The sequence below is a fragment of the Molothrus ater genome, chromosome 7 (genome assembly GCF_012460135.2).
Source record: "Molothrus ater isolate BHLD 08-10-18 breed brown headed cowbird chromosome 7, BPBGC_Mater_1.1, whole genome shotgun sequence".
NCBI classification, from domain to species: Eukaryota; Metazoa; Chordata; class Aves; order Passeriformes; family Icteridae; genus Molothrus; species Molothrus ater.
The window spans coordinates 16,827,290-16,884,964 of record NC_050484.2 but is presented as its reverse complement, the minus strand read 5'-3'; the positions used below and the strand labels follow the sequence as shown (position 1 = coordinate 16,884,964).

Sequence of the window (57,675 nt, the reverse complement as noted above, 5' to 3'; positions counted from 1 at the left end):
AAGCAGATCCATAAGCAACACAACCCCTGTCACAATGAAATGCAAACCCACAGAAAGATGAAACACTGCAGAGCTCTCTTCAGTTGGCTCCAGGTATGAAGCCAGACTATCTCCATCAGTGAGCTCATATCACATGCAGGCTCCTATGCCCCATTTACATTTATAAATATATTTAAATAGAACCATAAGGTTTTATTTTTATTATTTATTCTTGCTGTACAAATAAAGTCTGTAATTCAACTCTAAAAGCCAGTTTATGGCTGTTTCTTTTTCAGAAGTCTATTCTAGAGGCCAAATTTTAGTCTTGTTAATTTTTTTAGAGTTTATATTCTACTCTGAGGAGTCAAGGAGGCAAACTATACCATGGAGAAGCTTATACCATTCCTTGGTAGTTCCTTGGTAGTTCATAAGAAGAGCAGAAGGGATGGCTTCCCCTGAGCTCCCTGGAGAATGACAAGCCAGAGGGAAAAGTCTCCTAGCAGGAGAGACAGATGAGCAGTCAGGGAAGCAGAGGTGGCTTTCAGCTTTTCTCATACAGCAATGGCCAAATTGTCTTTTAGTATCAAATAACAGTAAGGTGTGGCTACCAACTAGGTATGAAATTTTGTCCAACCCTTGGCAAGGGAAACCTCCCCGACCTGCCTGAGGCCAGCTGCAGAGGCAGAAAGAGAGCTTCCAAGCAGCTGGGCAGCGTGGTGTCCCTGCCACTGCTGGCCCAGCTTGGGGAGCTGCACCTTCCCTTGAACTCTTTATCTTCTTCTCTCAAAGCCTTAGTGTGCTGTAAAGTGTAGAATACCAGGATAAAAAAAATTGAAAACTTGATGTCAATATAAAAAAGCATTTGCTCAAAATATCCAGTAGTTACCACTAGATGGCATTTTGTTTCTGAGAAACCAGCGAGACACAGGTTTGGGATTGTTAAGCACAGCAGGAAACAATACAAAATGAAATTACTTACTTCATTTGGTTAATAATCTATTATCCATTGTCTTGTATAAGTAAAACATTACTAACAGAAGACATTTCGTTTGCAGATTGATAAATCCTGTTTATTTAACTGTAGCTTCAGACTCTTCAACCCTCCACTCAGTAGGTAGGGGTTTGAGCTGTTGCCAGCACTTACCAAAAATCTCTTCCACACTTTAAATGAAAGACAAATGTAGCCCAAGTCACAGACTTTGAGCATGCCATGGAAATCTGCCAGAAATGCCTTGCTCCAGTAACTATATACAGTATTTCCTGTGTTATTTTTGGATAAACCCTTAAAACAGATTGCAGTATAAAAAGGAGTTTCCATTCAGGAAGAGAGCTGAAATAATAATTTAATAACATTCACATATTAATATTATATTTTTCAGTGTTTCATTTTAGTTTCAGCTTGTACAAGCTGTGATGATTTACATTTTTAATCTCCACAGGGTACAGTGTATCACACCAGGGGGTGCAATGAAGCTCTGCTGCGTACAACCTGGGGTGACGTGTAGGTGGCATTGTTTAATACGACATTGTTTGGCATTTGTAAACCTCTGTGTCAGATTAAACCAAGCAGTATTTCCCTCACTCTGCAGCAGGAGTAAGGAAGTAAGGAGACTGTACATGATGATGCACAGCAAATCTGTGCACTGCTCAAATTTTCTTTGACTAAATTATGTTTACTGACAGAAGCATTGATGGTCATTAGCAGTGGCTAAATCAGATCCTGCACTTGTACTTGCTTAAAAAAGACTCATTATGGAAGGAACCTTACTTCACTAAGATAAAATTAATCCTCACCTCTTTCTAAAACAGGCACAAGCTTCTTTGAAGTTGGTAATGTAGAAAAGCTGCTTTAAGTCAATTATTTTATGAATTTGTGTGTTGCAAAACTTTAAACAGCTTTATATAGCCTTAATGATTATATACTTTTTTTTAGTTTAAATTTAGCTTAGTACTATTCTCCATCAACATAAACTGGACTAGAATATATCAGTAGACATGTGAAACCAAAAGTTTTCAATCTGTCAAAGTTTGTAACAATCTAACTCTGACAAAGAGGTGACATTTTCTTCAACAGACAAGACCTGTGGGACTTATGCTCCCTCCAAAACATGTCTGAGTGCCTGGCACATTATAAGGTGCATTTCCATGAAGGAGGGCTGTGTGCCCTTATCCAATATGTGAAAGCAACAACAAAACCTAAACCAGACATGAAATTACAAGAGCGGGTAAAGATTGTGAATTTCTTTCTTGAATTGAAAGAACTGTGCCAGACCTTTGTAACAAGGAAATGTACAGAATTTATATAACAAACTGGTACTTACAATATAAGGGAAGCATCCCAGTCAGTATAATGTTTCCATCCCAAGAAGACAGTGCTGTGATAAACACAAGCCTGCAGTCAGCTCAGAAACAGCATTCTGGTTGTATGGTGACTGGGAACAGAGCTCAAGGCTCTGGGGCCAGCAACCTTCCTACACAGCATTCAAGAGAGTGCTGCATAATTTAGAAAAGAGCAAACTCCTATTAGAATCAGGACTCTAAAAAGTTTGGGTAAATAGTTAGATACAGGATAAAGAAATGTTTTGCATATTCACATATGTATTCAAGTCATAAATTGTAAACTTAATAGCTTAAGAGTCATTAAATAGTCAACAAAATGAGCAAGTGCTCAAAATGTCATCCAGTGAAATAGACAGCATCTCCTCGGTATTTACAAGGATTATGCATTTTTTTCAGCAAAAATCATTAGCCCTCTACAGCAATTCTGCTGAAAGAAAGGACAGAAAGCAAGAAGACTGAAATATTAGCCTTTTGCTTGTTTTCTAATCATAGCCAGGTTGACTATAAAGTCTCTTGGCATTTTACAGACAGCCAGAATAACTGTGCTATACATTATATCACCTTGAAGAGTATCTTTCTCAACACAGCATTATGAATAACAGGATGTTTATACTACTTACCTCAAGTGAGATCAAAACATTTCTACCATCACTGTAAACATTTGGAAGAAACAGATCTTCACAGAACACATCTTTGTGTCAGAGGAAAGGGCTCCTATAACTGAGCAGTGAAATGCAGCACCTTCTTGGTGCAGACGTCTCCCCCCTCAGTTTCATTTTCTCCATTTATTCAGGGCAGTTTATTTTGTTTGCTGCTAAGGCAGAGGGCTCGTGCTCTCCTTGCTCATCTCCTTTTCCTCTTGATTAGAATCCCAGATGTAGGACAGATATATTTTCCCATTTTCTTTTTAAACATAAGCAAATTAGGAGGTTTTTTTCAAATCATTCAGTTAATAAAATGCAGCAGCCCAGTTGTTTCTCAAAGGTAGTATTTTTGCCTCCTCTAATGGTGTAGAACAAGTGATTCAGCTAAAGGGAGGGAAATACTATTCACTGACAGTGCCAGTACTAGCTCATGACAAAACAAGAGCAGGAACATTTTAGGCAGGAGGAAAAAATAACCTTAACTTTCATCTTTCAGGTAGCTAAACACAGCCATCAGAGCAGCTTTCAGCACATTCCATCCACCGGGGCACAGATGGTGTGAAATGGAGGTGTAATAGCTCATGCTCGTACTTTGGTGTACTGAGATAGCCACAGGCAAGAGTGAGGAGAGGAAAACATGGCTACCTGCAATCCTGTTTCTCTGAAAGCTCTCCTGGCAGTGCCTCATTCCTGAAGCTCATCTCAGCCTGGCACTGACAGTCCTCCCTAAGCCAGAGTACTCTCCTTTTAGCTCCTTATTTGTAAACTGAGTATGACCAGGCCCTGCTGCCCAAGGTGCTTACAAATACTGCCCACTCTCTGCCCTGCTCTGTTTCTGCTGTTGGATTAAAACCAAAGAAGAGTTCCTAGAAGCATGATTCCTCTTCTTTGCTTCAAGCTGTTCTGTACCTTCTATGCTTGTTAACATTTCTAGTCAGTCTATGCAGCTTAAGCTACGGTCTCTTTACCTATGGACTAAAAATTATAATTGTCCTCGCATAATGATTTCACAATACTTTTCTGATTAACGATTCATCCCCCAATAAATTTACAGGTAGTTTATCTAAAAACCTAAGAACTTCCTCTTCCCCCAAAAAATGAATAGGATTATAAAAGTGGTTATAACAATACACATCATTATAGAAAATGGTAATAGAAGAGGGATAAAGATTTTGAGCAAGGGTTAAAATACAGTAATTACAGAAATTGGATCAGGTTTATGCATCTTCTTGTTCTACTGACAGACATGTGATTAGATGATAACTCACCCCACACCTAGGAAGTTAAAAACTCTTATTTGGAGAGGGTTGCACTTTGCAGAGTTATGAAACCCTCAGCATACAACAAGCCCTCATTAGTTGTGCACAGCATCTATAATGAAATCTTTTGTAACACTACAAAGTCCTTCCATACTTAAATATAAATCGTATAATGTATCTTAGCTAGGAAGATGTAAATATCAAGATAACATAAGCTTCTCATATCTATTTTAGCTGAAGATAAAGTACAAAGTGTGCAGAAATTAATTTTCTGACTTCAAGTGGAAGTTCGCTATAGAGGGTTAACACAACCAAGGAGGAAACAATATGAAAAAAGAAAGAATTCCACATTGAATACTATAAGCACTTTCTGGGGCTCACCACACGAGGAAAAATATTTTGAAGAGGAAGAAAGTAAAGAAAAAGAAAGGTCATGATCCTACATTCCATAAAGGAAGGAAAAAATAAAAGAAGGGGGAAAAATAAAAAAGAGTCACATTAAACCCTAAAATTAAAAGGAGACTTACCATTGAAGATTATGAAACTTTGAAAATTTCATGATAAAATCATCCAAATCAACCCTACACAGTGTTACACAACACAAGTTAAATAAATCATATCTGTGTTACTTTTGATACAATGGTTAAAAACAGATGTAAAGACTACTGCAAACCAATCTTACACTGCTCTGCAGTGTAAATGAGCACAGTTCCAATTATGTCTCTACTGAGGGAAGCAACAGGCAGCATATAAATGCAAACAGCCTTCATTAGACACATTGTCATGAGTATATTAATCATGTCAAGAAGCATTGCTCAAGTTTCCTTCAGTGCAATTTAACATACCTTACTTTATTAGGATGCACTTAATTTCACTATGCTTTCTCCTCATTATCATTTATGATGACCAATTAAAATGTTTGTGTCTGTCTCTAAGCAAATTACTCCGGTAATTCAGGTAGCTGAACTCACTGTTCATCCCACACTTCTGTCATCTCCTTCTCTCAGTGCAATATCTTCCTTTTAGAGGCCCAGCCACTCTTACCATTGCAAACAGAAAAAATCCCTTATTTAAACCGAATCAATAAGATACCAACCTGAGTCTTTTTACAGCACAGACATTAAGAAGTGGGCTGGTTCTCCTCCCCTCAGCAAGAGTACCCCTGTTACACAGCCTTTTGTTCCCCAGGAGTCACCAGCACAACCCATAGTCAGGAAAAGAACATAGTGAAGCAACGGAGGCCTTGCACATTTTTCTCATTGGGTTAGAAGTTGTGTGCAGCTTCACTTCATTTGGTCCATACATGGAATAAATGCAGACACACGGCAACTTTACTCTTGAGTTTCCTCCAAGGCCTCCGTACTGGGGCTCCGGCACGAGTTTTTCAAATGGTAAAAGAATGTGCCATTCCATGCATGTTTCCAACATCCATAAATAAGCCCAAACCATTTTTACTATTCTAAACATCAGGTGTGAGGGCATGATTTTTTCTGAACCCTTGACAACACAACTGTGCGCCATTTATTTGATTACAGTTGTTATTTCTGGCTTCATGTATATTGAAATAAGATTAAAATAACTGGAAGTTAGGTGGAAATTCTGATTACACACAGTGCTTTTGCTGTGGAACTCAGGGCAACAAGGAATGGCTGAGCAACATCTGGGATCACCAAGGTATGTTTATGAACTCATTTATCTGTGGATTACCTTGGGCTCCTGGAACTAATGATAAAATGCTTGTTCCTCAGCAGCTGCTGGAGCTCAGCTGCAGAGCAATGGTATTTACCTTACTTTCTCAAGAAACATACGTGTTCTCATTTACATAACATTACTTTGACATTACAGTAATGACTTCCAGAAAAACACTGATAATTGCAAGGATGAAGAAAGAAGTCTGAAGACAGTGCGGCCTTTTAGAACAATTATAATTTCATTAAAATAGGAACATAACTTAAAGATAGATTTTATTCTCTTTGATGATTTACTCATGCAAACTGCACATAAAAGAAAACAGTACAGTTTGTGAAACATGTCAAATGTAAAGACCCAAAATGCTAAGTACAGAAGTAGTGTGACAACGTCTCAAAACGGAATCCATGGTAGTACGGCTAATACCTTTTCTCTATTTGCTGAACACAGATTTTAATGGTTCTTTTTCCAGCCCCACTGTTAAATTCATTAACTGTTTACACATCTCCTATACACTTATGTAGACTTATTTTACAAGCGCAACAGTTTTGTTATAAAAAAACTCCACTTATATGATTTAAAAGCCTTTGTGTTTAGGAGGGCAAATTATAGTATGATCAATGAGGCCGCATCTAGTCCACCAAACCTACAATGAAAAGTGACGGTAGAGCTTTCTTGCAGAATTCACATTTTGTGCCTTTGCAATTCATTTCTTTCTCGTGAGAGGTCCATTGTATTTAACCATCCTGGAAACGTTCAATAACTGTTACAGCTTTTTATCTTGAAATTGGGAAAGTAAGACTTTTAAACACATGAGGTTATCAACACAACTTTCTTAGTTTTAAAATACAAAATATTTAAATTCCCTAATATTTTCATGCTTAAAGCCCTGCAATGATACATATATGACTTAGATACTTCTTTGTCCAGTTTTCAGTACAGTATGGTTGTATATATATTGCAGAAATTATATTTTCCTGTGAATCAATTACATGTTTAGATTTAAAACTGAACCAAATAGAAATCTGATGGCACTGACACTTAAAAAACGCATGGTATAGTGTGGAGAAGGAAGAGCAAATGAACTACACAACCCATTATAAATGCATTAAATCTTTGTTATATACATAATGGAATCCTGCTTTACTGCCAGTTGCTACTATGCATCTGTTTTTGCTATTATACAAAGTTTTCCGACCTGAAAGCACACATCTACTTTTTTTAAAACAACTTAATCTATTGTAAAATATTGTACTGTATTTTGAACATGAGTACAGAATCAAAATAGATAATGGCACATTTAAAAAACTCAGTATCCTACAGATGATTGGATAATGAGAAAAAGTGTACCTACAATCATCTCATCAGAAACAAACTACATCATGGAATGTTAGTTATCCAAGTTCGCACAGTAAATAACATTTTAAAACTGCAATCACCTATCAGCCAGCATCACATTGAAGGCATCTTTAAACATTCAAGCAAAAGACTGCTGGCATTAACTACTGAACCATTCTCACACACACACCACACACACCACATTATAATTACATTGTTTCCAAGATACGGTAGATACTGATTTTTTTTTTCCACAAGAAAGGTATCAAAATTTTTGCTACTAAAAGATGACAGTGCTTACACAAGAATTAAGTACAAGTTAGCTTGCAAATACAAGACAATGACAAAAAAAAGTCGAGTTGTCTGAAGAAGGATTTTAGGCTTTTCTGGCATCCAAAACCATGAGTAAACTCCTTAGTCTGCGACTCAAAAATCCACAAAATATCAACCTACTTTGGAATAACAAGTATTCCATACGTGATAACTCTGTATTTTACAATATGCTTACTGGTTTCAGCCTAGCAACAAGGGGTGGTTATAGATATCTATTCTGACCGGAGAATTAAAGCTCTCCTCCCACCAGAATCAAGAGTTGGAGTGGGAAAAAAACCCACCTGACATCAATTAAAAAAAAAAATCAAATCTATTTAGTAATGATCCTCATCTAGGATTGGTATGTGCATAAGTACTGTATCTCATATACTGTACTGGCCCTATTAAACAAATTAAAGACCCCAACAGTTAAAAGCCAACCAAAATGCTATACATAAAAAACCCAAATGTTTTTCTTCCAATGTTCTTCCTCTCATAATGTGCAAAACAACAAAAAGGCAAAAAGACTAAAAGCAAATTTACTGTTACTGTCTTTCTCTTGCCTAGTGCTTTATGACCTTGCTAACTTTACAAAGTCAATAGGGACTATGCAGAACTTTGGTATAAAAATGTCACATAATATTCCTATCACAGTCTTGGGGATGACCTTCAGTAATTCACCCCAATGTTTGTTAAAATAATACCAAATTAAAAATGAAATAAACCACATTGTACTGTACACACACTTTACACATTAAGCACAAAAAATAACTAGTAAAACTAATACTTAAAAAAAAAAGTCTTTCGCAAAGAGACCAGAACTGGTGTTCCGTCTTATTTCCACCTGCCAATCGTTAAAGCCAAATTTAAGTTGGATTTTTAAAAACGAATAATTTTAAGCTACAATTTCTCCTAGATGGAGACTGGTCTGTTGTTGGTTTCCCTTTAAAGTCACAGATGTGTATCTAAGGAACTGATGCAACCAAGTTTGTAATCAACTTCCCGAGGGCTGGGCCTGGGAGGGAGGCGCCAGGACGATCTGGGACAGCACGGGCTCCGTGCTCTGGTCCGCCATCTGCGTGAGCACCGAGGTGGCCACCGCCTCCGCCTTGGACGTGGAGCTCACGCCGTTGGAAGTGCTGACGGAGCTGTGCTGGATCGCCTCCGTGTGCGGGCTGCTGGGCACCGAGATGTCCTCCGAGCTGTCATCCTTGTCTGCAGCTGAACGACAACAACTCATTTATTCTGTGCTGGAACGCACACCACCTCCTCCCAGCCACAGCAATCACCCCCTAAATAGCTAACACTCGTGCTGTAATGCAGCACAAATTGCAAAACAAGCTTATTTCCGTTTTTTAAAAAGAAAATACTATTTTGTAAGCAGAAAAACCAGACTGCAGTATGGACTATTCAGGAAACCAGAGTATTTTCACATCTTCAAGGCCATGATTAAAATTTCCTGCCTAGTAAATCAGCCAGTGGGTACTATGCCTAATTCTAATGATGCATGTTCACATCAGTAAACATTATTCACAGACTACAAAATGCTATTTATTGTGTCTGCTTAGTAATCAAACAAGAATAATTCTACATTCAGTAATAAATATTTGCCATCATGAGTAAGATATCTGAAAAAATATTACTTACACCACTATATTTACTGGACAATGCTTACATGAGTTTTCAGCCTCCATTCTTTTAACAGAATGAAGTTCCATAATTTTACAAATGCCTCTTAATAGGTTTTAAAATCGTTAAAACTGGCTTAAAAATATTTTTGGAATATTTCAGGTGTTCTCCACACAACCAAAGTGAATTAGCCACAGAATTACATCATTTTTTCCCATGACAGAGGGTAAGCAGATTAAAAAAAATTATCACTGTGCAAAAATAAAATTTCCAAAATTATCATGACTTAAAATGTCCCTCTTGCACAGACATTCTAGTCATGCTAAAATCATCCTTTTTTCCAGAGCTGTAGAAGTTAGCCAAGGTATTATGCAAACACTGCCAAACAAAAGTTTGAGTTCAAAACTAAAAAACCAAGAACAGAAAATTATCCTAATGTTTTTCACTCAAAAATAGAAATACTAATGCTGAATTTTATTGTAACTTTTTTATATCCCTTTGTGCTACTAATGTTTGCAAGTACTTTTCACAGCAGTTTTATAAACAGACCAAAACCAGTATCCAGGTGGCATATTAGAAGTCCCTTTTCAACTACTACTGACTACCATGATACAAACATAGCCAGAAGCAGGCATGAACTATTGCTTGGGACAAAGCAATGGGACAAAGCTTGATCTTCTCTAGTCTTGTCTTTGCAATCTCTTTCAGATTTGCTTGAGACTGGCCTACAAGTTCAGAAGTGTCTCAGAGAAACAATGGGAAAGGATGACACTAACATGGGGACACAAGCAGTGCTGTGGTATCATGTCCTCATTTCCACAAAAAGCCAGGCTAACAGCAGCAACTAAAAGGAACATTAAGCGTGAAAAACCAATAGTGAAATAGAGTTTCTGTTTTACTGAGGTTTATATGACATGCTAGCTATGGGTAAGAAAATTTACTAACTTAGCAAGTCAAGACCTCAGTATAAAGATCTTTGAGCAGCCCTATGCATACTAAGAACAAACTCCTCTTCAAAGCTTGAGAGCAACTGTTCTATTACTGAGTGCTTCCAGAAAAGAATGGTAAGGTCAAAAAGGATGGGTAGGCAAGGAAACTGCTGAATTTTTTTTTTTTTTCTCAGAAATACTGCGTACAGGAGCAAGGTGGCAATCTCTCCTACAACTCCACTAAAAGAGCAAAGAGTAAAACGTAATAGCTTGGAAGTTAGAATGCTCTTATCCACAAGGCCAACTGTTTTACAGATCCTGCACTTTTTAAAGAACAGACCGCTCAAACACTGAAGGAGAGGGATACTGGTGACACAGAACTAGATCTGCTGACCAGTGCTGCATATCCAAAGGTTTCATAATAACTGCAAACAGCAAGAAAATCAAGGTATTTCCAAAAGGCATTTGTGACCCTTAGGAGTTTGCCCATTCAAGAACAGAAAGAATACGAACAAGTATCAATTTAGTTAGAAGTATTCAACAGGATAGAATCTTTACCATACCTCCACAGCAAGACCTACAAGATCTCATGTAAAACAAGCAAGAAGGAACACATGCAAACTTTGTTAAAAATAGAAACCCTAGTGCGACTTGCTGAAAAATACTCCATTACTAATTATGAGAGTAGCATATTTTTTCCTCAGACAGAATGAAATGGCAGCAAGTGGGATGACATGTATCAAATACAGTCTCTGCTGTAACACCTGCTCCTCTTCTTCAGAACTGCTGCTATTCTCCTATGAATCTCAATCTTCCTATCAGCTTCTTTTGCTGATTCCCAATGTCTGGGTTGTCCAAAACCTCCTCATTCTCAATAAAAAATGGTTAGTTTTAAATGCTACGAGCCAGAGACAAAGAAGAAGTTGAAGTACATCCCTATCTTTCAGCCAGAGAAGAAAGGTCTTCCACTGTTCTGTCTTCCTTAACACATTTCTGAACTCAAAAGAAATGTCTGTAATAATATCACACAGTGGTAAAGAACATGAAAAAGGCCTGGTTTTCTGACTTTGATGGGTTCTGGAAGATCCTACAAGCAATGTGAGAAACAGTTATGAGTACAGAGATAACCACCAATGTACAAGAGCAGTGTTCATATCATAGAGCAGATAAACAAACATGCTGTGCTGAAGACACAAAAGTATATCATTCAGGTATTTTCAGATGCCAGGGGGCAGAGAGGGGGAGCCTACAGCAGACAGGTGATTATATAAAACATAGAGCTAACACTAATTTATGATAATAAACTGGACTGGAAGCATAAATCCTTGCAATAACTACAGACCAATATTTAGAAATTAGGTGACACCCTAAAGAATAGCTATATGAATTTTTTTTCAATGTCCTTCCTAATGTAGTCCTAACTTTACAGGAACAATGGCCAAAAACTGAAAACACCTCAATTTGAAGTATTAAAACCAAACAAGAAAATCTACTCATAGAATATAGAAGGTATTTAGAAGTCATTCTATTACAGAGATGGCTTGTTTTCTTAAGCCTGAAGACTCGGAATGAAGAACAAAGGCTTTTAGAAGAAGACAGAAAAGTCATACTTAAATTCTGACAGATTCTTTTTTTTTCTTAGTTGACCAAAGAATTGCCAGGCACAGGACTGTGATTTCAAGAGTGTGACTGATATGTAACAGAATCATACTGTAGCTAACAATTAAAAAAAAAAAAAAAAAAAAAAATTAAGCTTTTTAATGGCTTCCCCTGCTTTGCCTCACATCAAGGAAAATGCACAGTCCAAATTAGAAATTAATTCAAAGAAATAATGTTTGCTGTATATTAGAGGGCTGAAAATTTACAGAACTGTATCACATGAACTTTCCTGAAGGCTACGTAGCTCCTAGACAGGCTGTGTCATGAGGAGCAAGCCACTATGGATATGGAACTGACTTCGGGTTGTTTAATGCTGACTTTAATAAAAATGCAGCCTATATACCTCTGTGTTCCATGTATGCAAATGATTTATTTGCTTTATCCAAGTGTGGTGTGATTTATTGTTTCTTTGACAAATTAGCAAGAAGACCATTGCTTTGATCTGAGAAGCTGGCAGATATTGGCTTTGTAATTGTGGAGTGATCTGACTCTCAGATTCTAGTAGAAGAACCAAAAAAAATCAAAGCCATGTGTTATTTGATGTCTGTGTGTGTGTAGGACTTCTCTTGCTGCACTAATAGTTGTCTTGAGAAATAGCACCTGTGAAAGAAAAGGGATGTTCTAAAGAGACCTAAAATGTTACTGACAGACCTTTCAAACTTCAGTGACCAAAAACTATGTATAGCACTTCACATGAGCATACATAACAGATTGAAGACTACAAGAAAGCTAGAATACGTGACTGGAGCACAATTTGAACCTAATGTAAATTGAGAATAAGATCATGTCTCAGGCACTTTTCCATTGCTCAAGCTTATTTCACTTGTTTCCCATACATAGCTTATTCAATGTTCAGACTTTTGTGCTATAGTAAGCTTGTGCTGTGCAATGTGGGCTAGATTGGGCTATAAAGAAGATTTAAAGAGCACCAAATCAGGCACCGACTTTTGAGGATCTACTAAAAAGTACCCTTTTCAAATAGCCAAACATTGCTGCTATTTGCTTCTTACCTACTGTGTTACCACCACAGTAAGCAATAGCTTACTAATAGCTTACCAATAGCTTACCAATTTGCTTACCAATAGCTTTCAGTAAGGTAAGCAAAGAGGAAGGGATTTCAGTCTTCAGAAGAAAAAACCGACCTACACCAAAACAGGAGTGAGTACACAAGCATTGATATGATCCTGAATTCCTTTCAGCCCCTGATAATCACTAACAAGAAAGAGGCCTCATGGTAATTCTCATCAGGCCATGCAGGGACTACAGAGGGACCTAAGCCTAGCAATGCTTTTTTCCAGGGGGTTGTCCTTTGTGAATATCCCCTGCAGGCACTGAAGAAGCAGTGCCTGTCCAAAACAGGCTGCAGGAAAACACAGTGGTTTGAGAGGTTCAAATCATTCAAGGTCTGAAATTGGTTGGTCACCTTCTATCTTTCTTTTTAAAACTAGCTACAGAAAAAACATAAACCGCCCCATTCAACACCCCCTACACTGCAGCCTCTATCTGTCTTCTTTTATACTCTGTTTTGAAAAAATGCTCTTGAATATTAAGATGTCCTTGTGAAAAATATCTTAAAAAACTCTTTCTCCCTTAAAAAAAAAACAAACTCTGAATACCACAATACATTTTCTTCTCACTAGTTTTCACCTTTGTCCTAATACAAGCCCAGAAAAATCCTAACACAATACAGGGAGTATTGTAGAAGACTTTTAGAAATTATCTAGTATAAAAGATAACACGAAAAATAAATGAACAGCATCTAGGCATCTTGTATACAGAGCACTTTCCCAATCCACAGCTGAAGATGCACTCAGAACCAAAAGCATCCTTTTCTGTAAAATAAAAAAGTTTAAGCTGGCTGACTCAAAGTAAAATATCTATTTTTCTGGTTTCTCTGTCCTGATGACACCTTCTTTTAAAGCAGGCACAAGACTTTGAAATAAGGAAAACGTGATCCCAAAAACAATTTTAGAAGAAAGGGCTATGTGCACTGTCGTGCTTTTCACTTGGCCTGAGAAAAAAATGTGTTTGGGAAATACAAAAGATTTAAAAATATGTAAAAGTAAAGGCCAAGTGATCGATTATTTGTTCCTATTTAAGGGCATAATGCATGAAAAGCCATCAAATTGTGGACTTGGCTGTTAAAATGTGGTCTATGCAGTGCACAGTAGTCAGCACTGCAGGAGTTCTTTAAGCTGGGGTCTTCAATTTCTTCCAGAGACAAGACTGTTAAACCACTCACTACATTTTTGAAGCAATTCCACTTTGATTATTTGATGAATGGAGTATGTTTATTTAAATACACTTTATAGGAATACCATTTTCATGAACACATTGACTGAAACAATTTTTTTCTCTCATAAACTGTACTGTGGATATGTCACTTAGCCAACATACTTTCCTTACAATATTCATGCAGAGATAATGTGACAAAATCCTTTCAGAGGAATGGCATTACAACTATCATTCATGTTAAGCTTTTACTTTCAACAGACTTTCCAAGAAACTGAGCTATGCTTCTAATTTCCTTGTGTAATACTATTTTCCTCTAAAATGTAGGCTTTTGCCACTGATTAGTATTTTAGGTCTGATTCATTTTGTATTCTTTACTGAATCAGATGCATAGTCCTTTACTGAGGGCTGAAAACAAGCACTACTAGACAGGCCATTCACTAATCCTTCAACAAAGAAATCCTTGGCATGGAATCACTTTGACAGTTTATGACTTACGATGAAATATTTTACATCCCAATTCAGGAACATGAATCCTCAAAACATCAAAATTTAAGAAACCTATGGTTTGTTTTTTGTGTGGAGTTTTTTTTTTTTGTTAAAAACCTTGCATGCATAATGCCATCCCCCTAGTAGCTTCTGTATGAAATTATGTTGCTCTGTCAGATGGGAGCCATAATGGCCTCATCCCTGCAGCAATCATTGTTAATATAAATCCCAAATGTATTTCTATACTGTTCCAATTTAGTCCAAGATGCTATTTTCTGTCTTGTCAAAATGACTGGAGATCAAAGGACCAAGATTTATAAGCTCAAAACTGACAAAATCAGTATTCTAAATATATATGGCAATACAGAGTTGCTAAATCTCCTGAATCTTTTAAATTAAAAAATATTGCCCATTCTGATGAAATTGCTTACAATGACTACAAGTAAAGATGGTGGCTATTAAGTTTTATCGCAAGCACCTGAGGATCTGTTTGCATGCAGTACAAAATGTTCCTTTATTCTCCTGAATTACTGACACTGGCAAATTAAAATGAAGTGGCTACATATGGCAGAAACAATCTTCACATTTACAAATATCTTGAAATATCACTAAATCATAAAAACGAAAGCTGTGGGTTATATATTATGAATGTTGCCTAATGCATTCCCAGCTCAGTTATTTGTAACAAATTTGTGTACAATGGACAAAATTGGCCATTTATTCTACAGCAGCAGCAGCTGGTTCTGGCACTGTGTATCACAGCCAAAAAGGAAGCTACAAGTCAGGAAAGCATAATTAACCTTTAAAATGCTGGAAGGATGAAAAGTAAATAGAACAACTTAAAATAAAAATATGGATTAGAAAATATTGGTATTGACAGTGTCAGTATTCTCCTCAATACTAGAACTGTCTTCAAAACTACCCTCTCTATATAAAAGAAGTAATTTAATGTAGATATCAAAGCAAACTAGAAGACATTGTACAGTAGGAGCCATGAACCTGCATCTGATTATTTTAATGGCTTGACTGATCCTGGATGTTATGGTAAATGAGGACAGCTGTTATAGTTCTTCTACTGAAATCTCATTACAATGAAGGAAAAACACCCACAAGAACCTTTCACTGTATTAGGCTATGATAAAGTATAAAAAATGGTTTATCGTGTGCTCTTAATACTCTAATTATATTTTCCAAAGCAGGTGCAGTAACTGATAGTCCTTAAATGCTAATTATCATATGCATTCATTAAACCAACATAAACCTTTCAATGTTATGCAACAATTCAATTTTGACTTATACATATATTTTTAAATACCATGTAATATTTTCTGTCTTCCAATAACTTCAAGCTTATATAAAAAAAAAGATCTTTAATGTAATATATATAATATTAGAACCGCACTTCTCAATTTTAATGCTCATTCAGTTCATTTTGGCAGTATTTCATTGATGCGGCCTCAGGCTATAGGTAATGGAACATTACTCACTATGATAGCCAGATTTCTTCTGCATGGCGGTTACAGGGCAATCTTTATGAGCCAGAAGAAGCTGTTTCAGCTGTGCCACTTCATTTCTCAGCAGGGTGACTTCATTCTAAAGGAGAAGAAAGTTATGTACTTTACCAGGCTCAAACTACACAGGTTTTGAAGGTAAGCATTAAGTTTTATAGGATTTTCAGTTGTTCATTTAGGGGTAGCTGAAACACAAGCAATTTCAATTTGGTATATACTGCAAATATATATATATTTATTTTATCTTAGAAAATGCAAATATTAGCTGAAACTTGGCTAGCTTTGTTACATTTACTGGGAAATGCTTGGGTTTTTTTAAAAAATATAACATATGTTTTTCAGTTTGCAGATGCAGAGTCTACATATAGTCTCATTCACATGATCCAGCTACTGTGAGACTCTTCTGGAAGGTTTTGTGATGAATTCTAATCAGAGTAAACCTACATTTAGCTCCACAGATTTTAACAAATGTCACGGCCAGCATTAAAAAAAGGGAAAATAGAAAAGAAAATCCAAAAAGCCAATGCAGAATAATTTTTTAGTGACTCTATTTACACTTGGACTTCAAAAAAGAAAATCTTACATAGTGGAAAATAATTTAGCAAATACTGGTTGATCCCCAGACTGATTTTTATTTTGGCAGCCATACATAAACATGGTCTCAGAAGGAATCACTGATAATAATGACAAAATCCGGAGACGTCAGCTTGTGTCGCTAAAGCACAGTGCAATCTAAGAGACAGCACCTGCACAATCCAGTGCCTGGATTCATTTCCAGACTCTGCCTTTTCACTACTGCATGACCTTGAGCAAGGTCATTTCACTGCTTTGTGCTTCAACTTGGCCATTTGTAAACTGGAGAGCTGCAATACTTACCTTCCCTGGAAAGCAGCTTGGTGGCTAGAGATGAGGAGTGCTGTGTAACTGCATTGCATGTGACAATCCAAATTAAGAATGGTGTGGCATTTTGATGTCACATTGATGACCCATTTTTATAGAGTAGAAAAATATTTATGAATCAAATTATCTGTAATGCTTTGTGATACCCATATCTGGACACAATATGTGTTTTTCATGGGTTATTTTATTTTGAATATAAATCTTTTCTATTAACACTTGAAGTTACTTCAAATACAAGAACCTTTGCATATTATTGTAATATACCACACATGTGACATAATTATTTAGTAAATGTTTATGTTTCTGCATTTAGAAGCAAGTTAAAGAAAAAAACAAACAGCAGAGGGAAACTAGATGGCATCTGAAATTATCTGCACAATAAACTACAAGAAAGTCAACCTATTTACTTGCAAGCAAGAAATAAGGCAATGCAGCCAGAGATGACATGAATTACAAGTTAAAGGATTCCAAAAGAAAACAATTCTTCCAGAACAGAACTTATTAGGTTTAATTACACTAAGTAACTAAAATATCAGACTGTTCAAAGAAAAGCTCCTCTCTTGTGTTCCCTCTCTCTCCATTTAGAAGAACAAATTTTAAGCCTTTATACCTGCAAAATCCTCTTAGGGTCTCCTTTTCTATTCAGTCCTTTTATGCGTAGAATACCCTTTAGAAACTTTTTACTAAAAGCAAAAGCTGGAAGATGCCAAAAATGTGACTCCACAGACACTTGTAATGAAAGAAAAATGTGACGGCAAACAAAAAGGTTTGAAATGATAGAAACCCAACCAAAAGCTCCACAAATTCTCTACCAGCTGGCACTACATGTCCTGAAACCTTAGGCTGTTAAGAAAGCACAGGACTACTGCCTCCAGCTCTGTCTGCCCTTAGTTCACCATGTTATTTACTGAGGAGCCACAAATCTTGATATGCAGGCAGCTGCACAGAATTGACAGAGGTTGGGCAGAAAAAACCACACTGATGTAGTTTTGAGGCACCTGATGACCTACAGAAGCAACAGTGTCCAAGACTATGAAATATAGTTCTGCCAGTTCAAAGGAACTCTGGCAATCAGGAAAAGGTTTGCAGAAATTTTCTCTTATGCCTCCCACATTTTAAGGAAGAATTTTATATACAAACAGCACATCTAAGTATGAAGTTGCTGTTCATCTGTGGAAGTAAAATGATATGTTTATGAAAAGTTTTTATAATACAGTTTATAGCTCAATGTCAGCTGTATCAAAAATATTAAGACCACTGCTAGCATAAATACAAAAAGCAATACATTATCTTACATTATCTTATTAAAGCAAACTTGAAAAACATGGATCAGCATTCCTATATAAAAGAGACTGAGGTAATTTCTAGAACAATGGTAGCTGTATATTCCATAACAACAACACTGGCGCCAACAGTACCACATAAAATGCACACACCACTCGTGACACTAGAACAGAGTTCTGTCTGCTGGACACAGGGATGGGGAATGTTGCAGGAAGCAATCTATGGTTGCCATTTACGTATTATCAGTAAGAACCACTTCTAACTGGTAAAGGGGGCTGTTTAGAACCCATTCTTAAACATATTTGCTTGTGACAACAGCAAGTCCTTCCATCTCATTCATAACATGTGAATGTGTGGTGGTCATTACATATGTGGTTAACCTGTGGGAAACAGGCTACCAAGAAACACATAAAATAAACATTTTTAACAGGTGGCACGAACAAAGATGATTTCAGATTTTCACATTGGAAAGGTTCTCATCATCAGTGAGATAGAACCAAGTGCAGGCATCAACAACTCTTTAATGAAGTATACAATATAGCTCACATGCTGTTGAGAAGAATTTGTATGTTCCTGCATTTCAAAATGTGCTAGCATGAGAAAGCAGCTTTCCGGAGGAAAGCATACTGACTTGTACCCGCACTCCATCCTTCAAAAGATGCCTTCCCTTCTGCATTCTTATGAAGGGAGGGCACAGTGTATGACACATTCTTTTTTATCTGCCTATTCTTCCCTGTATCCAAAATGTAATAGTGGGACCATGGGAACACATTAGCCCTTACCCAGCACGGTGTGGGACAACACTTGTGATATGTTATTACTCAAAGTATCATCAGAGGCAGGTAAATGTGACTTCTGGGGATAGGGGACTGCCTGTGGCTGAGTTAAACAGCATTCTTCCTCCTTCCTTTTTGGGCAACTTCCTCTATGGGAAAGGATCTTTACTTATGGGCATACTTTCAAAATTTAGCCTTCCTAAACAGCTTCTGCAGCATCAGTACAAATCATCACTCAATTGCTGCTCACTGAAAACCCATTGGGACTTCATGAGGAAGACAGGCCATTCTTCTAGAGCTTCACCTTTTAAGATTATTAAAGCAACAGGGACCAAATACAGAACATGTAATGCACTTTGGCATCTGATTCTGCAATGTGGCTCAGTGGCCACTGTGAGCATGGTCAACACCTTCTTATACCCTGCAGGATTGTGTAAGGCAGAGGCCACACAAGGTGAGGAATAAAATTTAAGATCAATAAACAAGTCAACAATAAATAGAAAACAGTTCTCAAGAATCAAATCAGTAAATAACCTTCAAAATACTGGAAGCATGAAAAAAACCTACACAGCAGAATCTATAATAAAGGCAGCCTAACTAACCTATATATGTTACTGGTGATGTAATAGATGGAAATTTTCCTTTAAGCAAATATTTGAAAAATATTTGCAAACTTGAAAACAACCATGAAGTTACCTTCAAACATTTATAAGAAGAACTTGATAGAAGTTAATATACAGAAAAAAATAAATTAATCAACCAAGTAAACCTCTTCGCAGTTCATACGTACTGTCACCAGCTTGCAGTCTTAAAGCCCTTCCCACTGCCATGGGAACCTCTGACACAGGCATTATGAGAAAGCCAGTAACAGCACTGAATGGAGTCAGAATTGTTACATGCAGAAATGCAATGCAGGTGTTTCACTGTGAACCTGCTTTTGGAAATGTGATATCTTGGTAATTTCAGCTGGGCAGGCCACTTACACATTAAACTAAAAATGAACTACTAAACCTGCATTAAGGCAAAACTCCAAACTTATTAAATTTTCTATTAAATATAAAGTAAATAATCATGGGTCATTACTGCCCACTCTGCTGATAAGCTGTGTCAAGTTATTATTATGGAAGTATAGGATTGATTAATATTTTCACATAACGCACAGTGTAATTATTTCTCTGATACCCAATTTTCTTTTCAAGTTTTTCTGTTCTTTACAGTTAACAGTTTTGCTTTTGGTAGACTGTAAGAAAATTTTTCTTGAATTCACTGTTACTGAATTAACACTTGTAAACATTTTGTTTATTGGACTTATGTGATTTTTTTTTTGTTATAAAACTTGGCATATATATGTGAAAGACAGGTCACATGATACCAAACATTACTTTCACTAAAAAACTGATTTTTTACATTCTCCTTCACTCCTTTCTTTGATTATTTAAGCTACAGTGCTACGTATGATTATGTAATTAATGGACTTAATTGAGGGCTGTGCATTAAATGAGTATGTCTAAAGACTGTGAACAGGTGTGAGAAGAATACATATTTGCAAGAAATTTAACTAATGCTTTTGCAGAGTGTCATGATTCTTGGAACACAGGAAACCATTTCACGGTGTGTGCTTAGGTAGGAATCTTTTACATTTCAGGGTCTGGGATGCTGAATATTTTTAAAGACACGAACATGAAGATGGCTGATACAGTGTAACTTTGATTACATGATAAAAAATAACCTCAACACGCCCTACTTTCCTGTTGATCAAATTCCTGTTGATCAAACAGCAGGAGAGGTGAGTTTTCATAGGAAGATGATGATCTGTGAATTTGACTCAGTGAACAGCTCTGATGAAGAAAAACAAGTGACACTCAAACATATCAAAATAAGTCTCACCGCATTTTCTAAATGAATGCTTCACAGTTTTTCCTTTCAGCAACTTTCAAAACAAATATTTTAGACTTTTTATTTTGAAAACAATAATTTCTGCCAATTTTTAATGTGCTGCTGGAAAACATTAGGAAAGTATGCTTTAATATTTAATAGCAGTTTAAACAAAAGGGTCATGGATTGTTTTACTGGGGAAAAGTACATTCACATGGTGACTTTGTGAGATCAGATGAGGTGGAAAAATGACCTGCAACATACACCGGCCCTACCCTCTTATACCACACTTCATCTCTACAGGATTTAGGTGTTGCTGGTTGAAATTTGCAATGCCACTGCTGTACCCATCCTGTGGGCAAAAGAGGCCCTCAGTATCCACTGATATCAACCTGACACCTTTCATAAGCATTACACTCACTTTAAAGGAAAAAAAGTGAAGTTGAAAAGAACCAAAGGAAATAAGCCCAAAACTTACTCAAATAACCTGGGCCATGATAAAAATAAAGAGCAAGATGTGTTCAAGGTAAGACTATTACTTTGCTCATAAGTGTTTATTCCAACACATCTTGTCATCTTAGTTTAGTATCATAGCCTGAAAGTTATTTCAAATGGAACGAAGGAGAGAAGGGTATGATCCTTAAATGTACATATCTTGAAATATAAGTATGTTTTCATCCTCTAATTTTACTGCTATATGCAACTAGTTCTGAATTTCAAGCCCGAGCTGAGCCACCAGTTATAAAACCATTTATATTTCCGATTTCATGCAAAGTTTTAAGCTCCACTGATCAAGGATCACTGAGTAAGAACAAAAAAAAAAAACTTCCTAATTTTTCCTTGAAATAAAAGGTATACCTGTAATTGGCCATTTAGTGAGCTCAAGTCCTCAGCTTTTTTCTCCAGTGACTGCACCCAGACTTTCCGTTTCTGCCGGCACCTGGAAGCAGCAGCTCTGTTTCTCTCCAAGAACTTTCTCCTTTTCTCATCAGGGTCTTCATTGGCAGCTCTTCTTCGCCGACCACCTGTATTTGGTGTCTGTGGCGTAGGCTGAGCTGGTGATGCCTGAAAACAACCATGATTTAACCTACAGCTCTGGTATAAACAGCCAGCACATCTTGAGAAAAGCATTCAGGGCATTTCTAAATATATTCAGGTGAAAGCTGTGCCCATTTAACTCTACAGTGATGTTTTTAAATCTTTTACCCATACTTACTTCTCCTGATCATCTTACATTATTAACATATTGCATCCAAAATAGCTTTCAAGCTACATTTAGTAGGAAATGAATTTTCTATTTTTGACTCTTCCCACACACCCAGCCACAACTGAAAAATGACACAATTGCTTATGCCCGCTACTCAGAAGCTGTTTGACAAATGCTGGCAGTGCTGAGACTCTCTGATCCCTGGATCTCCAGATAGCAATTTCCTATTCATTCATGTGTTCCCCACCACTGAGTAACAATTTCCCTTAATCTCCCCACATTACACGACAGTATCAAAAGACTTCAATATTTTAAATAATACATTATACTCATTTTACAGTTGTATACAGACCCTAAACAAAGATTTAATGTAACAATATAATGGGTCTTAAAATCCTTTAAAGAGATAAAATAGAACATAACTGTCCACATGACATTCAAAGGTGCATCTCCACATTCAGTCCTGCACAGCAAGAAAGTTTTATTTTTAAATTAAAACCTCCAAACATGTATCAGCTGGCATATAAATTTGGCATTAATTCTAAATAGCTAAGAATAAAAAAACTCTGGGAACTCAAATCAGTGTTTTAAGAATGAAACACTATTTTTGATTAACACTAATTGTAAAATAACTCTAAGACAATCAAACAGCAATTTTCATCTTGAAAATTCTGCTATGTGATATTTTGAAAAATATTCTTTAGAAAACCTCAAGGCAGTATGGGGAAACAGCAGCTTTAAGAAAGAGATCTCTTTACGATGGGTCACTTTTTTCCCCTGTTCTGTTCCAAACATATTTGTTTTGATACATTATTTGATTTCACTGGCCAGAGTAAGAATCTGAGGCTTTCATTGCAGGTAAGTCCTGTGAATTCTGGGCCAGCTTTTATAAAATTAATATTATGCTATGAATTCTGAAAATATCTCTTTGAGATTTTTATAAGCAGTTTGAAAACACATTCCAAGAGGTTTTTAGAAACAGAACAGCTGCAATCCTTCAGGATTCACCAGGAAGTGTATCATTCCTCCAGCAGCATGCCCACTTCCAGTCTGACTTAGAGGCTTTGTATTTTACTCCCCTGTTCTGATCTATCATCCCAAAAGGATAACAAAACACTCCTAAAACCAGAGCCCCCCTTCCAGAGCCTGAGATGATGAAGTACTCTTAATGACACAGATGAAACTCTTCCTGTGGCAGCCCAGAAAAGATCCTTCAAGCAAATTAACACAAGCATGATACCTGATGCAATAGAAAAATTTCTAAGCACACTTACGATACAAAAATATAATAAACATAAAACAGATGCAACAGAAACACAAAATAAAAACACTTATTTTTTCAAATATATATATGTTGACCAGCTGTAAAAATTTCAGCTATCACAGGATCTCCTAACAATGAACTACAGAAATCAGGACTTGGTTCTAAATTTGAGTAGATAGATACTACCTGTTTTGAAATCATCATCTTGGATAATAGATTTTAGAAGCATTTAAGAACATGTAAGACCTGTAAACATTTTACTGCTGTAGAGCTATTGATTAAAAGAGGAGTCTGTAATCTCTATTTTACAGACCAAGAGTATAGAAAAAATAGATGTATTTGCAAAATAAAAGGAGGAGCTAGGAGGCACATGCCCACTCCTGTCATACCGGTGTTTCAGTTGTTGAAGTTGCAGGCTGTTGGAGTGACTGTGGTCGTGGTTCCTCTGACTGAGTCCTAACCAACCCACTTGCATGTCCCTTGGCAGTATCTCCATTTGTTACCTGAGGGTGCTGCTGGGTCAAGGCTGCTTTCAATCTCTGAAAGCAGAAAATAAAGAAGAAAAAAGAAATATTCTATCATGCTAGCTTGAATGATTAATCATTTATATAAGCAGTTACTTCCACTTTGGAAACAGGAACTCCAACTCATAAAGAGGTGTTTCTTTTTATAGGCTTTCAACAGTGACCTATGCATATACCTAAAAATGGGGTAAATTTCTGCAATCATGTTAAGAGCAATGAGGTTTACATAAGATCCCAGGAAGGGAAGGATGGTATGGAGAAGTAAGCAGAAAGCCTCATCTGTAGTGGACTGTGCCCACAAACAGATGAGTGGAAGGCCATAAAGAGAAGGTGGTAGTACCAGAAGAGTAACGATGACACATGAAAGAAAATAGGGAACAACCAGAACACAAGCATCTTTCCACTTGAAAAATTCTGGTGTTCTCTATCTCTATTCATTTTTAAATAGCTTGTTATGCCTCCACTAATTCATGGTCTTTACAAATACTCACCTCTGCAATCCTAAGGGTAATTAGATAAAAGCCAAGATCTTTGCTGAAACAAACATCTAAACACTAAGAAGCTTCAGGTTATATGTAAAGATTATTTATGTAGAAATATACAAGATAACTACTACAGCATGCTACTTTGCAGTAAAATACTGCTAAAAGGTTTGATGTTCTTCCTTTACTGCAAACAGCCACTATGAAGAACAGTAATGTGCAAGTTCAGCTGTATATAATACACCCAAGAGTTACTGACAACCTGATGGATGATTTCAGAGCATTTTACTGACTGCCTGTTGAAAAACACTTCATTCAACTTTTGGTGAAATCTATTAAAACTGTGATATAATACATTCTATTTAAAATTATTTTTTAATCTGGAGTGATAAAGTGTCCAATTTCAGCAGATACAACTGCTTGTAATTCCAGATTCTTTCTTAAAATTCCATGACTACTGTACAATTTATCATTAATTTTTTTTTGTTTTACTGAAGAATTTACCTTACTAGAGAAATGGTGTTAGAAAATGCTTTTCTACTGAGTACCAGATTTTTTAAGAATCCAATACAAGTTTAAGAGAAGATTAATGACTTAAACACATAAGTTTGTGGAAATTCTGATATCTTGTAACATCATATTTTGAAACATGAACAAAGTGTCACCCACATACTAACATTACTAGGATATCTTAAGAATACTAGAGAGAGGCAGCATTTGGCCAGCTCAGAATAAACAGAAAACTTTGCACCTATTTATGTAGATATTCTCTATAAACTGTAGTATCCAATGTCTCCCAACAATTAAGTCAGTGAAATACAGTAACAGCTCTCTCCGACCTTCCACGGTGACAGGCTTTCCTGGATCCTATGCTACAATTAAAACAACAGATTGCAGATTACCTGTGTCAAAACTGCAAAATATTTTCATGTCTGAAATATGGCAAGTTACCATCAACTGCATGGATTTGGTAGCACATACCAAGCACCAGTAGGTATCCTAACTGGGGGCTACAAAGAGAACCAAGAAACTCCAATCCTCCTCTACTGGCCTGCTATTAAGGAATCTTTAGCCAGTGACTTCTGAAGTAGGTCTATTCTGTAGATTGCTGCGGACTGAATTAGCAGCACATTACATCACTTAGGAACCATTCAAGTGCACATGAAAATTAGGAGTTAATCCCAACAGCTAAATGAGCTATTGTTCCTCACCTCATTTACTGTATCAACTTCCTAAATTTCCCAGAATAAAGAAGACACTTCAGAAAATTACACAAACCATATTTACTGCAGTTTCCAGTGCTCAAATTTAACAACAAAAATTTAGAATAGCTGCAAGCATTAGATCAGGATAATAAAAAAAAATTAAGATAATATGTCCATAACTTTTAGTATATTTACAGCATTCTGAAAGCCCTTAGATAGTTAACACTTTAATTAAACTCAAGAATTGACTTGTACCTTCCTAATTCTCCTTGGAAAAACAAGTTAACAAAAACATTTCAGTCCCTGTCTCCAGCAGGCCTAAGTATTTTCTAAATGTCTAACTAAAATTACTAAAACCAAACTCTATGATCTATCTGCAACAACTGCAAGGTTGATGGCTGATGATTCCTCTCTCTCTTTAAGTAATCCTGGTGTCTAAATTGTAAAATCTTCTACACAACCACTACCAGGACTACTAGGGAAACATATCACATCCAAGTCAGTTTTTAAAATAATGGTTTTCTAAAGAAACTAGCAAGTATTTAATACCAATACGACAATAACTTTTCTGTAGGTTATTAAGGTAAAATTTTTTGCAGTGTATTTTCATTTATGACTTGAATAACTTTAGAAGTATTTATTTTATCCTAACTTGCTGTTAGGCAGGACGTGACAAATTTTCATCAGTCCTAATCAAGAGAGCAGTGAAAGTACAAATCAGTTAAAGGGTATGCTCTCTTCTACTTCAAGCTGTCATACTAGGAGAGATTTCAAAGTTACCATCTCAAAAATGACGTATATTGGGTTTGCATGGTAATTGATGAGTTTGCACTGGGATGTGCAAACAAAGTTGGACTTTACTTACTGTAATGCCAACACTTAAACATTATATCCTGTAAATTCATAAGTAAATAAACTCCTTTTGAGTATTACATTGTTAAATGTAATGTAGTACGAAAACACAAATAGGAAATAATTAGATTTAATCTCAAATGACAAAGTTTGAAAGTTGAAATTAAAGTAGTTGGGAATAAATAATCCACAAATGCAGGCACATAGTGAAAATCTGAAGAATATGTACAGATTTTCACAAGGAGATTTCCAGCTTGTATGTTTAATAAGTTTCATATTTTAAAAGGTAATGCTGGAGTAAAATACTGTATGGGTGTTGTGCTTCTTGTGAGAGTTACCCCAAATTCAATGAGAATCTCATTTTTAACAATCAAGAATACAGATACATATATTAGAATAAATGCATATAAGCATTTTTATGTGGAAAAACCCGATGACAACTGAGGTTTTTTGGTATTATTTGGTTATAGGTGAACTAACCAGATAGGTCAATAGCTTTTAAAATCTTGATTAGCAAGGTTTTATCATTCATGTATATCCCTGAAAACAAATCCTCACCACATCTGTCAAAATTTGGTAGGACTGGATCATTCCATCAAGAGCTCACAGAAACAAGATAATATACTCCAGAAACAATTTGTGAAAAACTCAGATCCATATTTCATATCTGCCACAAAAGCTCATCAGAGTAATAACCCTCCTTCTCCTGGGTGTTATCCTACCATCTGCTCCTCTATTACTTATCTTTATTTTGCAACTAATTAACAGCATAATCTTCTAAATTCAGCAAGTTAATTATCATTATTGTGGTCTTTGCAGCATCATCAGTCCTTATGAAGTCTTGTCTCTCCACCCCCAGAGAACATATGAAAATGAAGTAGGTTGTGAGAGGGTCTGTTTCTTTAGAGTAGGCTCATTAGGTGTTTGCTGATTAGCTCGGCATGCAGAGAGACAGGTCAGAAGAATTCTGCTGAACACAAGGTCCCATGCCGGGCTGCAGCAAGTTAATGTTGGTTTCTGAACATTTGCCAAGCTGCCCTCTGTCACTTCTCAGTAGAAACCTCCTGCAAAAAGTCTACTGGTTGCCTACTGAGTGCAAGGTATTTTTTATATTGTGACAAAAAGTTTTGCATGGGAAGGAGGAGACAGAGGGAAACATTCCATATTAAAGCGATTTTGAAATTCTTCAGAAACTTCTGCAATCCATGCTGAAGAGTCTGAATGCTAAGTTTGCACCCACAAGCTGCACACTCAAAAAGGATGTTCTACAGCTACAACTCAAGGCTCATGTTCCATACACAGAAAGCATACAATTACAGATCTTCTCATAAGAACGTCAGAAGCAATTCTACAGTTATTTAAAATCATGCATCCTTATCTTAGTGAGGAAGTTTTTTTGGGGGTTTTAAGTTTTTTGGCTTTTTTAAAGACAGTTATTGAATCTACTTCTAAGCCTAAAAATACCACAAAACTGACATACATATGATTTTACTTAAGTAAGTGAAAGTTAGTTTCTTTAGCACACTGACAAATATGGATTCATGTCAGAAAAACTGACAATTTATATTAAGTGTGCCATAGAAATCTGAAACTCATTTTTACTCCTACTGAATGTCATTCTTAGTATAAGACGTAAGAATATTTCCAAAATCATAGCAGTAAAAGACAAGGTTGAGTCTGAATAAAATCTCTAGTCATTTTGTACTTCAGCTCTGCAAGCAGGAGAGAAAAAGGATCCAAGAATATTCAAAACTATAGTAACAGTGCCTTTCACAGCTGTGAATGGACCAGCTCTGTTCACTACAATAAATTCAATACTGAGGCAATAAAATTAAAATGCAATGTGATTTCATGCAATTCTTTCACAGCACTGGAACACATCAAGCACTGTATATGTTTCTGTAGTGAAAGAGATTCTAAGACTGTGCTTAATGCACTCTTTCACTTAATGTCAACATGTCAACTGTTTCAGCTGAGAGCCTCTTGCAAGAATGCCACCAGTCATAAGGATTTGGCTCACTGCACATACAGTTTTTAAATTTTTGTCTGTCATCACTTTTATGTATTCCTTTTTTTAATGACTATTTTTTCTTCCCAGTTATCAGTCCTTGCAGTTGGTATACATTTTTCTATCTGCTATTTCATTTAGTGAACCTGTTCCCACATACAACTGCTCCTCTATGAAATTCATACAATCATTTAATGTCAGGCAACTTGACCAGTAAGCAGAGAAAAGAGCATTTCAGCAAAGAACAAACAGAGTTTGAGAGGTGACATCTCAGTAAGTTGCTTCTCATCAATAATCAAAACTGCCACGCTGAAGGAGTTTGACACTTCAGACTGAAAACTTTATTGAACATAGAAATAAATACACAGCTTTGATTATTATGCATTAAACTTGGACACCCCTAATAAAAAAATCCTTTCAAATGCTCTAAGAGAGACCATTTGCAAAAATAAAAGTCTCCAAAAGTTGTCCATTGTGGGAAAAAATTCTCAGCAAGTGCCTCAGTTCCTTTATCCTTAAAGGGTTGTACGATTTCCAGGACAGCTAAAGAAAAATTTTAACTATGCTATAGGAAGGCATCCAATGTCCACTACCAAAGACATCTCCTGCCAGTTATTTTAAGTTTTAGATTTTGGAAATGAAAATTTGTTTACTAAAGTTCATTCATGAAATTATAAAGAAGAAATACACTTCTTCTTTGTACAATTTGGCAACTCGTAAGGGAACAACAGGTATTCATCAAAATAAAAATTTGTTCTTCTCATGTTAATTCAAATACAGAAATGAAGTTATCTAAATTCATATTTAAATTTCAGAGCATTAGGAAAGAAGCACTGCAATCTCTAATTTGACTTTTATCAATCTCACATTCACTTAAAAAAAAGTCTATACAACAGTAGGCTTTTGTAAGCAAGTAAGAGTGAAATGAATGAGGAATGTAATCAGAGCCCAAAGTTATTTCTTACTATAAACTTCTAAAATGTGTTAGCTCCTTGAAATATGCAGAAATAGCCTCTGCAAAGAAAGGCACAAAGCACAAAAGAAAGTGGTTTGTGGCAGGTATTTCATCCAAAACACAGAGCTGTACCTTCTACACAGGACAGCTCCAGATCTGATAACAATGCAACAATGCGATGCTATTTCACATTAAATTTACTACAACCAGTTTTTCAGGAATTTTACTCAACTTCTGAAGTTATTAGATCTGTGTCGACTTGGAATACCTTGAAGTAGTATTGTGGTATGATAGCAGAAAATGCCAAATACCATAATAGCAAGTATGGTCCTTCAATACAGGAGAGGTTCAAACTACTGCCAACACCAGATATGATAAAACCCTTTGGAGATATAAATAAACCATGTTAACTTTCCAAACTCTGCATCCCATACAATACAAAGCTTACTTAAATACCCAAGGAAGTTAGGGAAGTTAGTTAGGAATCTATTCCTGCATGGTTTTTTATTTTTGCTACATATTCTACTCTTACATTTTATAATGCAATACAAAAATTCCATGAGATTGCAAGGTCCATCTATAAAGAACAACAAAAACTTTCCTCAAATAATAAGTAAGAAACAAAGCAGCAGCCAAAACAATTCAAATATCTATACTCCTGGAATGCTGTGAAAGGAACATCACAGCTTCAACCCTTCATCTGGCTTTTTGTTCAAAATACACTAAGAATACTATGCTGACAGACTTCGTAGGTTCATAAAATTGTTTAGGCTATAAAAGACCTTTAAGATCAAGTCTGACCATTAAGCCAGAACTGCCAAGTCCACCACTAAACCATGGCCCTAAGTGTCACATCTCCATGTCATTTAAACACCTCCAGGGATGGTGACTTCACTACTTCCCTGGGCACCCTGTTTAATACTTGACAGCATTTTCAAAGAATAAATTTTTCCTAAAAGTCCAATCTAAACCTTCCCTGGTGCAACTTGAGGCAGTTTTCTCTCATTCTATCAGTTGCTGTTTAGAAGAGGCTGAGTCCTACCTGGCTACACCCTCCTTTCAGGTAGCTCTACAGAACATAGAGATCCTCCTTGAGCTTCCTTTTCTCCTGGCTTAACAGCTCCAGCCCCCTCAGTCACTCTTCAAAGGACTTTCTCTCTAGACCCTTCACCTGCTCCCCTGCCCTTCCCTGGACATGCTCCAGCACCTCAATGTCTGTCTTGCAGCGAGGGGCCCAGAACTGAACACGGAACTCAAGGTGTGTCTGCACCAGTGCCGAGTACAGGGGAACAGCCCCTGCCCTGGTGCTGCTTGTCACTATTGCTGATTCTGATACAAGCCAGGATGCCACTGGCTTTCTAGGCCACCTGGCCACTGCTGGCTCATGTTAAGTTGGCTGCTGACCAGCACACCCAGGTCCTGTCCCAACAAGCAGCTTTCCAGCCACCCTGCCCACAGCCTGTAGCGCTGCCTAGGGTTGCTGTGATCCAAGAGCAGGACCCAGCACTTCGCCATGTAGAACCTCATACAAATGGCCTCAGCCCACTGATTCAGCCTATCCAGTTCCCTCTGCAAAGCTTTCCTACCCTTCTGCACACCAAAACTTTTGCCCAGCTTGGTGCCATCTGCAAACTGACTGAGGGAGCACCCCATTCCCCTGTCCTGACCACTGATAAAGATACTACATAGAACTGGCCCCAACACTGAGCCCTAGGAAACACTGCTTGGAACTGGCCACCAATTGGATTTAACTCCATTTACCACCACTTTTCAGACTCAGTCATCCAGCCAGTGCTTTTACCCAGCAGACTGCATCTGTCTAAGCCATGAGCAGTTTCCCCCGGAGAATGCTGTGGCAAACAGTGACAAAGCCTTTAGTAAAGTCCATGTAGACAACACTGACAGCATTTTCCTCATCCACCATAAGTAGGTCACCTTGTCACAGAAGCCAAGCAGGTCAGTCAAGCAGTCTGCCTGTCACAGACCCATGCCGGCTGGATCTGATCCTGCCTGTTCTGTGTGTGCTATGATGATCAAGACCATCTGCTCCATGACCTTCCTCAGTGCAGAGGTCAAGCTGAGAGGCCTGCAGTTCCTTGGATGCTCCTTCCAGCTCCTCCTGAAGATGAGCATCACATTTACCTCCAGTCACCTGAGACCTCCCCAGTTAGCCAGGGCTGCTGGTAAATGATGTAAAGTGGCTGTACTGAGTTTCTCCCCTAGCTCCCTCAGTACCCTAGGGATCCGATCCAGTCCCATAACCTTCTGTGTGTCTTAGGCCTGTAGCAGGTTGGATTAGAGAGGCTTTGCTCTCCTTCACGGCTGTCTTCCAGCTCAAGGTGCTGGGTACCCAGAGAGGAACTAGTCTTACTAATAAAGACTGAAGCAAAAAAAGGCATGAAGTACTTCTGCTTTTTCCTCATTCTTGGCCTCTATGCTTCCCCCCGTATCCAATAAAGGATGGAGATTCTCCTTGGACCTCCTTTTGTTGCTGATATACTTAGAGAAATATATTTAGTTATCTTCTACAAAGTAACCAGATTAAGTTTTACCTGGGCTTTGGCCCTGCACAACTTCACAAGATCCACGTAGTCCTGAGTTGCCAGCTGCTCCTCCCACAGGTCACACACTTCCCTTTTTCTCCTGTGTTCCAGCCAAGGCTCTCTGTTCAGCCAGGCCAACCCTCACTGCTGGCTCATCTTTCAGCATGTGGCGACAGCCCACTCCTGCACCTTTAAGATTTACTTCTGAAAGCATGTCCTGGACTCCTCTGCCCTTCAGAACTGCCTCCCAACATGAAGGAGACATGTGGCCACAATAGGCAAAAGGACACAGGGCATGTTCCCAGAGTTCAGCTAACTTAACCATACCAATAAATCCACAAATAGCAGTATACCATTAATACATGAAGCATACAGTGTTCATTTATTAAATTTCAGTGTATTAGCTTATTTTTCAATATTAAATGTGAACTATTAACGAAATGAAAAGTGAGCTGTAAAACTAAATATTGTCTTCTGTTGGCTTAACCAGGAACACAAGTGAAAAATAAACCTGCTCTGCAGACCTTCAGAGAATTTAGTATGCAGCAAGCAAAATTATTTTAAAGAGAGACATGAAAAAAAGGGTTTGATATCACAAAGATTTGAATTTAAAAATTAAATTGAACTTTGCAGTTAATAAACCATCACGTATCTGCCAACAATGCATCCCATGGCACAGTGAATTAGTCTTACTCTTGGAGGCTTTTCTACATAAACATTAAGTTTCTCATTAAATTGCTTTTACTTTCAGGGGGATAAGAAATTAGGTTTTTTATTTTTGTGAATAGGCACTATATAAAAGCAAATGAGCACAAGAAATATACATAATTCTGATATTCTTGAATTCTGCTCATGCTTCATGTTAAGCAACAAGGAAAGGAAATACTGCAAATACCCTTTTTACAGTCTCACTTAAAAAAAAGATAAGCAATCACTGAAGTGCATATATTAGCTAAATTGTAACGAGAAGGCTAATGAGACTGTTAAATTTTAAGTCTAATGATCTTTGTTTTCCTTTGCATTTGAGTGATTGCTTCTTCCAATGTGAGATCAAAGTCTTCACCACACACATGTATTTCCTCTCTGCCTTTAAATCATTCTAAGACAAAATCACTCAGCAATACACTTAAAAACCTAATTTCTTGCCCATCTAAAAAATTATTTGGAACCAATTCCTCCTGGATTTCCAACAGAATTCAGAGCGGAGTCTCCTGACTCTAAAACATGTTCAGTTTTGGAGAAAACAGTTCTTGCTTTCACTTGTTTTACATTCTTCTCTCCTGGATTTAAGGTAAATTAATTTTGTAAGAGCTGGTTACATTTAAGTATTTTCTGAGGTATTAAAAGATTCCTTTTCCCATTCCCAGGGAGACAAGGATGCACAAAAACAGACCTCCTTCCCTTATATCCTCCTCTATACTATTTCAGAAGTCATTGTGCTCAGCAGAGCAGGGAAATGAAGGAAGACCTGAGAGCATTAGGCAGAGTCAGTGCACCTCTCCACGGCACTTTCAGTATTTGGTGAATGTGGTCTAGGTGTGCTCACTCTATGGGAATCCCTTTACTCCAGAAAAACCAGACACACTGTTTCTCATATTGTGGCTTGAGAGAAAACAGGTAAGGAAAGAAAGCCCACAGGTTCAGATCAAGAGAAACTAGATATCTAAGAATGTTAAGGGCATCCTCCCACTTACCAATATCAATGCAGAAAAAGATATTTTATCTAGCAGGTGTTCCTGATTCTCTTTTAGCACAAAGTAAGAGCCGAAGAAAGAGGAACACTATTTCATAGGATAGATAATGTTCATGGAGGCATCTTGTAAATATATAAATGGGTTAATTATTGTTTAATAATAGATCTTCTATTGCTTTAGAACAGTTGGAACAAACAAGACAAAAAAAAAAGAGAAGTGACTGCCTAATGCTGTATAAAATATTTCAATAAATTGATAAATTCAAACTACCATCTTCAATGGTCACTAATATTAAGTAAAAAGGACAACCCCCCCAATCAAACAAAAACCAAACCCATCTTTTGCTTTTTTTAGACATTTTCCAAATACTCCTCAACTCCCCCCAAAAACACCGAACACAACAGAAACAACCTCCACACAGAATAATTTGTTAACTACATGAGTACTACATATTTAATTGCAAAACTCTTGCCAAATGGAGTATATTCAGTTGGGAGTCTGAAAACATTAAAAAACCCATATTTTTCTTAGTTTAAGAAATATCCTTCTTTTAGGCAGAAACATTCTGCTTCTCTGAAAGAAATGTTCACATGCTACTAATCTTGTCTTTCTCCCAGCTAGCATTTCTGATCCTCTGATACAAGGAGTAAGAAGGAGTTTAGTTAGAAAATTTATTTAAAAGAATGACTAAAAATAAAAATGGCCATTAAGAACAGAACTAACATAGGCTGGAATTGGAAAGAACTGTAAAATAAATGCAGCTGTTATTTTTCTGGTTTTATTAAATTTGTATTTGCAGAATTTAGACTAATAAAAGAAAACTAAAGCTGTTTTAAAAAGCAATAGAATGTAATTAATTTCTCAAGTTATTCTTCTTGAGGAATAATGGAGTTTTTCACTTACCAATTTAGCCTCAGACTGCACTGGCTGTGGGGAGGAAGGCCCTGGGATTCCTGGGATACTAGGCACCATGGTGACAGGTCTAACAAGCTGACCAGATAAAGTATAAAAATGAAGAAAACCTGAGTATGTTATCATAATAGAGAGCATTTGACAGCACTACCCTCTGAAGCCAAAACAGCTATCAAGGTGCTTAAAACTAAGTTCTATGCTGCACTTATGCAAATCTGCTCCACTTTCAAATTAATATAGCATCATGCTTACTTACTGGAACTGCAGCAGGGACATGCACATTAGAATTTGTGATAGATGCAGGAATAGCAACAGGCATGGTTTGTCCATTAGGAAGATGTAACAGCAGAGGAAAAGGACCTGGAACTGGACTGAAAAAGGAATGAACTATATAAAAGAAAACTTATCCAGAGAAGAGAACAAGTTTACACATTATTTTAAATTGGTTTGTTTCTTTACAGGTGTAATGTATAATTTATTTGGAGATCAAAAATATGAACTTAGTGATGTGGAGAACATAGCATTATATCTCACATGTAGTGAAAGTCCAATGTTTCTTGTGTAGTAAAGCACCACATCACACCAAAGCATCTCAAATTCATATATTAACTGCAGAAACAATAACTGAAAGTAAATCAGATTTTCAAATTCTGCAAGAAAACATTTTACTAAGATTTATGTAACTTACACTATTGGTCTGTTAGATGATGGAGCCTGGGTGATAACAGTACTAGAAGTTGGTGATGGTATTGCCTGCTGAATAATAACACTTGAGTCAGAACTCGTAAGCAGTACATTGGGAACCTGGAGCGACGCTGGACGAACTATTGTTGATGTAGGCTGTGCAGTCTGCTGCAGTGACACTTCCTGAGGAAAAAGAAAGCTTCATCAGTTTGTAAAATACAATTACAGACCACTAATTCCAACTGTTAGATGAATGCAGTTTGATGGAACAAATCAGAATTTCTGTAACATTATTCATAGAATCAGTTATACAATTAAAAACATTCAAAAACTCCCTCTGGATGATTCATTTAAACCACCAAAGTAAAATTGTTTCAACAACAGTGATTTTACTTTTACGACAAACCTGGCTCAATTTATTCTAAGGCTACTATTATTTCTTATTGCTTCTAATTCAGTTTTGATCAGATATTAATTTTTTTCCCCAAGAAACCCATGGTACTACCAGCACCACCATGTTTACCCACACTCCGAATACGGAAAATGTTTTATGATGTCCTTATGTACATTTCAGTTTCAGTCCATTGTTCTGGATTTAAACAAAAGAAACAAGACATTTATGGTTCAGTAAAAACAGTAACAACAACAAATTTTTTGACCCTTTTTCTGTAGCTCTCTAACTAGAGTGATAAGAGTACTTGGAATGTTATATTCAGAGCTCTGCAAAATACATGCATATCCTGTATATTTGAGCACAGAAATTCAACTTTCTTAGGTGCAAATAAAGAGTAGACAGAAATCCCTATAGCTCTTAGCTTAGCAACCAGGTAAAGCACATTATCAACTGAATGCTGTACTCTATTTGCTGTTTCTGAAAACCCAGAAAGGCCTTACTGTAACCAATGCCTTCCTTCTCAGGAAACTCTTGATACTGCCAGACTTCAATTTACCTTCAGACAGACTTTTTGCCAAGTTATTTTTTTGACAATACTTACTGCAATCAATGATACATAAAATCACATTTTTAAGACGAGCAAACTTTAGTTGCTCTGCTGGTAAACAGTAATTCAAAGAGAAATCTCTATACCTGTGTCACACAGACTGCACTGATTATTATCTTCTTTGAATGAAACTTGAGTTCTGAAAATTTATCCACAAAGCTTTAAGTAGGAAACTCTGAGCTCTCTAAGCCAATTGCTTGTATTTTATATATTAATGCACAAATGTGTGAGATCCTCTGAGCAATTCATAGAACTGTGAGCTTGCTAGCAAACTGTGGGCTTTACAAAAGAAAAGACTTTAGATGATGAAATTTTCTGCCTCCAAAAGCTCAGAGGCTAGATTTGTCATCAGGGTTCACTAGTTCATTCATGCTTTTTCCCAAGGGACCTAAAAGACTATTCACAGCGAATGAGAGTTTTTGGAGAATAACAGTGAGCTGTGCTGAGGGAAGTGAAATTGTTTTAGTATCAATCTGGGGTATAATATTTGACTGTACTTAGCACTACAGATGAGCATTCAGTAACTAGTACAGAATTCTGGAAACAGAAAAAAAGCCCAATCATATTGTTAGTACAGGATTAAACACTTTGCAAGTAACCTCTTACAGATCTTATTCAGGAGTCATGGGGAGAATATAAATGAGACTGAACTGCTTGACTGTGGGAAATTCAGAGCTCAGAACACCAGCTGAATCTGTATGCTAGCCTGAACAAGCCGCACAATTCAAGCAACATCACAGTGGTTCTTACATGTGAACAAAGACTACAAGATCATATATACACTTGATAAAGAATGGACCCTTGGAAGGACTTTCACAGAATCACAGATTGTTTGGAGCTGCAAGTGACCTTTGGAAACCACTCCAGTCCATCCCTTCTGCCATGGCTAGGAACATTTTTCATGAGATCAGGTTCCTCAGAGTCCCAGTCAGCCTGACTCTGAGCACTTTCTGAACCCAGCCTAGAAGTTGTGGTGTGTCAGTACCTCCTACCTCTGGGCAAGCAGCTGGGATTGCCTCCCAACTGTGGCTGAAAGCAGGTAACCACATACAAGTGAGACAGTAAGGGAGGGCATTCTGTCAACACTTCTTTGCTGCTCATAACAGAAGGTTAATTAATGCATGTTCTAATAAACACTGATTGTAAAACTTGACCTTTCCCTGGCTTGAACACCTATCAGGAAAAGGACAATATGAAATTTTTAGACACAGTGTTCTATAGAAACCAGATTTCAGCAATAGTCAAAAGATTAATGTACAAAATTCTGAAATAAATCTGTAAAATTCTGAAAATGGAAACCTCACAAACAATTGTTTCTGTGTTATTAAAGATGGCATTTATGATTTACAGGATCAGAAACTATCTTCAGCCATTAAAAAAGAACATGATCATTCACGAGTGTTTATACAGCTGAAAAAGTATTTTCAATCTCCTCTTCACACTAACTTGCTCTTTGCTACAATGAAAAATGCATGCAGGTGCCTGTAACTGCAATGGCGTGGCAAAAACATAAGCTGCATATTTAAGAAGTACTGCTTTGAAATAAATTGACATTTTATAAGCATATAAAAACAAAACCATAGATCCAACAGCCTGATGGAAGATTCTAATAGATCACTAATGCACTGCACTAATGGAGTATAAATTTTGCCTGGAATAAAATAAATTGTAAATATACTCCCCTAAAGAACAAGAAAAACAGGGTTGAATTTGCAGTCATAAGATTAAGTGAAAGTGACCTTACCATTACCTACCTTTCCTTACAGGACAGAAGTCTAAGCCCACCCAAAGGTACTAGACTTACTAAAAGGACTTCTCCAACTCTTGTAATTCCTATTCTTGAAGCTAAAACCCACTGAATGGGAAATTACAGAACAGAATAGTTACTTTAAATGTTCTCAGATGTGCATATTTGCAAGTATTTCCTATCTAAAAGCAAATTTCATGCAATAACTTTCTAATGCTATCAAAAATACATAGAATTCTTTATACAGAAATGTAGATGGCCAGAACTAATACTGTATTTGATTATTACTATAAGAAAACAACTGGTTCTAAAGTAATTAAATTATGCAGTTAGCTACTTGGCAACAACTAATCAACTTTTAAAACTCTGTTGAGGGTTGCCCTTTTAAAGTCCTGTTAATAAACAACTACAATGTTTGAAAGCTCTTACTACTTTAAGGTTTAAAGACTTTATACACTTCTGTTGATATCTTGGTCTATTCAAAGCAAAGTACCAACTCTTACTGAGCCTAACAGAACTCATGGAACTCTTACAAAGCCTGGAAAATAATTAAGCATACTTTTTTTGAGAATCTCCAAGGAATTATTTTGACATCTACAAGGACAATTAGAACTGCCCTGCACAAACATAAATAGACTGCAATCATTTAAGACTACTAAAATACATGCAGCCAACAAAATGGTTACAGTTAAAACCATCTATGCCCTGAAAAAAATCCCTTCTCTCCTTCAATACATCTGCAAAAGGAGAACACAAAATCTAACTGAACAGCACTCTGCTCACATTTCTCAATGTCTGCAGGTCATGTAGAGCTGTACACTCCAAGCAGCACCCTCAGCCTTGCTCAGCTTGTCTCTACAATCAGACATGAGAATGGCATTGAGCAGCAGCACTGTCACAGTGACACACCCAAATTGCATCATCATTGAGACAAATTTTCACTTGTAATGATGCTAATGGGATACTGACACATGATTGTATGAAGGTAGTAATATTATCTTCTGCCAAAGTTAGATTACTTGGAATAAGTATTTGCAGCAAAAAAATAAACTAATCTCTGAAATAAAGACTTAAAATTTGAACTATGATTCACTTAATCCAAACAGCTCTTTATAATAGTCCTTTAAAATGTTTTTACTATTTTTGAGACTGCACGATTGCCTTGATTAACCATGATTACTCATCCTTGCTAACTACGAAACTCAGGAAAACTTAGTAAGGACAAATCTGAATTAAAACTCTTTACAACTTCTGTCGCACACTTAAGGTTGTCCTCACAGAAGTTCCTCTGGCAGTATAAGAGTTGAAATAGAGAGGTTCAGACTGGATCCAAAGAAAAACACTCTGCCCACAGGAACAACCTGGTACTGAAGCAGGTGGCACTGAGGCTGTGCAGCCTCTCTCTCACAGAGGATTCAAGACCAGACTGTGTAAAGTGCTGAGCAACTTGGTGTGATCTCAGAAGTAGGCCCAGCTTTGAGCAGGAAGCTGGACCAGGAAATCCAGCAGTCCCTTCCAACCTGAATTACCTGGGATCCAAAAAAAGTCCTGCTGATTCCTGGGAGTGAGGCATCTAAGCCCCTCATACACACACTGCCCACTGAAGAGGCACATAAAGACTGACTAGAGCCATCTCTATGCTTTATTATGGTCTACTCCTACTATCTGTATTTATTGAAGACTAGAAATAATTAACTCCCTAATTTTGCTTCATTTTCTGTACTTCAAGAGAACTCCACAAGATGAAAACACTGCAAGTCCCATATTGAAGTGATCACTACTAATGATGATGTATAAACAAAAATAAAGAGCCCTTTTAGTCTTTTCTAAGATAACGTAAATCTTAAATTTTATGTCTTTTCTGGCTTTACTGGATGGCCAGCTTTACTGGAAGCAATTACTCTAGTGAACAAAGCTAACTGAAGAATTGAACAAGTCACCTATATATCCACTGGAATGTAGCAAACGAAATCTCTCTTCCTTTCAACTACAGCATGGCTATCACCACATACAATAAATTTACAGATGATCAGAAAAATAAATTCCAAAAAAAGGAAAAATAAAGGTTCTGACCTTTTCATCATTGGTAGTAGACTCTGGATGAGGTAAAGGACTATCTTGATGAGTTGTCTCTACAACTGAAGGTTCTTCAATTTTATTTCTTATAATTGGTGTTGCAAGAGGGGACAGATCTAGAGGCATCTATGAGCAACAATGTAAAACAAAATTAGTCAATGTTTAGAAAACAAAACTGAGCAAGAAAATATAAATAACTGAAGAGAAATATCAGCCCATTACAAGACAGAGGGGCTGATGTTTGAAAGGTCTTGATGCAGATGCATTACCAGTCAAGGCTATTTTACCAGCACCTACATGAACACCAATCTTCAGTTACACAAATGTCTTTCAACACCTATGTTAGACTAAATATTTTCTCCTTGAGAATTAACAACATTCCTGAAGTTTTCCATTTCCAAGGGTCAAAAGAAAATTATAGCTGCAGAAGGACTATGTTGCAGTTAAAAAATTACAGCTAAATTAAGGTATTATATCCTTCTGTATAATATTAGATCTCATGCTACAAAGCACAAAAGCCTAATAACCACATTTCCAAATTGAGAAAGTTAGTACAGACGAATTTCAAGCTTATTGCAGCTAATAATTATTGAAAAAGCAAATTTTATATTACTACACAGGTAAAATTCACCAGGACATCTAGAATGCCTTGAAGAAATTGAGCTATAAAAGTACTTAAAACAATACTATAGATTTGAAAGCCTATATTCCTGTCTAGTCTCCTATCTAAATACTTTTGGAAGAAATTTCCCCCAAAGAAGTTTTTCCAGATGCTTTTTCTTCAATTAAATTCCTAGTTTTCCTGTGCAATATATTACTAATAGACAGGGAAGACTGTAAGAAGAGGAATCTCTTCTCATATCACAAGTGACTGAAGTACTACAGAAAAAACTCAACCATCAATGCCCTAAAAAGTGTGTTATTGTGGTACATTTTTCCACACTTTGTTAAATCATCCAGAGATATGGCAGGACTGTGTTTTCTTCTTGTAATACAGAGGGCAGCGTGGAAAATTAGTATCGACTCAAGAAATGGACAAAATGTTTAAAATACTTTACAATAGATAGAACCTTCTCCAAGACAGTGGTGAGCTATACAGAAAATAGTCTTGTTAAGTCAAAAATCAATTTGACCAAATATCATGGTCTGAAAACAGTCAGCATACAGCAACTAAAAAAAGTAAACTTATAAATCCATTATTTGATACAGCTGTTACAAAGTAAGGGTGAGGCTTGGACAGGAATGGATAATAATCCATCCTACTCACAAGTACCTCTCAAAATCTTTACTGAAACAAAATGAAGCCACTGATTCTGCAAAACTTATATAAGTAGGTATAAAACCATATTTTTAATCACTACCTATAGAAGTCAACGACGTAATCAACTAAAGACAAAATTAGTCAAAGGGGACATTGAACAAAATTTTTTACTTGCAAAAGTATTTAAATGTTTAAGTTCCTAACCAGTTATGACTGGGAAGCACTGAAATAAATAACAACAGTAACATTTAAAAATATGGCAAAAACATGAAGTTGCTAAACAGATACAGTTCAAGTTTTTATAATATTTCAATCAGTACACTAAAAAATAAGTAGATCTTTATGTTGTAATCAACAGCTTCTAGGCAAAAGTGACTTCAACACACAATGAATATAACCATAACCAAATTACTGATACTTCCTAAAATTTAGTCAGAACTTAATTCTCATTATCATGATGACTGATTCTTACAGTAACATATGTATTCAAAACCAATCAAAATGATCAGTGTTCACATACTATTGTTTTCATGAGTGTTTTTCTTTCTGCTAAAAACTTTACTTTTCAGACTCCTTTTTTGCTTATTCAGGACCTCAGGAAATTTCAATCAAAACCATCGTGGTTAACTTCAATAGATACTAGATACTTACATGATTAGGACAATGTGTCCCATTATCAATGCTAAATATGAAAATTAATCAGGTTAACTAAAATTCAGGAGAGTAATCATAGACTTGTGTTCTCTACAGACAGCACATATAAAACATGATTATTGGTATTGTTTAGAAGGCAATACATAAATCCAAAGTTTACTTTTTCAATGGCAATTTCTGATATTAAAAAAGTGGAAGATCTGAAGAAAAAAATGTTTTGAACATACTTTCTTAATGTCATCTTCCGAAGCCTTTTTAAACTCATTTTCAAAAGGACTTGCTAATTCATTGAATAAGCCCACTTCTTCACAGTTCTTCAAGAATCGAGTTGGTGTTGGTGTCTGATCTGAAAAGAAGTGTATAAAACCCCCACAATTTTATTTTTACAATACCATTTATGAACCTACTTGTCCTAAATAATTTTCAGAGTATAAACAAACAGAAAGAGACGAGGAAGCGGCTGGGATCCCTCGGGCTGCATTCTGCCCTGAGGGGAGGCAGCAGGCAGGCAAACTCCACCTGCTGGAGACAAGCACCCAGAGCCTGCAAACCACCCTGCCGATTCTAGCAGGGAACCACGGCATTTCCTTTGTGGCCTCGAACCACAGGGAGCTATTCTCGAGTGCACAGCAGAACACTTCGATGAGCAAGCTGACTCTATTTGCAAATAGAGATAAGGACTATATGAAGGCTTTTAATCAGAAAACAGATGAGAGAAGTGCACAGCTCAAAGCCAGGTTGCCTCCTTTCCTAATCTGACAACAGCAGTGGTTACTTCCAAGTGCACAAACTTCTAAAGGAAAGTGTGACTGTGCACAAGATTGCATTGACTCCTATGATGCCTCTGGATCAAGCTGGAATCATAAGACTTCTGGCATCTGGGTGACTATCCCATGAAGAAGTTTCAAAAACATCTTTATAGAAAATTCCTGTTAGTATATAAATTTGCCTTATTTCACTGTTATTATCAGGTCAAAATTAACTACACTTGACATGAAGTTTCCAGCATTTAAAATACTGTAAAGTGGCATGATTGTGTGGACTTATTAAGCCTGGTGTCTACAACAATTTCTACACTGGAACGTGGCTGCACAGAGACACTCCCATGGTTTCATTTATAAACACCTGATTATTGGAAAGGTCCCTTTTCTTGTGGTGTAATTGACAAGGAGTACAATCCAGAATTTTACAATTTTTAACTGCTAGTTTAGGAGCAATATTTTTTTAATCTGCTCATTGTAACACATTAGCAATGTACAAGGAAAAAAAAACTAGAAAAAGTCTGAAAGTCTTTCTGAAGTTCATTTAGGCTGCTCCACCACTGAAAAAAACCCAGACTGACTGTAACTTCAGCATACTTAGCACATGCTAAGTATGCGTGTGCTATCATTCAAAAATTCTCAAATGTATAATGCAGTCAATCATCCACTGGTGATTACTTCTGATCCTGGACAAAAGCTGTAATTACTAAGGGTATAACATGAATTCAGAGGTGGGAATAAAGTACTTTGAATTTAAGCCAAAATGAAAACAAAAGATTTGATCTTTCTTTTACTATCCCATTGGAAGAATAATCACTGATTCATTCTTCTAATATCACCATGATATGTAAAAGATGCTACATATTTTAACATTGAAGAGACAAGTAATATCAATGAATAATTAAAACTGAAATACAGTTTAATTTAGTTACAGGTCCTCTTAGGAGTAGTCTTTATTAGCATGTTTTTATTAAATGCTTATATAATTAAATCAATTACATAAGTATTGATAATTTAAAATATTTGGGTTATATATCAGATACGAATAAAAGTAACTTATGGAGAATACTACTGGCTTCAATTACGTAAGAAAACACTGCCTAAGCACACACTGCAGACAAGTTTAGTGCAGAAAACGTATCACATTCTTTTAATGTGAATCTATGCATTATGTACAGAAAATGCATAAAGCACATGCCCATTCCAGCAGAAAAGTGAACAAACCTAATACAAGTGTATGCTTACCAGCCACAATGACACTGTCATTACGAGCCGGCCCAAATTTCAGTGTCATCTCATGTTTGTGTTTATGGACAGCCAAATGATCCTCATTGGTAAAACGCTGCGGCAGGAAGTTTTAAGAAACAGTTGTAATTGGGAGTGTGAACACAACAACGACATTCCACAGAAAGCAACTTTTACAACATGTAAAACTACCATTACTATGTTAAAATAAAACCCTCTAAGGCAGATATATCTTGTTCCTTGGTCAACAGCACCAAGCAGAAATATTATAAAACTCAAATTATGTTATGTTTGTAATAACTAAATATACCAGGGAAATTGCAGTATAAGTACTTGCATTTATCAAAAGTCCAAGATAACATTTCAGAGTGCTGCAGCCTCCATCAACCATCAGCAAACAGCCATTTGCTGTATTAATAGATCTTGACAACATCTAGTAATTGATCACCACTACTTGATTACTGCATTGTGTGTATTACCACATTAATGAGAATTGATCTGTAATCACAAACTTCACTGCATTTAATAGTGTAAAGGTAAAATAAAATGAAATACTATAGCTCCTGCCCCTGACAATTTACTACATAAAACAAGAGGCAGGTAGAATAGGTAACACTAGAACAATGCCAGACAACTGAAACGCTGTGAATTATCTAAACCTTACCAGCATTTTTAAAAACCTCTCAGGTTTGCTCATTTCATGTATACTTTCCCCAATATTTGGGGTATATGCTATAAAAAAAGCAGCAAGCAGACAAACTAAGTTCTGTAAAAGAGATACTCTTACTTTCACTATTTGTTTATTTTCACTAATTTGCCATGCATCTGTAATTGTGGGTGAAGTTAGTGCTTCAATTGACATAATCTAAGAAAATGTTTCCCAAGATGCAGCTTTCCTAAAAAGAACACATTTTACACAAAACATTGAAATTCTTAATTTTCTTTGTGAAGATCTGAGCTCCAATTTATGTTTCTGGTTATGCCTCACTAATTTAAGTCATTCCACATATAAGAGATCCATGTCAAGAATCACCTCTCAGGAACTAATACTTAAACTAAATTCACCTCAGAGTACAGTAATTCAGAATGTTTCCATGAGAAAGGACATGTGCATATGGAACTGTGAGGGAAATTAAAAATGCAGGATCACTGTAAGACAGGGTGAAACAAGCAAGGGACTTTTTTTTTTCCCTTAGAACTTTACTGCCCTGAGTTCCAAATGCCCAGCTCTCCATAATTCATGCACCCTATCTCTGCATACAGCATAAATGAGAAATTTCTGCATTCTATCACACTAAGAGACTTAAGTCTGTCTTTCCGTCCTCACTAAGTGGGGGAGCAGCCCTTCCAGAGGGAAGACGATGTCCAGAGCCTGACTTCCTCCCTCTGTTCTACAGTACAAAGCTGGCATCTGGGACATGAACTTCTCTCTTCACCTTCACTGGAATCATTGGCTGGTGTAGACCCACATGCTATAAATTCTTGCTTCTCAGCAAAACATAAATACTTCGTAGTAATTATCATAAGCCCCTTTTCTTCAATCTCTAAAAATACATTTCACTGCTTTATTTTTATTTGAACAATGCTAATAACTTCAGTTCACACCATTACCTGGCCACATCCAGGGGCAGTACATAAAAAGGGTTTGTCATCACTCATATTCCACAGGTCGTTGTGCTACCTATATTAAAATGAGAATGTAACAAATTTTACAAATAAGGCAACAAATTATCAATATATCAACAAGCTATTTTAATATTCTTTGGGCAAGAATTTCTGCCTTGTGGCTGTAGTAATATTCTACATACTCGTGATTCAGAGTATGGATTTCAAGCTAAGTCAGGAAGCTACACAAAATCCACCACAGCAGTTTCTGAACCTACACCTCAAGCAGAAATCCACATGTTCACATGTAACATGAGTAACTGCAAAAAGTATCAGAAAACACAGTAAGAACAACTTGCCATTGAAATCAAATACATTGTAATAATGATCCAATTCTCAGCTAAAAAGAGATCAAAGCAGCAGACAACATCATGCAGTCAGGGTTCTGGTGCCAACGGATGAAGAAGCAGTGTTCATTCCTCAGCCTTTTCACAATCCTTATTTAAAGCTCATCATTAGAGATAAGTTGGCACATAGCCCTTAATGTAAACTGTTATGAATTTAATTACAAATACATGTACTTTAATAATGTTTCAGCTACTTAATTACTGACAGGCTAAAAATACTTAAGAAAGAAGGTATTAATGATATTTGGTGCTATTTTGCATACTCACCCCACAGACTAATACACATACCTGCCAGATTTCACATATAAACCTGTTTCATAAGGCAAGCTATCATATCCTCCTTTTCATGGCAATGAACTGTAACTAAAAGAAGATATTAATTACTTGCATGCTAAAAATATAATAATGAATGATTTTGTAAATATAAATGAGAAAATGTCCACTATTCACCCATGAAATACAACAATTTTTCAAATAAATAGTTTACTTCAACACATCCTCTAATTAGTTGTAGCATCTGTGGCTTTGCCTTGGAGGAAATACATTCATCTTTAAATGAATATTTGTATGGAGAACTAACAGTAATAGTTCTGAACACTATTTAGATTGATGAAGCAAATAAAGATGAATAAAGATATTTTTATGATTAAAGATCACAGGCAGAATAAACCATGTCATCCCCAGCATACTGGTCATGTAGAGTTGCAAGGATTCTCAAACTGTCTAACCATCCTAAGAATTAAACTTCTGGTACACATCTGGGCACTAGACACAAGACATATCAAGTAAGCATGAGCAGATAATTTCAGACTTATTACCTCAGAGATCTGTAGGGAATACAGTATCTGATCCTTCTGGATGTACCTGTACAGTAAAAAACCACTGTGTACAGACCTTTTTGGACAGTCTTTCAAAGAGGAGGATATTCCAGTGCTCTTGGTAATGTTCATCCAACAGCAAAGAAAGAAAAACATGGCATGCAGGAGATTCTAAACTGTCACTTCTATATATGTTTCATGGAATGGGGAAATTGAGCTGAGATCAGAAGTCAAGAGAGATGAATGGCTGCCAGAAACTTCAGCAAAGCAAATCAAAGATGAAGACTGTTCCACTGTCTGCAAAGAGTTCATAACCTGTCTCAAATTTCTGAAGGAATGAAGTATTTTTTTTAACTGTTCAAACTGTGAACTTGGTACTTTCACTAATAAGGAATATTAACAAGATTATGGGCAAGTCTGAATACTCATTACTAAGGCTTCAGGGTAAGAAATAAAGGTCCTTATCCATGACACTTTAAGAGTATATCCTTTCAACATGTGGAACTTCAACAGAGTTAACAGCTATCCCACTATTCTTCAGCAATGCAACAATCTCATTTTCTGAAATGCAGGCTCAGACTAATACAGTTAGTCTTGTTTAGATCTCAAGAGGAATTAGTTTTTGTGAACCTGTCATCATAGGGCACTGTATACTTCTTTAATGGGTACATATGCCACCACATGCAATATAGACATATGGATAAGTATTATGAGTAGACAAGTAATATCTATATCAGAAATGTCTAATGGTGGAAGAAACAATTATGATTTGGTTTCTTTTAATCCAAAGCATGAAGATTTTGATTAACTGAAGTGCATGTAGGGCATTTTTTCCACTCTATTAGCATGTCTTGTTGTCAGTCTCTGAGAGATGCAGTTTCAGCCATAAAATCAGCTCCCTCCATGCTGTCAGTATTTTTTGTAGGTGAGAAGATGTAAATCTTTTAGGTCCATTTATTTTCTCTTTTCAAGGAATATTACCAAATCTCATATTTGCATGTGAAATTCCTATCTGGTTCTATGTCTTAGTTTGTAAAGCCCGTGAATTTTGAATGCCTAATATACAATCAATCCTTGTGAAAAAGAAAAGCAGTGCTGTCCTTCTGGCAAACTTACTGGAAAAAAGTTGGAGATAAATTCATTTCCTCATCTTTGTAACATTATTTGACTGCAGGCCACATGGAATTCTGTGAGGTAATCCCTTGTAAAGAGATTCCAGATAACATCTGAGGAAAAAAAATTATGTTGAAGCACTCAAATTCTTGCACCTAAAAGAAGTTTACTTGCATTCTGAGCAAGACCTTGGACATTTTAAATCTAAATAGAAACTGGATCTGACAGGATGGGAAAACAAAGGGCTCGCATTCATTAGTGCAGCCAAATTGGTAAGAACTGTATTTACCTATAGAACAAAATAACTCCATGCAACAGTGGAGGCTGAGGGGCAACTGCCTGTCAAGCAGCTTTGGGGCAGAACCTGTAACTCACGGTGGACAACAAACCCAACACGATTCAGCATCATGTTACTTGTAGCACTGAAAGACAAGAGGCTACTGGGATGAATTAACAAAGGCACAGCAGTGAGATGAAGGGAAGTGATTACTGTCCTTTATCTGGCACTCTACAGCTGAAGTGCCGTACCCAGACAGCTGATGATCTGGAGAGAAAACATCTGGGGCCCCACCAGAACAGTTAGGAGGCTGGACTATTACATAACAAGAGGAAGCAAAGTTTGTTCAGAATGGAGAAGGAGGATCTGCTTGCTGTCATAAACTATCTAATGTATTGATAAAGAAAAGTCAGATCCAGACTTTAGGTAGAGTATAATAAAAGGACTGAGATGCAACATTCATGAGACACACCAAGAAAGTTAGGAGCAAGTGTAGAGGATGAGGAAAACACAGCATTAAAAAAAAATAAATCCCACAACACTGGAACAGGTTGTCAAGCAGGGCTGTGGAATCTCAGCCTTGCAGAAATTAAAAATTTGACTGGATAAAATTCTGTGCAATCCAAGATAACTCTGAAATTTAAAGCATACCGTAAAGATATCCCAGTGAGGAACAGAGGTGAACAACTGCAATGGACAATCCAAACCTGGGTAATGTTCTGACACTTTTAGAAGACTCTGCATGGTCAAAAGCCTGTTGCAGCTACAAAATGCACACAAACCCCATCCTTTGCATCCTCTTTTCCTTCTGGATTACATGTTGCCTAACGTAACAAAACTAACATAGAGAAGGCAAATTTTCAGGAAAAAATGTTGGTAATTGCCACTCTAATTTCAAAGGAGTCTCTCTCTCTGTTGTAGACTGACTGCACAAAGTGAGAATATCACAGTAAGAAAGAGTAATTCAGAAAATACCTTTCCCCTGAAAACCAAAACAGCAACTTAGATGCAGTCTTGACAAAAATGTTACTCACCCAGTCAAATGAGAAATGTAATACATGAAGTGATAACCCTGTCCCTAGAGGGGAATTAGAGTCACCCTGGACTGTTACCTAGGCAACAGCTAACACCTTGTCCAGGAGAAAAAAAGACAGTTCCTGAAGGAATCCAATATGAATGTGAAACTCCAGCCTTAACTCATCTTTCAGATAAAATGAACATTCAGTGAAATGATTCTTACTACAGTCCACTGAACTACAACTTGCTTCTGTAAACTTCAAACTCCACATTCATTTCAGTAGCATAAAGAAATCCATATGTAGAATTCCAGTCACACTGTAACAGCATCAGAGCTAAACACAAAAAAACCTTGAAATAATCTTTACAGCAAATCATATAATCAACTTCAGTACTAAAACCACACTAATAACCTCACTTTTTTGGTGTTTGCTCTGTACTTTCAACACAGAAGTAAAATACACTCAGATCACGCCTATTTAAAATGTAGCAAGCCTCTTTCATGATGTTTGGAATGTAAACGGCACAGTAAACTATATAAATAAGTATATATCCACCTTTAAAATATATCTAATATGGAGAAATAAAAATGAGTTTCCAAATAATTCACTAATACTTAAGGCAATATGCTTATTTAAAAAATAAAAATGTCTCCATAAAATGTCACATTAATAAGTATTTAAATGTGCTACAAAAATAGCTTCAACAATTATCTGCATATTTCAATAAGATTTTAATTAAACACCTTGGGTACGCTTGGTGGAAACTATTACTACATAGTCTGAGGCTCGCTTCCAAAACCTTTTAGAAGACGATCTTACGAAGAATAGAAGCCTACACTGACTTAAGCCATGTCTTGTTGGCTTATTTAAGTGGTAAAGATTCTTTCGATTTCTCTTAATTGCCTATATACAGGAGCATGGAAAATACAACTGACAATTTGTTTCAAAATTTTTCTACTGAACATTTAAGCAGCTGTTTAAAATGTATATGTGTCAATAGTCCCTGCAAAACGTTCTTCAAATTTGCTGAGAAAAGTAATTCTTCACATGTACCTACTAAAGACTCACCAGACTTGCAGCTAAAGCCTCCTCTTCACCTGTAGAAAGCAAGGTGTGTATGAAAAGACGTCCATGCACAGAGCTGCTCACAGGCTGTGCACTCCTACCCTGGGATTCATTATTTTAAGCACTGTAGCAATACAGAGGCTGCCCTCCTGTAACATCAGGGCTGACACAAACAGCACAGAGGAAAGCTGCCAGAACTGAGCACAGAAAAGACAGCTATGAACACACTAACCCCACAAACAAACAAAAACTGTAAAACTTTTGAAGGACAGCATGCTTCCTCTGACCAACATGCAAGAAGAGATACATATTTTCACAAGTGTGTCCCCCTCCTAAACTGGACAGTCCACAGAGGACAATCTGTCAGTCTGCAGCTACAGTAGTAGCTGATTTATCTCCTGCTGCTTACATGAGAAGCACACCCAAGCCCTGCAGCTACACTGACCACTTGCAACCAACCCTCCAACCCTCAAAACATCTGTACATTGTGGTTTGAAAAAGATGAGAGTTGGACAGAAACCGTATCAGGCCATTGAGACAAGCCAGAATTACAGCAGTCCATCAGCATTCAGTGTGCTCTGAGTCCAAACACTACAAAGTGCTTATGTTACAGCACCACTGATGCCTTTTCCTACGGATGTTTGCATTTCCTCAAGAGCTGCCATGTCTAGTCAACATTTCCTTTTATTCATTACATTGCATCTGGGATTGTGCCCCCTTTTACTGCAAGATACAAAGCCTTACTGTGTAGAGAATTATTAACTCTTACTAAACTTTTCTGTTGATCTCATCATAGTGTGTAACTACTTTAGGTAATGTAAGATTTTACTTTAAAGCTTCATTTTATAATAGGAAACTGAAGCATAAAAGAATCAGGTCAAAATTTTTAACTTTTATCAACTTTTAAGAGTTTTACTTAAGAGTACATACTTATTCAAGGTAAAGTGAATGGAACATATTAGCCACAGTAAGAATAACATTCTCTTAATGGTTACCTGGAGAGCTGAATTTAGTATTTTGCTTAGCTCCTTCCAAGATGTCTTTAGATGGGGGGGAGGTAGCTATTTTTATTGTCTAAATTTAAACATCTCACAATTAAGAGATAGCTTTTTCATGCAACCAAGCAAATAATAACAAAAATCAAAATGAACATGGTGTCTTTATACTTTCAACACTTACATATAGCATTCACACCATAAATTTTATTCACTTCCCACATTTAAAGAGTCTATTTTTATTTCCACAATTTTCTACACATGACGATTTGCAAGTTGTGATTTCAGTAAAAATCAGAAGTTAGTAGGCAGAATACACCACTTAAGAAGGGACATAAATTTGAAAAGAAGCAATTTGTATTTTAAAAGGAAGTGCTCTACTTACCTAGAGGGACTGGAGCTATATTTTCTGTTTCCTATAAAGCAAAAGAAGAAAGGTGAAGCAAAACCAGTGTAATTAATGCTTGACCACTTCAGGGCACTTGCAGAAGTGATCTGACTGTATTTGTGCAATACTGTTGAATTTGACAGTCCTAAAAACTAAAACTGAACAATGAAGGAAATAGAGGAGATACAACCTGAAAATTTAAAACATTCCTCCTCATAATGAAAGGGGGATTGGCAGAAACTAACCTTGTAGATTCTGCAAGAAAACTATAAGCCCTAGTCCAGAATATTTAAACTTCATAACTACCAATGGCTGGCAAACAGAAAAACTGGAACTCCTTCATCATATTACACTGCTAGCACAAGGTTCAATTTTTTTCTTTTAAAAAGTCAAATGTTAGGGACTTTTTGCTGATATTATTAGTTAACTGCTAATATCTGATGTCTAAAGTTAATTCCATATATATATTCCATACCATTTGTCTAAATTCTATGAAGGCCAGCACATCTGGACAAGAAGAAAAGATGATTGACTTAAAGACAAAAGAAAGTATGATTGACTTAACAAGTCCCAATAAGACAGCCATTGGACAGATAATCACATATACAGAAACAAAGCAATTTAACTCCTTCAGCTGCAGGAGTGGCTTCTTCCACAAGAAGATACATTTCTGGCAAACAGAGAGCACTAATGGCATAAGGGAAGGTCCTTAACATCTCCTGCTGGCTGAACATGGTGGCTTCTAATTCAACTCTCTGGCTTAAGTATTTTTCAGAGACACCGCTGATCTTTCTTTAGCTTACTAAAAATTCAGGCTGTGTGAATACAGCTCTTGTAGAGAAGCAAAATGTCAATGAACCTCATAAAAGAAATATAGAGGGGGTCATATTCCTCCCATCTTCTCACAATTTGCTTACAGAGATATTAGGCCTTGCTTTCCCCAGTTCATTTATCTAAGTTTGAACATCTTCGACCTAACAAACATTAGAAATTCAACCTCACTTTTCTACACTTGTTTCAACAACACTTAAAAACCCAGCTTACCAAAAAGTTACTTGCTTTTCACATTTTCTTAGATGGCATCCCTAAAGTCTAAAATTAAATGAATTATAAAGAAATCAATCCTAAAAATCTTTAAATATATCAAATATCTCACTACAGGATTCCTCTTGCTCATTAAAACAGAATGATCTTTTTCTTTGCTGTAAGCATTTACATAAATGACCACAGGATTTACCTAGGAAGGAAACATAATACATTGCTTGGAATGCCTTGCTTAAGCAAAGCTCTTATCTGAAGTGAAGCTAATGGAAAAGTTCTCAGGCTGAACTGAAGCTGACACTGAACAAAGCTGAAAACAGTACATCATAAATGTGGAAAAAAAAAGCATTGATTGCATAATTATTAAATATTGACTAATATTTTTGTAACTAACTATATCCAAAGGCTCCTTAGAGTGCATATTATATGTTAAACAAATACAGTTCAGTTATGCAGAGCAATGGTAACCTGAAATCTATTCAATATTAAAATAAGAGTTAAAAGTATTGAATCACATTTTCTCCTTTGAAAATAGAAAATACATAATTTTTATACAGACACTCAAGATTACGTTAAGAAACCATTAAGAATGTTGATACTATAAATAACTTCAAGTTAGGAAACCTTCACGGAGGTAAAAATGTACATTTGTAAGTTTAAGTTAATTAAGAGTAGAAGAAAAAAAAGCTGATCACAGAAAAGGAATTTTTAGCACTAGGCCCATTCAAAATTTAATGAAACAAGAATGAAAATAATACCACAGTTCATGCTGTTCAACATGGTCACAAAAGGAAAGCAGCATGAAAAGCAAGATTAATAAAAGTATATATAATGAAATTTAAGATCTGAAAGTACCTTATATTAGATACTGCATAGTCTAGAAGTTTCTGGAAAAAGACCTACCAAAAATATTCATGTCTCTAGAATTCAAATCAGGGTAGAAATATCAACTACATTGTAAAGAAGATCAAAAGCTCAACTATTTGATTAAGCATTAGAATACAATGTCAGTATTGAAACATAAAATCCCAATGGATTTTTTAAAGAGCTGCTTCACTCATGTACACATTAAGGTCTCATTATTTGACAATTCTTTTGAGGCATTATATAACAACCAGTCCCTGACAAAATTATTGTTTAGTTTTTTAACAAGACAGCTTGACAATTTTGATTCTAGATTGCATAATTATAAACACTTCAGAGTTAATTCAAGTGAATGCCAAACTGGACTACAGTTTGTCCCTCTGAAATGAAGTCCATTAACAGGCAGCAACCTGTTTCAGTGGATGGCTGAAGAAATTCCACCTGGAACATCTGAGAAGACCAGAACCACAAGGACTGCTCTGATCCTATCAGCTCGTGCTGAATTTAGTATCTAACCAGACCTAGCAGTCTTATGACCCAAACTTCAGAACATTTGTTTTTATTACCTCTTACCCGGCTTTATGCTGAGCAGTAAGTGCGGATGTGACATTCACTGCCATCAGTAGAATACGTCAAACAGAAAACAAAACCACTGTCTTAAAATCTGGCAAATAAAATACATTTCAGCCATGTTTGTGGTCGCTGTTTGGAAAGTAGGGGATGATTCAGAATGTTCAGATTATTCAAATTTGTCATTTCAGCACAAGTAAACAGGTGACAGTATCACTACTGGAAAATAAACACCTCTGAGAGAAAGCAACAGGACAAAAAGCAAGTGAGGTACATAGGTGCAAGAATGGGGCACATAAACACACTAATGGATCTCCCTCCAAAAACAGGGATGCTGGAGAATGAGTAAGACTGCAGAAGCAACATGGCAGCACACATTTCCCCTAACTCTAAACATGACGTTACATCTTGACAGAAAACATTGTGCTTAAACACCGTGCAGCTATCACTAATTGAGGGTCTGTGACATGTTTTTTCAAGTGAAAGCTTCAGAGACCTTTTATTTGACAACTCGAGAGACATTACGCACAATAACAGGCAAAGTCAACGAGGCAACTGCTCCAGGAGGTTCAGCTCCATGGCCAGACACCAGGCAGGCCAACACCTGGTGCCGAAGAGCTGTTCTTACCCCGCGCCCGGCATCCCCCACACCCGCACCCTTCTCCGCACAGGCACGGAGCAAGTTCTCCTTCAGAGCCGAAGATGGACGCAGCTGGCGGCCTCCCCGGAGCAGAAGCGAGGCGGAAAGGCGAGGCCCGGCTGCCCTCTCCTCCCGCCCTCCACGCCGCGGGCCGGGCCCGGGGCGGCTGCCGGCGATGCCCCCGCGGGGCACCGCTCCCGGACGCGCCGTAGTCCCCTCACCCACCCACCCGCCCGCCCGCCTCGCCGCCCCGCGTCCCGGGCCGCCCGCCAGGCCCTACCTCCGGGCGGGTACCGGTGTCCGCGGCGCCGGCCGGGCCGCCCCGCCCCGCTCTAGGGGCGGCGGGAGCCGCAGGCCGCGCTGGGGGAGGGGGCTGCCGCGGAGAGGAGCGGCGGCGCCATGTTACTGCCTCCCGGGCATCCCCCGCCCACTGCCGCGCCGCGCCGCTCCCGCCCCGCCGCCCCCGCCCGCCCGGCGCCGCCGCAGCGCGGAGGGAGGAGGAGCCGCCGCGCCGGGCCGAGCCGGGCCGGGCCGTGTTTACAAACTCACCCGCAACGCCGCCGGACCGCACATTAAAGGCCGGGTCCCCCGCGGGCTTCCGTCACCTCTCGCGAGAGCCGCGCTGACACCTCCGCGGGGCGGGGCGGTCACGCGGCGCGGGGGCGGGGCCGGTCCCCGGTCCCCACAGCGACCCCGGCCGGGCCCAGACATGGCAGGCCTAGCCATGGCCGATCCGGCCTCGGCCGCACTCGGCACGGCGGGCACTGCTCCCGTGGTGGGGCGGGATTGGTGCGGCCGTGGCCGAGGGGAGCTCAGCATGAGGTGCCCGTCCTCTGCGGTGGGATGTGCGGGAGGGCCGGCAGCTGAGGACAGCAGGCAGCACGTAGTGAGTAAAGCACTGCAAGGCCTCGCTCAGCGGCAAGTCTTCATGCGCCTGTCACATACAACTTTTGGAATTATCAGCGCTCCAAAGCCCTGGACTGGCGAGATTCCCCATCTCTCAAGACACCCGCTCTCAGGGCAGGAGCGAGGTGTGTGCCTGAAGCCATGGGTGTGCTAAACACTCACCTTGGTTAATGTATTAAAAATGCCGCAGCACTGCAGAATAATGGCAAACGCCTATATTTTACACAAAAGGACCTAAAGGAATTTTGGATTAATTAAAAAAGTAGCATAACCCTATATGGCCACAGAGTTTAGCTAGTGTGTAGTCTGAATCACACATGGAGCTTTAATTCTGTGCATGTGCATAATTTGATCTTGTTCTGAGACTGATCTGAGAGTGCAAGGCTGTATCAATAAAGTACTTCTAAAAAAAGTAATATCAGTTCCAGTAAAATACATTTTGGCTGAGTTTCTCCGAACTTGCACAAGACAGTATGGTATGTTTCATTTCTCGTGTATGGTTTTGGTGGGCACTGTACAGCCCTTCTGCAAAGTTCTTTAAGATATGGCAGGATAAAAAGCACTGCATTAAAGTACACTGTTTACTTAGCGGTGGAATTATTCTTTAAAGTAGCATGTTGCAAGAACTCAATTGTACATGTAGAAGAGAGGAACAGAGATCTTTCTTCAGAGAGCAACTGAGACCTGTATTGGAAAAAACTCCTTTTTGATGGTTTAGCTTCACCATTACATAGCAGCAGCAGTCCTAAGCCTGGACTAAAAAACTGAACTACAGGTTCCTTTCTTCAGTGTGAAATTGATGCAAAAATCAAAGACAAGGAAAGCAGGAGAATGGAAAAAGCCAGCAGCAGGATGTTCAATTTTACCTGCAGCATGGGATGAATCACTTTTACCTGCAGCAGTAACTTAAGAGCATAATTGGTAACTTTAATGTTTCCTTCATTTTCCGTTAGAATAACATGGGTATTTCAGAGGTTTAGCTGGCTTCATCTTCAGCAATGAAACATGAACAGTCATTCTTTGAATCTGGAGAACCTACAAGACAAATTTTCATGAGCTGACCATCTGAGTTCAGCATGGTCCATGTCAGAAGAAACTGAAAAAGGTTTTGGCAAAGTAAAGCCTACAGTAACACGTCATGAAACTTAAGTTTGGTTTCTCTGACCTACAGGAAGATTACTTGATGGAAGCTCTTACAGGAAGATCAAGAGACCTTAGTTTTGCTGCCCTATTAAGGCAAAGAGACTGGGTTGGGGTTTTTTTTACACATTTATAATTGTTACTTCTCTGAGCATTTTAGGAAAATTGAGGGTACTCCCTGTCAGACCACTCAAATTGACCAACTGAGCTCTGCTGGGAAGGGATTCCATGTGCCCTGTAATAGTTCACCTGTCAGTATCTGCCCATCACTCACTAACTCTAAGCCCCTTATTGTCCATAAGGAGGATAATCCTCTGTGTGAAGGTATGTTGCCTTGTTTTGAAAGTCCCTGATTAATCTTTATCTGTAGAACCCAGATCTGATTCTGTCACCACTGGTGTAACTAAACAGCCACTCTGCCTGAGTTTGGCCTATGCTCACCAGTCTAAGAGTGAGTTAAAAGGCAAAAAGCTTGGGGAGATGCTACTACTAAAACAACCTTCACGTCCACATTTAGGATGACCTAAGTTGTCCACTGCCTTTCAGGCAAGGCTGATCACAAGAAAAAAGGTTCATGTTGAAAGGGTGGTAAAAGATGGGCTGTAAATCCAAACCTCATTATTCAAACCTGATTCAAATAACTCACGGTGACTCAGGTGGCTTTCTGAGTGAAGGTACAGAGCAGTAATTCAACCAGGTCTTCTATCTCCACCAAACACCATTAAAACTCAGCAGAAACATTTTATATGCAAACAAATTCCTCAGTTGAATTAACAGAGTTGGAGCTGGACTTGACCAAGAAGATCTGAAGATGCTTGTTTGGCCAAATCCCAGTGATACCTGAAGCTTGAATAAGCTAGTTCACTGGACTGTCCATGATTTTAGAGAATGCAGATTACCACCTCAG

General features: G+C 37.4%; 1 protein-coding gene across 5 annotated transcripts; it reads right to left on the bottom strand.

The window, feature by feature from the left end:
- Window positions 1-6,130: 6,130 nt before the first annotated feature.
- On the bottom strand, window positions 6,131-55,339 carry ATF2 (activating transcription factor 2). Of its 5 annotated transcripts, none has more exons than XM_036386296.2 (15): window positions 55,272-55,316; window positions 51,605-51,635; window positions 50,228-50,256; window positions 46,221-46,295; window positions 45,532-45,601; window positions 43,921-44,017; window positions 42,142-42,260; window positions 39,997-40,125; window positions 35,180-35,358; window positions 34,748-34,862; window positions 34,483-34,569; window positions 23,706-23,855; window positions 21,704-21,910; window positions 15,987-16,092; window positions 6,131-8,782 (listed from the first exon to the last, which is right to left on the bottom strand). In XM_036386296.2, exons 5-15 carry the CDS (start codon window positions 45,577-45,579, stop codon window positions 8,556-8,558), a joined length of 1,464 nt encoding a protein of 487 aa, XP_036242189.1. In that variant the 5' UTR covers window positions 45,580-45,601; window positions 46,221-46,295; window positions 50,228-50,256; window positions 51,605-51,635; window positions 55,272-55,316; the 3' UTR covers window positions 6,131-8,555. The 5 variants fall into 5 exon arrangements, with proteins under 5 accessions (XP_036242189.1, XP_036242187.1, XP_036242188.1 ...); XM_036386294.2 differs by lacking the exon at window positions 55,272-55,316 and adding an exon at window positions 55,003-55,131; XM_036386295.1 differs by lacking the exon at window positions 50,228-50,256 and having other exon boundaries at window positions 55,272-55,339.
- Window positions 55,340-57,675: the final 2,336 nt, after the last annotated feature.

Coding starts and splice junctions, on each gene's coding strand:
- ATF2 (XM_036386295.1), bottom strand. CDS start 45,579: ATGAGTGATGACAAACCCTTTTTATGTACTGCCCCTGGATGTGGCCAG. Junction 34,863..35,179: donor TCATCTAACAGACCAATAGT/GTAAGTTACATA, acceptor TTCCTTTTTCAG/TCCAGTTCCAGGTCCTTTTC. Junction 16,093..21,703: donor CACTAAATGGCCAATTACAG/GTATACCTTTTA, acceptor CTTCTCCTTTAG/AATGAAGTCACCCTGCTGAG.